The sequence below is a fragment of the Grus americana genome, chromosome 9 (assembly GCF_028858705.1).
Source record: "Grus americana isolate bGruAme1 chromosome 9, bGruAme1.mat, whole genome shotgun sequence".
Classification (NCBI taxonomy): Eukaryota; Metazoa; Chordata; class Aves; order Gruiformes; family Gruidae; genus Grus; species Grus americana.
In genome coordinates, this window is record NC_072860.1 from 27,012,789 (window position 1) to 27,083,295 (window position 70,507).

At 42.4% G+C, this 70,507-nt stretch overlaps 5 protein-coding genes across 8 annotated transcripts in view; 2 read left to right on the plus strand and 3 right to left on the minus strand.

Annotated features, from left to right (window-relative positions):
- The first annotated feature begins 2,201 nt into the window (after positions 1–2,201).
- Positions 2,202–13,946, plus strand: LOC129209812 (ovocalyxin-32-like). The gene is made up of 6 exons (XM_054834794.1): positions 2,202–2,609; positions 9,385–9,447; positions 10,368–10,542; positions 11,249–11,385; positions 12,219–12,281; positions 12,378–13,946. Exons 1-6 carry the CDS (start codon positions 2,376–2,378, stop codon positions 12,534–12,536), a joined length of 831 nt encoding a protein of 276 aa, XP_054690769.1. The 5' UTR covers positions 2,202–2,375; the 3' UTR covers positions 12,537–13,946.
- A 1,818-nt stretch (positions 13,947–15,764) lies between these two features.
- Positions 15,765–40,205, minus strand: GFM1 (G elongation factor mitochondrial 1). Its single transcript, XM_054834793.1, has 18 exons — positions 40,053–40,205; positions 39,337–39,486; positions 38,522–38,654; positions 38,093–38,297; positions 37,239–37,355; positions 36,511–36,661; positions 32,357–32,511; positions 31,319–31,403; positions 30,119–30,256; positions 29,319–29,420; positions 28,649–28,705; positions 28,115–28,252; positions 27,094–27,176; positions 19,737–19,899; positions 18,498–18,642; positions 17,849–18,009; positions 16,935–16,988; positions 15,765–16,170 (listed from the first exon to the last, which is right to left on the minus strand). Exons 1-18 carry the CDS (start codon positions 40,170–40,172, stop codon positions 16,039–16,041), a joined length of 2,289 nt encoding a protein of 762 aa, XP_054690768.1. The 5' UTR covers positions 40,173–40,205; the 3' UTR covers positions 15,765–16,038.
- LXN (latexin) lies at positions 19,939–27,567 on the plus strand. The gene is made up of 6 exons (XM_054834795.1): positions 19,939–20,725; positions 21,802–21,864; positions 22,450–22,621; positions 23,238–23,374; positions 25,539–25,601; positions 26,752–27,567. The coding sequence occupies exons 1-6, from the start codon at positions 20,597–20,599 to the stop codon at positions 26,845–26,847; spliced, it is 660 nt and encodes a 219-aa protein (XP_054690770.1). The 5' UTR covers positions 19,939–20,596; the 3' UTR covers positions 26,848–27,567.
- A 584-nt stretch (positions 40,206–40,789) lies between the features above and the next one.
- Positions 40,790–57,836, minus strand: MLF1 (myeloid leukemia factor 1). Of its 3 annotated transcripts, none has more exons than XM_054835764.1 (8): positions 57,728–57,836; positions 52,258–52,420; positions 49,242–49,286; positions 46,751–46,837; positions 45,723–45,851; positions 44,478–44,637; positions 43,778–43,910; positions 40,790–42,986 (listed from the first exon to the last, which is right to left on the minus strand). In XM_054835764.1, exons 1-8 carry the CDS (start codon positions 57,772–57,774, stop codon positions 42,884–42,886), a joined length of 867 nt encoding a protein of 288 aa, XP_054691739.1. In that variant the 5' UTR covers positions 57,775–57,836; the 3' UTR covers positions 40,790–42,883. The 3 variants fall into 3 exon arrangements, with proteins under 3 accessions (XP_054691739.1, XP_054691740.1, XP_054691741.1); XM_054835766.1 differs by lacking the exon at positions 40,790–42,986 and adding an exon at positions 43,016–43,186; XM_054835765.1 differs by lacking the exon at positions 49,242–49,286.
- Positions 57,837–68,669: 10,833 nt separating this feature from the next.
- RSRC1 (arginine and serine rich coiled-coil 1) overlaps positions 68,670–70,507 on the minus strand; it is a 165,473-nt gene continuing 163,635 nt past the window's right edge. For both annotated transcript variants that reach the window (XM_054835884.1, XM_054835883.1), the window contains one exon: positions 68,670–70,348. In XM_054835884.1, the coding sequence (XP_054691859.1) occupies positions 70,256–70,348 (93 nt within the window). In that variant the 3' untranslated portion in view covers positions 68,670–70,255. The remainder of the gene's footprint in view (positions 70,349–70,507) is intronic.

Sequence of the window (70,507 nt, forward strand, 5' to 3'; positions counted from 1 at the left end):
AGCTGGCCCCTCACAGTTCTGGCCTCCTCCCTCCTCACCCTCTGTTATGCATCCTGCACCACGGCTTTTCTCACCAGATCCTGCCTCACCTCACTGCTTGCCCTTCCATGGCCTGCGCTTCCTTCCCTCCCATGACATCCTTGGCCACTCATCCTACCTCCGGAGCGCTGCAGTGAGTGCATGAAGGGAACTGGTACCATCAGGAAACAATTGGCACCACTCGAACCTCCAGTGTCAGCTAAGGAGAATCACGCTTTGTATTTCATTTTAAAAGTAACATTGGAGCTGTCATCGCAGCGAGGATAAATGAGAAAAGACTGGGTCATGGTTTCTTCCAGCTAAACAGAAAATACTAGAGACAAACATGGCAAGTGTTCCAACGAGGAAAAAATTAGCCTGCTCCTTCGGCAAAATTTTATAAACACTTTCCCCCCAAAAAATATGAAAAATGTCATTACCCTCTAATAAGCAGCCATGTGACTCCAGATATGCTGTTAAATAAAGCATTATAAAACTGGAAGAGATGTCAAATTAATCCAAAGTTAATCTTATCTATGGATCTTGGCCCCTAAATTAGATAAAAGAAATTTAATTTGCTGCATAAGTTATTAACAGTTTCAATTAAGACTGAAAGCAAAAACCCCCAAACTACATAGCAGCACACTTTCTTTTGGATGCTGAACTTACTGAAATTGTCTGACTTTACTAAAACTTTACCATCTTCTAGGACAAGTTGGTTTCAGAGAACAAATTATTTTTTTATTTTCTAATACAAGTCCTGGAGGAAACTACCACACAGGTTACACAGACCTTCTGGGGATACAGACAGACAGCTAAATAACGCCAAAGAAAGAGATGGGAAAAGAACATGTTTGTAATTCTGTCTAGAACTATAATGTATTACAGAAGAACAGAGGGTAGCAGCACAGGCGCTGTGTATCGAAGGACCCTGGGCTAGATGAGCTCTTGGGCTGACGCGACGCGGCTGTCTTCATCTTACGTTTTCACCCAAAACACGGCCTGTTTCTCTTGAGTTACTTTAGAATTTGTTTCAAAGAATTGGTAACAAAGAATTTGTTAACAAGCAACAAAAAGGAATAAAGAAAACTGCAGAAGGGGCAAAACAGAAATGGCACGGGGTTTCTGGTAAGAAAAAAGGGAGGAACTACATTTGCATTTGCTACCCCAGCAGAAAGAAACCAAACAGCATGCAAGAGAACCTGAAGATACAAACTATTGCTTATTGAAAGTATTTCAGGAAGGAAAATCATCATCGCCAACAAAGTCCAGGCAATTTAATTAGTTGGGTGGCACAGAAAACGGTGTAATAAATAATACTGTTATGCCTTTATTGAAATAATTCTCTCCCTCACCTAGGAAAACCTCAAAAACCCCCGAATTTCAAGCTCTCTGAAAAAGCATTACAGTAATAAAGGCAACTTCATGCTCCATGAGAGAGAGTTTGAGTCTTTTTATCAGAGTTTTGATCTGCTGCTTTGACGTCCCAGCCCAGAAGCATGCCCCAATACACACGTAGAAGCATAAAAATAGATTCCCAGCTGCGCATACTAATACCCATCTGCTCAAATGGTAATAGAGGAGGTCATTAAAACAAAAACCAAAAAACCTAGCATTTTTAACCTAGGAAGTATTGCAGTCTTTTACGTTATACCACATTCATTCCAAAAGAGGTGCTCCCAGGAGTAACAAGGCAGCAAGCCCACTTGTGTCCTAAAAAAATCATCTGAAGGGAATGTGGCCGCTGGGCTGCTGTCTCTGTTCATTTGCTTCACTCTACGAGAGATACAACCATACCAAGTTCCAAAAAAACTTCCCTTAGTGAGATTTATTTCAGGGAGGAACGTTTCCCTCCTGCTTCTTGTGTACAATTTTTGGAATATTTCAGCTGCGTCTCGGGGAAAAAGCGCGTTCTCTGAGCGAGCCTGTTTAGTTTTGGGAAGTGTTGAGTTGTCGACACGCCGAGGAGGAGATAATGGGGGGGTGTTTCCACATAATTACCTTTATTTGTTCTGATATGTGTTGTTATAATTGTATTACGACTGCCATGTGTGTCTTGGAACACCTCTCTGGGCTGGGGGGGTGTCTGAGGGGAGCCGGGGGGGGGGCCTCAGACACCCCCCCAGCCCCCCTTAAACCCCCCAACCGGGCTGAAGCAGGTGGGAGGGATGAGGAAGGAGTAGCCGAAGGGACAGGAGTTTCCCCGAGCGCTTCCCGGCACTGACAGCGGGCGGAGGGAGGGCGGGAGGTAGCGGGCCGGGCCCCCCCCACCTCCCCAGCCCCGCTATTAGTACCGGCCCTCGGCGGAGCTCGCCTCAGTGCGGAGCCGTCGCGGTCACCCACCGTCTCTCAGCACCATGCAAGGGCTCAGCGCCGCGCCGCCCGCCGCCTTCCTCTTCTTCTTCTTCCTCCTCCTCAGCTCGTTGTTGCTGCTACCGGCGGCCGCGGCACCGAACGCCGAGCGGGAACTGAACCCCAGCAGCCGCCTGGCAGCGGGGGCGGCGAGGGTGGCATTGCATCACCTCAACTTCCAGACGGCGTCCCCCGGAGCGCTGCAGGCGCTGGGGCAGGTCCGCAAGGCCGCGCTGAAGGTAGGGGGGAAACCAGAGGGGTATCGGGGTGGCTCTGGTGTGGGGAAAAGTATAATTAATAATAATTATTATAATAAGAGTAGGGCAGTGGTGGGGAACTGAGCCGCCCTGAGGGTAGCGCGGCCCTGCACTGGACAGCAGGCACCTTCCCGCCTCCCTCAGGACACTGCTGTCCCTTCCCTCAGGGAGCCGGGGGCAGCCGGGTCCCCTCAGAGGGCAGTGGGGATGCGCCTCGAAAGGTCATTAACTTATTCACGGTTTAAATATCCCCCAAATCCAAGCCCAGCACCCTGTATGTTGGTCGAGGTTGCGACTTGGAATCAGAAGCAGCGTAGCATAGATGAGGGAAAGAGGAAACCGAGGCACGTGGCGGGCACATGATGGAAAGAAAATAGTTTGATAAGTAAACCTTTTCAGCAGAATTGCTTCTGGAGCAACCATCATCTTTGTGCAAGTAGGGAAGGAAAGGCTTTGGCTTTCTACCTCTGGAGACCAAGAGCTACAACTAAAGGCGATGCAGTTCCCATCAGAAAATATCCCTTTATCTTCCAAAAAACAAGTCAAACTGAGGTGACAGAAAGGGGCGGGAGTCCTAGACAGAGGCAGCAATGAGGGCAAGGCTTTCACAGCCCAGAGAGCTGGTCAGGGATGCTGGAGGCGGTGGCCAGGGCACGGCCGGCGTGCCTGCGCCATGCCTGCCTCCGTTCCACAGCCTGCCCCCACCGTCAGGGCCCCACCGCTGCCTGCAAGCACCGCCACTCAGCCCTCCTCTTCCTCGGGCCACAGCTTTGCGTTGGTTTTACAGCTCACTCAGGTTTTGAAAGTAAAAGAACAGGCAAAAACTTTTAGGGAACGTTTGTCCAAGGCTGTAGGTCCTGGGAGGAAAGCACTACCTTCCTGGAGAGCTGAGGAGGGTCTGAGCTATCACAGTGGATGGGATTTAAAACCAGACCTCTCATCTAGTCTTTCTCTTCAGCCTAGTGCTGGGCAGCTCCCTAAAACGATGGCTGGTTATTTTGGATTCCCAGTGTGAAGTGCCACATACAGCACTGGATTCCATGAGATTCTTTTCATGGCTCTGGCATCTGAAAAGGAAATCTTACAACATCTGTCCTTCAGCATCTGCACAGCTCGCTCAATCCAGGCCCTCGCTAACACCGAGAATAAGATGGTGTAGTGTAAAATGTTCCCTTTTGAGAACAAAGTTCCAAGCCAGCCTAAAATGTTTAGGATGTACTACTGCAGTCCTTACAACATTGAACTTAAGCCTCAGTCTTCCACATACATCCCAGTTGGCAGTGTTTCCAAAACAATTTGAAGCCTGTTTGAGCTGCACACAACATTTAACAGACCAGAATAATTTCCAATTAAATTTGATGAAACACAAGCTACTGCATAAAAATTCAGAATTTGTGTATTACTTTGCGTAGCGTAAGGCTGAAAGATAGTGTTATTCACGCTACCGGTCTGGAAATGCAAACATGATGTCCTGCTGTAGATCTATCTGAGACCATGGCCTTTAGGTAACTCACTGTTCTCATCATCATTCCCAAAATCATCAGTAAACATGTAGTTTTAAGAGGTGCTGAGGATGGGGATTTCATTCTTCCTATGAAATTGCTGCAGATATCTATGACAAATTTGCTATTTGTTTTCCTTTCAAAACCTAGAAGTGTTTATTTTGTATTTACTAGGTAGTATGCTTATGCATATATTTACATATACAAATGCTTGTGCCTCTTTTAAGAACGAGAACATGGCCTCTGGGAGCAGCGTGCCCTGCTAGAAGCAGTGCACTGATCTTGTAAAGAGACATATCAGAAGTAAAAGGTTGGTGCAGATCCTCTTTCCAGCCCCAGTGTAACTGAGTATTTGCGAGGTAGTTTTGGTTGTGGGGAGGGGATTTTTTCCACTATCAGCCACCCGCCTTGTAATATAGGAAGGAAAAAAACTGGTTCATTATAGAGAAGTGAAATGCCTCATTATTTCCTCACAGTACTTGGTGCTGTAGGAGCTTGCTGTAACCCCTTTCTGCAGTTTATTTCCCCTTTTTCTTTGCCTGCTTTGTGAAAACAAGAGGAGAAATGTACTAGACACTGTTACTTCCTTCTTTCCTGTCCCCCACTGTAAAAAAAATGAAAAGAATTTCCTGGAAGGAATGTGCTATATTATGTGAATGCAAGAGATGGAAATGTTGGGGTCCGGGGTTTTTTTTTTGTTGGTCATTTTTTTGGTTTTTTTTTTTATTTTTTTTTTTTTCAAGAAGGCTAGTATATTACTGGTAGTAATATACTGATTAATATATTATTTGATCTAGTAAAAATAGGATAATTTTATTATGGAATTTAATCATGAACTTTGTATTTAGAAAGTAACATTATTAGCCCACTAGCCAATGAAACTGTGGTAATTAGAAACAGGACTGGAGACAGTCACCAGTATGGTAACTCTGTTAGATGTGAAGGATTTCTCAAGTTCAGATAAAATGAGACTTTGGTGTTTTTCTCTCCTTGCAACAAAAGCAGAGATAAGGCAAACACAGAATAATTCCTACCTTGCCATTGGCTGCAGTTTTCATTTTGTTGTCCCTTCTCACTGATGTGGGGTTTTTTTTAAGGGAGTATCTTCTAGGAAACAGCAGCATGCATCTCATGGAATCGTTGACAGCTGCGTTTTAAAATACATTTTTGAGAAGAGAAGCATTAGTGTGTGCCAGCTGAAGAAGATCCTAGAATTCAAGAGAGAAACTTTCAAAACACTGATGTAGCAGTCTCCCATACCAAGCTGTCCTGGAAATCATAACTGAGCAGTAGGTAGGTGAACCAGGAGGTGAAGTCTAAAGGTAAAGCTAGGTAATCTTTTGGCTAAACTGCAACATTTGCTTAAATTGGACTACAAAATACAATTTTACAGATGGATATTTCTCTTCACAAGCTCATCTCGACACAAAACAGGTCCTAATACTAGAGGCCAGTTAAAAGATTTTGACTTATTTCCAACAGTCAGGACCCCACATTAGGGCACAGAAGGTAAAATCAGTGTCAGGGTAGGTAAATCGTGTGAGGAAAGCTAGATACAGAGAGGTAAACAGCCACTTCTGCAGGCTTTTCCCTGCTGCCCGGGGCAGCCTGAGAGCTCACCTGGCTGCTTGTGGATCGGACACCTCCACCACACATTCAGAAGCCACAGGCCACCTGAGCTGGCTTGCAGGGCCTGTGGCAGGGCTGCGAAGTGGGAATCCCCCTGGGCAAGCCCCCAAAGGACACAACTCTCTCTCCGTGCTTAGTGATCAGGCCAGCCCTCTCTGATCCAGCGACCGAAAACTGATCCCAGGGAAGAAATGCCAGAGGGGAAACACACAGGAGAAGAGAGGGAAACCTGCAGCAAGGGGTGAGAGAGGGATCATCCCTTTCCGTGCCAGTGGGCAGTTAGAGCTGTATAAACCAATTGCGAAACTACCTCCTTCAGGACCTGGAATGAAACTGCTCTTAAATTACTATTCTGGCCTTTACAGTACTAAAGATCTGTCATGGAAGATGCATTAATTTTGAGCCCAGAAATAAAACAATCTCGTGACCCAGATATTCAGTGGAAAAATGAATTACTCACTTGTTTTCTTCTTTTGGATGCTTTTTCAGCCAGCCATCACTGTGTGATGTCAAATATTCCTGAGTTCTTATTTAACTCACACTCTGTGATGGTTTACAGTGATGCATTTTTGGGATGATAGTGGAAAATAATAGTGGAAATGAAAGTGATGTTTTTCTTAGAAACTAGAAATACTTTTGTAAAAGTTAAAATGGTTTCATGCCAACTGTACCTTCTCCCTCTCCCTGGTAAGATCAAAGAAGCTCTCTGGTGTGCGTAGCCAGATTGAGTACGTATTTTAGCTCTCTAGCGCCACTTGAAAGCTTTCTAGGTGAGTAGGACTGCTATGGTGGAGTTCTTGCAAATGAAGAGAGAGTATCTACTTCAAAAACCACATAAGCACAGAATTATGTATTCTTTTTAAACTGTGTGTTTACCAAGTCATTATTCACAAAGCTTTTCTATATCCTTCTGTTGAGAAGAATCAGAGACTGAATAATAAGTTTATGATAAGACCCAATGGATTTTGTTTTCTTCATTAGTGCTCAATATCAAGCAAATGCAATGAAACTGCTGAGATATTTTGTCAGAATCTGATCACTAACTCTTCTTAAAGTTACCACAGCTATAAAAATGGTTTTTAATTTAGCAGAGAGAATGCGTGACACCAATGCAAGAGCAAATAATACTGGAAGAAAAGCTGAATGTATTTTAAATGACTGAATAGGCTGCACAGAAAAGATCTGGCTTAACTATGAAAGAGCTTCCATTGCAGACATTAAGACCCTGATGCTGTAACTGGGATTGTGCAGTCGGGCTGCTGTACTTGAGGAAAAGGTTCAGCAGGAAACCCCATCCACTATCAGGAGTTAAACCAGCACCAAGTTTCCTCTGCTTCAGAAGTACGATAGTACAACTGACTTTATTTCAGGTTCTCTCATCTGTGGTACTGATGACAAGGAATAACCCTAGGTCACTGTGCTTAAAAAAATACCCATACTTGATCAAATGAGGAATGTTAGAAATTATAGTGGTAACATTCCTTGGGTATCTTTACAGTAACGAGAAACTTAGACCTAATTGCAGTGATTATCATGAGAGATTAGACCCTTCCTTTAGCTCCACAAATTACTGACTCTTGTAAACTTGCATTACAGAAAGCCAGTTTTTACCATTTTGCTACACCAAGAGTGTCTGCTTGTGTCATAATCTGTCATTTTGAGGAGAAGATTTTAGCCAATACACAAACGGGGGCAGGAGAGAAGGGGAGAAATGAGGAGGCAGAGAAGAGATATCAAAGTCCGAACTAATCCTCTCTCCATTCCCTTCACGGTGTCAACTGGGTCCAGCTCCAGACTTGCGCCATTGTAAAGCTTCAAGAGGGGATTTCATGACAGCAGAGCAAGTGACTAATTTGCCCTCTTATCTGCAGTGTGTAACTCTGTGTATGTACTAAAGGCAGGTGCTGGGCTGATGGCCTTGCCCTGGGAATGAAACTTTGCTAACACTATACAATTAATGGCTTCCTGGAAGAAAGGGTGATGGGAACACAAAGGCTCAAGTTTAGGTAAATAAAACACGTGCACGTTTGCTTTGGGCTCTAATCTTCAAAATTATGCAAACAGCCAGAATTCCTCTCCTGTTTATCTGAAGAGTATTGTACTTCAAAAACAAATAAGACTAACAAATAAGTGTTGTTGCTGGAATACAGTAATGTGACTTAAATGTACTTTAAGTACTTAGATGTGCTTTAAGCTTGCATTTTGCAGTAAAATGCATTTTCTACATACTGGCTCACACATGTCCCCGTGTAACAATATATCCTACAGCAGTAGCAAACAGAAGCAAGAAGAGGTTTATGAGAAGGGAGAATGCCTCTCAGTAAACCAGCTAACACGTGCAAAAGGAATGAACTTTCAGAGAGAGAAGTGGCCTGGCTGGTATATCAGAAAGCTTGTCTAATAAATCACAGTATAGCATATAAAAAGACTTTATTTTCTTTCATTTATTTCTAGCTGATTTAACCAAAGGAAAGGCTTGGAAACATATACCAAATGGATCAACGACACAAAATGCCACTGTACAAGCAATCGGTTGAAGAAATATAACATTTTCCACACTATTTGTTACTTGGACTCCCCACTCAAAAGTAAATATAGAAATTTCAAATGTGAATATAAAAGTTGGTAGGAAAATAAGGGCCAGACTAATGAAGTAAAGAGCAGATAATGCAAATACTTTGTATTGGGCTTTGCTCTTATGTTTCTCTATATGAGACACTGATCCTGTTTTAGAGTAATTAGTATTTTGCACAGCCAACATTAAAAGCTAGTTTCTGTTTCAGCATGCTTGGGGCTGGGACAGTCTGCGATATCCCACCCCAAAAATACAATTTGTTAACTGAACCATTTCTGTCAGCAACAGGGGAAAAAAAAAAACCCAAAACAAACTGAAAAAAACCCACATCCAAGAAAATTACCTATTTCAAAGGTGTGCGTTTCTAAGGCTTTTCTGATGTTTTGTGTTACAAGAGGTGCTACTGGCTGCTTCCCATCAGCAAGGAGTCTTATTTTTCCTTAACAAGCAGGATCTCGGATAGTTGATTGGGCAACTTAATAACTGGTATATTCAGGGCAAAACAGAGCAGGCAGATCAAAATCCTGCTCTGCCCTGCTATGCAGCAAAATTATTCTCTTTGCAGTCACAATAGAAAAAAACGGAGAGGTTAGCATCCCTAAGATTAAATTAGCCTGCGTAATTGCTGTTCAGCTGTGAATCAGTCAGGAAGATTTGATTCATTTGTATATTCAAGGACACTCTGACAGCCTGTACAAAAAATACCTCCTTGGAAGCTGAACACTGATTTGTAATTTTATTATTTTCAAAGTTACTCAGTATCAATCTGTCCTGCGAAGGACTTTTTGAACTGCATTTTTCTTCTTGCAGCTCTCTGTGAGGAAAGGCTTCAAAACATCCCTTAATAGAAAGGTTATTTATTGTTGTTGTTAAGACCCTTTGCATTTGCTGCTAGGATCATCTCATCTGACCAATTTCCTGATGCTACAGTGCTACCCTGAGGTAGCCAGGGCATCCCTGTGTTCCTGCCTCTGCGCTTATGGCAACACCTCCGGGAGTTAGAGCATGTAAGGTTATACTTAACTGATGGCTGAATCCTTCTTTCTTCCAGAACATCCCAGGCTCTGGTCACAAGTACTACCTGCAGTTCACTACTGAAGACTACAAAAGCGGGGTGAGTTTATGGTCCACCATGTTTCTTCTACCAGTGTGCATTAAATGAAGTTCGACATCCCTAAAACTGGGTATATTTAAGTGCTGTCATAAGTGGATCTTTCACAATGGACTTACCTTTATGCTTCTCCCTGCCTTCCAGCGTGAGGCACAGTTTGCTCACAGCATCACCCAAGTATCTCCCCTAAGCTGTCCTCCGCCTCCGCTGGCGTCCAAGCGGTCAGAGCACCGTAACTACCTGCTTTGCTCAGCGCCTGCAGAGATTCTCTTGCTTAAGTCACATCAGGCCATCAAGCACCCGAGTGAAACTCTGCGATGGCCCAAACGCAGTGGGACAGTACAGCCCTCGCGATCCAACTGTAGCTCCTGCTGCATCCACCCACCAAAATGAGAATAAAGAGCTGACAGTTGTGTGCTCTTTTTAATTAGAACCCCTCCATTCATTCTGTCAGACAGTTGTCATTAGCAGTTTTACTGTAAGCATCTGCTTTTCCATTACACACATATTGTATGAAATTCAGATTAGTTTCAGAATTTAATATGAAACATTAGATTATTTTTCTTTCAAGGCTGAAGTATCATACAATGAAATTCCCTGTTATCAGTTAGTGTTATTTCTTAAGAACTCTCAAACATATTTTGAGGATGACTTGGTGCACTTCTGCTATGTTTTAATTGAAAACTTCTGTTAAATCACTTTAGCCTTCTGGTTTTAACCTATTTATGTTTCTGGGGAAAAAAAAAAAATCCATCTAAAGACTGTCTTGACCCCTGTACAGCTTCATACAAAGCATCGTATAAAGACACATACATACTCCCTATGTATGCTTCACATGTTAATCCCAAGAGCTTTTTTAAGAATGTGTTGCTGGTAAATAAAATCCTGATGAAAAATAACAGTTTTCAATTCTACCTTTATAGGAAAATGCCGGGAGCTGCATCGCTACAGTCTTGTATCCGAAGAAAAAGTCTCCGCCTGTTGTCAATATCAAGTGCATGCAAACCAAAGACCAGAAGCAGATCCAAGAAGAGGACAACAGACTTTACCAAAAAATAAGGCACCAAACCAAACCAATAATGGGAAACAATATTCCAGGTAGATTCCTCCAAATAACCAATTGTATTTCATTTTATCTCAAAGAGTCTGGGCACTTTTAAGAACACAAGCAAATGTACATGCGTTTTAAAAAGCAGACTATTTACAGTAGCACTCTAAAACCATAGGGCTAACTATCCAAACAATTCCACCTTGCCAGCAGTTCTTGGGGAGAAAAAAAACCTGCTGTGTTTTAGCAACAATGGTAGCCAACACAACGTTGTGATGGTGTTTTGGATTTAAAACCAAGCCTATGCAATTTTATATTCAAGTAAATGCAAAACATCCTCACATAGTAACAACTGCCTTAACCCCCACACCTTCCCCAGCTGAGGGTGGGAATTCACAGGGGATGACTAACAGAATTTTTCCACCCTGGAAACAGAGCGCCCCAGTCCCGCTTTTCCTCCTGGCTAGCTAAGGACCTCCACTATCATGGATCTTGGGGTTCTCTCCTCCTTGCAGAGACCCTGGGAATAAATAGCGTCTCTTGGCAATTTCAGTTCTGTCACGGTTTCGTACTTTTACTGTGACTGCAGGTCTAGCATCCTTCTTCTCCCTGTTCAAGACCGTAACACATCTGAGGGAAGAGTCTTCCCAGGAAGAGTGCTATGCCAAGCAAAAGCATTCCGTGGTTTGTTGGGGTTTTTTTCTGCTGAACAGCCAGAATGAATCATTTTTACATGACACTCTCTCTCCCTTGCAGACAGCTATGGCAATATTGAACCTGCCCTGGAGCCAGCATGGGCTTTGGCTGTTGCTGGCAGCAGCTACATAATGTGGGAAAAGTCAACAGAGAACGTGGGTTACTTCATGGCACAAGTCAAGTCCGTGAAGCAGTGGGTAAGCCAAGTGGGACGTACACGTCCGCGTTACAGAAGCTACATCTACCAAGCAGCAGAGAATACAACAGCCGTCAACAGCTCACAGTCTCTGCAATGGCTGCGATTCTCCCAAAATCCCAGTCGATTCTCCATACAAACATCTCCATCTCTGGACAAGTATTTTGTCCAGATTTTGGTGGAAAAATTTTACTCATTTGCACAAAATTTGGTTTGCCTTGTTGACTTCTGCAGGTTTAATCAGGAGATTCGAGCATAGGGTCCTGCAGTTCATCAGCCCCATGCTAAGTCGCTCCTAGTACTCTGCCCTCCTAGCAAAGCCTGACGGTAGCATCAGTCTAGTACCTGACATACACTCTCTGGGGAACATACCTTACACCCACGGCACACAGAGTAGGAGTTCCCCGAGCTTTGTTTCCATCAGTCATCTGTGATCGATAGGCAGCGTTCATTTTTTACTCCCAAGGTATTTAGAATGAGATTTCTCTGAAGGAGAGATTAATAGTCAGGTAAGATTCTCAAATTTACTTGGGGGTTAACTCAATTAATTAGCATCTGAGTCAGCCTAGTTTCATGTCAGAGAATGCTCAGACCACAGAGCCACGCTGCAGTTCATGCCTTCCAAGTTTTTATGCAGGAAATGCTCCTAATTCTCCGTCACTCCACATACAAAACTCGTCTTACTCCAGCCAACAGCCACAGCCCTCTCGAGCCCTTTCATCTCACCCCCTAAGCAAGCTAAATGCCGTCAAGTAAATCAGGGTAGACTCGAAACTTCCACAATCTAACTTGTGTTCTTGATCTTTTTTTTCTCCCTCTTTGATACACGTCCAGATAAGGAAAGATGATTTTATTGAGTTCGACTACACTGTCCTACTCCATGAAATTCCAACACAGGTAAGAAAGCGTATGCGTATAATACCTACTTTCATCAACAGACAAGCAGTATAAAGATGCTAAAAGATGTGTATTTTTTTTACATCTGTTCTCCAGGAAATTATTTCATGCCACATGCGCCTCACTTGGCTTCCTGGCCACCCTCTGAAAGTGAAATACTTCTGTGCTTCAGAGAACCAGGGGCTCGAAGACAGCTCTGGAATGGAATCCGGATCAGCTGCTGGGATTTTACAGGAAACGGGAGCAAATTTTTAAGAGAGACTGTCAGCTTTATGTATTTGTATAAAATGAGAAAATCCTTGTGTTAATAGACCTGGAGTTGGGGTAACTTTTCTATACAAGTCGCACAGCAGTGAATTTGAATGCTTTCACTACTCTGCTTTGTTCCAAAATTAATTCCTCCGATTTCTTAAACTGCAAGACTCACGTGTTCTAGAGTTCTACCTAAAACCTTTGCTACTACATATATACCCAGCTAAACACACACAAGTTGATTTTCTGTCACTAACTTTACTGTTACTTGGAGTAACATAGTTTGTAAACAAAGTTTAATATATTTGGATAAAAACCTTGAGAAAAGTATTAATCTGTCACTAAGAAATATTTGTCTACTAATTTTTTTGTTTCGTTTTTTGGGCTAGATCCATGCTGATTTTTTTAACTTACGTCTCCAATAAACCAAATACCATTACGCAGGGTCGAGGTTGGGTTTTGTTTCATGATGCTGCTGTTTGACCCCAACTTCCCATCTTCTCCCAGCGTCTGGCCTTTACAGGACACGGACGAGCGTGGGCAGCGAGACGTCTCCCCACAAAGCCCGAGAGAAGCCAGTAACCAGCATCTGCGCAGCCCGAGTCCCGCCGACGCGCCACCATGCCCTGCAGTCTGAGCTGACACAAAAAGTTTCTTCTCTCATTATTTGTGAAGGCAACTTGGAAAATATTGATGTAAGGAAAACATGTTTTCTTGTCTCCCCACATCTGTCACCAGTCCAGAATGCTTTGTCAGACAGGAATTGAGGATGCTGTCCTCGTCTGTTTGTGGTACGACAGAGTTCTCGCTGTTTACCTGGAAGGGAAACAGACCTGCAGGGACAGGAAGGCTCTGAGCAGACGGATTTTCACATTTGGGGTGGTGAGGGAACGGCCCACTGCCAGAGTACCCCGTCAAACAGCTCACACTAACGACTGCCATGTCTTGTACCCGGCCGGACACAACACAGCCCTACTGCAAGAACGCTTTTATCCTTTCTCACCAAATTCTCCCTTTGGGCTGACAGCAGACCCACCGTCCTGCCCTTGGTCTCTCAGATTGCACCACACCGCCTCGAGCTCACCTTTTTTTTCCCCCCGTTAGCCAGATTTCCGCCGGGTTAAATGCACCCTGTATCAGTAGCACACCTTCCTTAGGAACACAAGTGGTGGATGCTCGCTGCCTGCTGGCATGGGTACGTTCTTTGGAACCCGTGGTATATCGCGCTATCAGTGATCGGTAACGGTGATTAAGGTAAAAGCTTTCACCGGGGGATATTCAGGCCGGGTGATCTGTTAACCCCCCACATTCAGACATTTTATACCAGTTGTTAAGAGTCTGATACGCTTGTACTGCCTGAAGCTTTTTATATTGGCACATAATAAGCGTTACAATAAATTCAGTGAAGCAGCATTTCACACTCTTGGTGTCTTCTTTTGTGCTGGTAACACACTTCTCATCACCAAAAGCATGAAATAAGAGCGTATAATGCAACCTTTTCTTAGAGAAACTGGGGATGAAAATACTTTTTGGAATTAAACCAAGAAAAAGGTCTGGATTTGCACTTTGAGGCTCCACGTTAGCAATGCATTTAACCACAAGTGTAGTTTCCTTACCTTGTTTTTGTCGCTGCTCTCCAGACCTAGAACAGAGGATTGGGCACCTCCAAGTCGCCAGATCTGCATAACTTTAACTACTAATAACCAACGTCAACTTATATGAGTTAAGAAACCGCATGGTAACTTCTGGACAAAGTAGCAAACCTGTTGGAATTCAAAGGCAAAATTTTAACCACCTTCTTTAGGGTCAAGATTTCAGTCAGTGGATCGGAACCTACAATTAGACAGTTTTTACTCAAGCAAAATTCTTGGTGACATCAATGTAGACATTATCCGAGTCGAGGCTCAGATGGGTTCACGGGGAATTCTAAAACACCCACGCAGAGCCTGTTTGTAAGCTGCACAGACAAGAGGAATAGCTCTCTTCCATCTTTGCGCTAGGAAGAGTTCAACCAAGTCAGATAACCAACGAGTGCCATCTCAAATTTGATTAAAGGGAAAAAAACCCACCACCACGCATGAAGAAACAGAACCCAGGGCACCCCCAAATCAGGCTCTGGCCAGTGCTGCTGTCCTTCCCCCACAGCCACCCACAGATCCTCTCCCTCACGCTGCAGCTCGGCAGACCCCGTCGCACCCCGGCCGTCCCCGCGCCGAGCTACCCGAGGCCGAGCTCTCGGTGCCTGCGCTGCATTTGCGGAGAACTGGCACGCGTCTGGCAGAACCTATCGGCCAGGAATTCACAGCATGGCCGGCCTCTTATAAGTATAATATAAAAGCCATAAATATAAATAAAGTAACAGCTGCCCCATTTCTTTCATGCATTCATACTGCTTTTATAAGACGCCTTTGGATTTTGGTACATGTGCTGTATTTGCTTGTTTAAGAAAATCTCCGAATGTCAGAGAACCTGCAAGGCTTTTCCTGAAATGAGTTCCAGTTATTTTGTATTTTCACAAAAACAAAGCTCTGAACGTAAGGGAATCAAGAAGGATTTGGCCCAAAGCAACATCATCCCCACATACCACATTATGCCTGTGTTCAGCACTAAGCGCCCCTGACAAATCTCTGACACCGTTACTTTTTTCAAGGTTCAAACAGGTAATTTTCACCGTGGAGGCTGAGGAGAAGCAGCCCGGCCACTGCAGTCCTGTCTGCGTCTGGTAAACATCGGCCGCGATCCCATGCCAGAAACATTGCTGGTTTTGAACTGGAACTTCATTCCCTGTTTACTGGAAGTCTGCGAAAATGTTGTTAAGCTGAGTAGGTCAGGAAGCAAGAGCATGCAAAGCAAATTCAGCGTGGATCTTCTGGCAGTAATTAAAACAAAAATATTGACAATAACATCTTCTCTTTCTCACCTAACTGTAACATCCTTGTGTTCTCTCTCTTCTATAAGGGAGCAAGATCTATTCAACTGATTCCCAAGCCAAGCATCACCAGCAACACCCCTCTTGGCTCTAAGATTCTGGGAAAATTCTCTTTGCTTTTCTAACACAGAGCCAAGAGACCAAGCCCATAAAAGAGTGAAAACCGCTCCATATTGGATGACAACGCACCCCCCGTGCCTGCCCAGCGGTTAACAGTTTATTGTCTCCTAAACTAGAAGTGTTAAACTTTCAAAACCAGAGAAACAGTAACTGCTCTAATTACGAAATAATGAGGTATCAAGTAAAAAAAAATTAAATTATTTTAATACAAATTTCAAGACAAATTATCATCAGTGTTTTAACATTTCTATATTTTGTTAACAAGTAGCATTTACATGTGAACAATTCCGTTTTAATTTCCTGGTGGCTTCTGAGGGTACCACAGAGGAAGGACATGATGACAAATTACAAGCCCGAGTCCCAGTGCAGCCCACGCTTATCCAGCCGGCATCTATCGCTTGGGCAACGAGCTTTTAAAGACTGAAAAACCGTTCGATGCGCTCAAGAAGACCAAAGTCAGCTCTTGGCTTTGCCCTTCTTTGCAGGAAGTCGTCCTGTTGCTTCGAGGTATTTGTTAATTATTTCTTCTTGAGTGCTGGGCAAACATGGATGATATTTACAGTATTCCATTGTATATTCACCCTTTCCCTGTAGTTGGCAAAAGAACAGTCAGAGTGAGGACACTGAATCTGTCATCCTATTTAGCAGTAGGCCACACCCTAATCTGTGAAATAACATGCAATTATCCTCTACAATTAAGTCTACCAACACTGAGGCATGCGGGTATGAGATGCAAAGACACACAAACAGTATCTGAACGCTGTCTCATTGCTACAGGATCGCCCGTGGTCCCATCTCACCAGTGACGATTCTGCTTAAAAACTGAACCTGAGCACGGGAATTAATAACAGCCCATTTGAGCGCTGACAGAATATCGGCGCTCGCGTGTCACAAGACATGGGACGGCAAATCTTATGTAACAAACTCGCCTGATTCGAATGCTTTCAATGAGCATATAACTACAGGCATATACATAATTAAAAAAGGACATCTTAATAATGTGAGCACTGCTGTCAAAAATCTCTTCTACTTGCAGACATTTGTAATTTAAGGAGTATGCCTCCACTTTTCCGGCCGGTGAATTTAATACCTTTACTTGTAGCCATCCCTTTGCATTACTTATGACTCTGAATCTCCTCCCTCCTCAAAGTATGAAAGAATTTATTGGCCAGAAATGACACAGCTAATGATAGTGATGTTAATTAAAAAGCAGTTGAAGTAACAGTAAAAACTCTAAAGTTATTTTCCTATTCTGTATTTGCTTTGATTTTTATCACTTTTACTGCTACAAATTGGCACACTTGATGTACAGAAATAAACGCGTTCTAGCAAAAAGTACCGAGAGTACTTACCTCTGTGCAAGACCTCAGCTCGGTGGCGTATCCAAACATATCGTTCAGTGGCACCTAAAATCCAAGCACACTATTCTTGTAAAAACAAGGCATTTTCCCATCAACTTTGGGTTATTATCCAATTTATCTCAATTACGATACAAAGAGTCAGTGAAATTTGGTGGTCTTTGCAAACAGTACTGATCTAATTATCTATTTTTGTAGAGTACCTCGTATTTCAACTAATTTACGTTCACAACCCCAAAAATCTCAAGTTTGAATGCGCCAGATACCAGAGCACCCCCGATTCAGTAATCTGCATCAGCAGGCAAGAGATCATAACGTCTGAACTGTCTCGAGACTGCAGCTCTAGACACAGCTTATGAAGCAGAAGTGACGCAGCGTGTGGTTTGTCACTAGCTAAGGCTTTGCTGAGATGATTTACCTTACCACCGCTGTTAGACGTACCCTTCTGCATGCGCTAACGTGAGAACACGTAACATTTTTAGACAGGTCATCAAAGAAGGGACACTGAAAACAAATCGTTCGCATTTATCTGCGATTACTGCAGTTAACGGTGGTAAGAGCTGAGGGAAGACAGCCGACCGACAGACCTTCCCCCTGAGCTCTGCACCTGCATCGCTGCAGGTTTGTTTCGCTCTGGCAGCACCGCCAGCCCATGGCAAGAAACCCCAGTTCTGCCCCTTCCTCTGCCACCATTTGATTTTAGGTTAGCAAGTCAGCTTCGCTGGAGCAAGACAGATTTACAATAGGTTCACTAATACTGCACAATACACCGCCACGAGTTGAAAATTCACGTTATGCTTGTTTATCCACTGAAAAACCTGGCTACTTATGCGTATTAGTCAAGAAGTAATGGAGTCGAAAGGCAAGGCAGGAAGAGAAAAGGTCAGGAATGAGCAAACACCACAAACCTCAGCATAGAGAGTAAAGTAACCTTCTACGCCGTCTTGTCCTGTGATCACTCCGTGACGGCGATTAATTCCAGCTATCACCGCTCCTTGGAACTCAGTGGGTGCCATCACCTCCACTGCCATAATGGGCTCGAGTATACGCACAGTGGCGTTTTCCATAGCTGGGGAAAAAAACTGAACTGAGTAACTAAACATCAAAGAACAAGCCTGGTACAAATCACGATACCCCTGTGCACAGCCAGGAAGCGTCTCACGGTTAACGCTGAGTGTTCCTTACATCAGTGTGGGAAAACAATAATTGACTATGTGGAATTCCAGCTCTCCTGCCTTTTATTCCCGAGACTGTAACACTGGGAGGCACACAGTTTGATGAAGGTTCTATCCATACCCAGGTAAGAATGAGACTGTTGGTGTTTCTTTACTCTAGGAAAACAAGATTTCCTTCATACAATTAAAGTCATTAATGTGCCTCCCTCAAAATTGCTATAAACTCTTGCGTATATATTCTCCTCTACACCACCAGCCAAACTGTCAATGTACATATGGGTACACCAGGCAACGAACAAACCTATAGAAAGGAGGTGGTTGAACTTAGCTCCAACAATAAAGAAGCCAGCAGGACTATGTGTTCAAACGACCAGCTTTATACCTTGCTTCAGGGCTCCTTCTCCTGCTCTGATGAAAGAGATTTCATTCGAGTCCACCATGTGATGTGCGCCATCGTCCAGGACGAACCGGACTCCAGATATCCTGTGCCCTGACACTAGACCTTTTTCACATGCTTCTCGGAATCCCTGTCAAATAACATCTCAAAGTTAGCAGGTTTTAGACCAAAATGAAGCTTAAAAAGAAAGTAGCATTAACAACAGCCCATAAAAGACATTAAACTTAAAAAACAGAACAACAATAACACACAAAAAAACCTTTCACAGTTTTTAACAGCAATCCGGTATCTACCCAATGGACCTTCCCGCTTGGTAAGATAATGGAAGAAAGTAACAGTGGGGAAAAGTTTCCATTCCCAAGCGTTTGAAAACTTCATACTATCATTCTTCGGCACCTCAGTTTGATGCTGATAGTTTTTTAAAAATAGAAATCATGTAACAAGCAAAGGAGAAGAAAAAGAAACGTGCTTGGGATTTTGCTTTGTTAAGGAACTGTGTGATCAAAAACTGAAAGAATGCTCCATGTGGAAAGAACTACGCTAACCGCTGGACTGCAGAACAAGGTTCTTGTAAGAATGCATGCTCCTTCCAGGATTTGGCAAAAATCTTCTAAGTGTTGCATCATGGAATAACAAAGGAGTTATTCTAGGCTGATCCGTTATTATAGGAATTCAAAGATTATGCTAGGCACTAAAGTAGTATGTGATAAATTACACAGTTACAGAGAAACAAACACAAAGGAAGCCCACAGAAGTGATGAAAAAGAAACAATATTTGGTAATTCATGCAGAAAATCTGGCTTAATTACAGTTTCCTACATAACCAGCCTCAGAGAAGTCACAAAAAAAAGTTAGATATTTCGGGGTTAGAGATGAGAATTGCGTGGCCACAGCCAAAAGCAGAAGAGGGCCATTAAAAACAGATTGAACAGAGGGAGCCTTGGGTGACTGCAAGAAAGGAAAGCCTACCTTTTGCGCTGCTACGGAAATACAGCAAGCACACACCACCAAAGAAAACAAACAGCAGCTTCTAAACTAAGTGAAAAACCTAGGAATGTAAGATATTAAGCAAAGCCACACAAATTTGATTCCGCTTCCACTGAAGTAATGGGAAAAGCCTCCTTGCCGGGGGCGAGACGGTCACAGTAAATGCGGACGGTATAGCAGGAAAACAACAAGAATCAGTATTTCTTGTATTATATACACACAGAAAACGCTTTATACCTTTTCAACAGCGGGCACAAATTGTTTTGGAATATTTGTGCCGATGGTTCTGTCTTCAAACTCCAATTTTGTGTAGTCCTGCGGGTCCAGGGGCTCAAGAACTCCTATGACTTTGCCATACTGGCCTGCTCCGCCCGTCTGTTTCTTGTGTGTGTATTCAAACCTAAGAACACACAGATCCCCAGAGTACCACGTTACTCAGCACACAAACCACGCTCTAACCACAGTTTTCTAAAAGTCCCCATTCTGCATTTTGCTTTATTCCATCTGGTTACAAAATGGCTAAAGCCCACGACAGCAGCTGAAACAACAGCTGAGGATATTTAATGCCCAAAGCGGGAGCACCACAGTTCTTCATCCTGCAACCGGGAAGCCGAGGGATGGTGAGGAGTTAAATCTCTCAAAAAACAACAGCTAAAAAAAGCTGCTTCTGTGTGCAGCGAGCAATACCAATAAAGCTTGCTTACCTTTAGGCTTATGCTTTTTGTTGACTGAACAACAAGATTTTTTTGTTGTTTCTGCACATACCTACAGTTCCCACACCCAGAGTACTTTGATGGTAAGTGCAGACACTGAGCAAAGGGATAATCGGGGGAAAACATGCTAATATGAACTGTGAAATACTTTGTAAGTGAAACTGGAGGGATCTGAGGTCTCTGTGAAGCATCTGTCCCCGTCCCAGCCGGCCGAGGGGTGCACGGAAGCCTCTGCGGTGGGACAACCCCCGGCCCCGCTCCCGCTCCTCCCGGGCCGCCGCGGGGGCGGGAACCGGTGGGGCCGCCCCGCTCCGCTCCGCCCCGCTCGCCGCTTCCTGCGGGAGGAGGAGGAGGAGGAGGAGGAGGAAGCGTCTCCCCGCCGCCATGGAGCTGCCGCCGGGCCACTACCTCGCCACCCGGGCGGCAGCGCTGGCCGCCGCCTGCCTCTGCTACCGGCGGGGGAGCCCCGGGCGCGGCCTGGCGCTGCGGGCCGTCCGCCGGGCCAGCAGGCAGGTGAGGGCCGGGCAGGAGCACGGCCGGGGCTGCCGGCCGGTTATCTGCTTCCTGAGGGGCGGGCAGCGGCTTCGCTTATCGCCTCGGAGGGACGAACGAGCGGGCGAGGGCAAGGGCGAGGCTGCCTGCAGGAGCAGCCGCACGGCCTGCGAAACGGCCCTTCTGGCTGCTCCGAGCTGCCCGCGGCCTCACGGCTGGGAAACCGGCTCCCTCGGCCCAGCCACCGCTCTCCGCGGCAAGGTGCGCCGGCAGCACGCAGGGGTGGAGGGACGAGCCCTGGGTGCGACGGGAGCCCTGAGGTTCTCCTCAGGAGCAGGGCTGCGGTCACAGAATCATAGAATAGAATCCCAGACTGGTTTGCGTTGGAAGGGACCTCCCAGCCCACCTAGTTCCACCCCCCTGCCATGGGCAGGGACACCCTCCACTAGCCCAGCTTGCCCAAAGCCCCATCCAACCTGGCCTTGAACACTGCCAGGGATGGGGCCTCCACAACCTCTCTGGGCAACCTGTGCCAGTGTCCCTGCCCCACTGCCTGCGGTGTTCCCTCAGGGCACCTCCCAGGCAAACACGCTCTTCGCAGGACTACCAGGACGCGCCAAGCTCCCACTGCTGACCTGGATTTGCTGGTAAACCTGCTAGAACAGGGGTTCTAGCAAAACCAACCCGCTTGCTTAAAGCCTTATTGCAGATGGCCAAAAAATCTGCGACGTGATACAATTCATAATGAAGTGCAACGTGGACTTAACGTCAGGAGCCCAATGAAGACTCCTCCCTCGGTATTTAACCAAGCAGGGCATTGCTGGACAGAATCACACGAATTGCCCAAACAGGCAATTAAGTAGTATACAACACTAGGAGTGGACGAGGAGGTACTCATCAGATGCTACACCAGGTGCATATTAAATGAGCAGGAAGACATAAATTAAAGAATATTAGAATAGCAATAAAAAAGAGCTCTCTATGGGCCCTGCAGAGAATGGCACTGCTGCAGCATGTCTCACAGTAACTAGAATATTTTCCACAAGACAGAGTAATTCAACATTTTACAAAGTGTTCTTAATGTCTTCCCTATTTAGGATATCAATGGTGTTGGGCAAAAGTACCACCTGGAATTGGTGCTGGAAGACGTCCTTGACAAAGTGAGTTCGGATTTATTTAATTAATACATGCTGCGGGCAGAACTTGGCACTACTGATGTGTAATAAAAAGCGATCGCTTTATGCTGCTGATCTAGCTGAGGCCAGTGAACACACCAGTTAATAATAATTGGGTTTGTGTTTCAGATTTTTCTATACTGCAAATCAGGCAGGGGAAAAAAACCCCCACCTCAGTTTTACCTAAAGGGACCCCCCATTTCTTACACCATAGAAGCCCCAAACACGTGGTACCTACCACAAGGACACTCGAGGGACGACAAGGATGTTTCAGTGTCATTCAGTTTCAAACTGAAGTTATTTAAACCCATTACTCCAACTGAATAGCACAAGTGACATTCTGCACCGCAAACACTGCCCTTTCTAGCACTGCAGAAAGAAAACTGCCCTTATAGTATAGCCACAGAAATACTGCGAATTTAACCTTGTCTTAAATAATCACAAGTCTCTATGGGCCAGACTCAGAGAAAATGACAACTACATTAAGAAAAAAAAATTTAGAAGTGCAAATTACCAATATTAAACATGTATTTAATCAAATATTAATACATGTAATTAACTTTGTAACAGGACAGTACTGTTAACTGCACTGCTGAAGTTCTTTATCATCTGGGCAACAACATTCCTCCAGATGTGCAATTCACAATTGAAGGAGAACTTAAGAACGCAGAGGAAGCAGATAACATATTCTACAATCGAATCAAGAGCCTGGAAAAAGAGCTTGTGGCAGAAAACATACCAGGTACAAAGAAGGGGTTTGGGTGAGAAGGAAGTTTTTGAGATGGTGTCCTCCACGGCCAGAAGCAAAGCTGAGCTCAGCTGGCGGTGGGCCACGGTCCCTACGGGAGCCCCCTCCATGCAAGCCAGGACCGAGGGGGATCAGGCCACAGCCCTAGCTTCCCTTTCTCTTATTCAGGGTGGCGTATTAATCACAGCGCTACCACATCTATCCATCGCTTCTGACATCGAGAACCGACACGTGATTTGCAGGTGACTGTTCCTGAAAACCACCTGCTGCCGTTACCGCTCCCCTTACCAGCGTCCTGCTCACTGTTTGCGGCTGTTGCCTGTACAGCACAGCAGGCACTGTGACTGTACTACTAGGGTCTGCTCTTACTTGAGAGCAACCCCTACCTTGAAGACCTTATAGAATATACATTAAGAACAAGAACTGGGAAGAAAGCAGACCCCGTGGTGATATAGCTGCTACTTCAAGGTTACATGGAAGGTCTCTGGCACAGCAAGGAACGCAAGCGAGTGACTTTAGCACCAAACCCTACTATTAGGTGATAAGGTGCTGTTAATGGCTGCAACTCTGTGAATCTTGCTTAATGTATATTACTTGTTTTGTTTGCCAGACAGCCACGGCAACGTGTCCCCAGAAATGGAGCCTGTCCACCTGCTAGCGTGGGTGGCCTCTGGCTATGTGATATGGCAGAACTCTACTGAAAACACCAAGTTCCAACTTGCCCAAATTAAACGTGTGAAGCAAGTGGTGAGTTACCATCAATGCCCTGCAACAAGCCCAGTATTTAGGAGCTAAGCAGTTGTGCGTGTACTGGAATACAGCTGAAGCTAAGCTCTTACGCAAAAAACCTCGACTGTCTGAACTTCTTGGTCCGGTTCGTTTTTAAGCCAGTGTTTGCTTTTTGTTCCATCTAGCCCTTTCCTCCAGCAAACCATGAACGCTTGAGTGTTTATTTAGGTCACTCCTCTTCATAAATTTTGCTTATAGAAGCTGTGTCATCTTGGCACCAGCAGTATTATACGCTTATTTAGTTAAGAAAATTGACTCTTCCACTCGGAGGTCATCACGTTGATTACAGTTTTATATTACTTTCCTGCCTTTCCTCTGGAGTGTAAGCTCAGGTGACAGTATTCTTGCATAGCGTGCACTGGAATACTGGCCTTTGTCTCTTCATCTACACTGTGATCTGGCAATCAGTCACAGTAATACCGCTCGACATCTTGGCGATAGCCATGTCTAGACAAATAGCAATGGGCTGCACCTCAAATTCAATCAAACGCAATCTGCATTGCTTTTGCTTTTGTTTGCAGTCTCCATCCATTTGCTAGTTCACCTCAAAATGCTAATCAAGACAGAAAATACCAATTTAATTCCACTCTCAATATTAGCTTTTTTACTTTGTTCTTCCCAAACTTACTTTTACAATTATTTTTTTGCAAGGGGGAAGGAGGACAGAAAACCTCAAATTAATTTTTAGTTGAGACATTCATATTGCAGAAGCGCTCTCTAAATTTTTTTTTTTTAAATGATCCAGTTAACAGTGACACTTCAGGGATAGCTTTCTACCTGGTCTGAAAAATTCAGTCAATTGGAGCAATGCTCTTAGATTAGCATGATGAGCATCCATTAAGTTTATGATAAGAAAACTGAATTCAGGAAGATGCCTCACAAGGCAGAAAAGGAACAGAATACTTCAGGACAAAGTATTTTCTATTTTCACTTCTTTCTGAGTGGTTACAAGTAATGTGTTTATCCTGAGCAGATCTGGATCTGCCCCAAGCTAAGAAATAAATATGACTGGCAAACCTCACTACAGCTATTCAAATTAATTGAGTCATTAGCTGCCATTATCAACAGGCCTTGCAGACTTCTTGCCTGGAACACGCTTGACTGATAAAGCAGCTTGCTTTCAGAAGAGTTATTATTAGAGCAAAGGTTTTGGTTTTGTTCTTAAATTAAGAGAATTCTATAGATTATCCCAGTTCTTCTCTGTTCTATTTCGGGAAAATATACTGTGAGTTAAGAATAATTCCTAAAGGGACAGTCAACTGTAAATTCAAGGCAATTGAGTATGTAAGCTAGGATAAAGAAGTAGGACTCCGTATTTAGAAAACCCAATGTTAGCAGGAGTCCTCTGAGATCCATTATTTCAGAGCCCAAATGTTTGGCCACTCAGAACAGCCGGTGAATTCCCATGAAGTTCTGGGGATGAAGGAAAGGCAGAAACTTGTTCTGGGAGCAGGATTTGTTAAGGCTTTGCTCCCTCTGATGGCTATCTGAACGCAATTCACAGATGCTGCAGGGCTGCGCACATAAAGATTTTAAAACCCTCTTTAACAAACCAGATGAATTTAAGGATCTGGCAGACAGAAGACTATTAAACTAAACCAGCTGTCATCTCTCTTTAGTAATTTTGTTCCTTTTCTTTTCCCCAAAGAATAGATATGTTAAGAGTACGTTCCAAAGGCCAATGGGTATTACATCGCTCACTCAATCACTGATAACTTGTTATCCACTGTAAGGCCTCTGGAGTGTGTTCCAAGTCTTATCCTACTGACAATTTTATTTAGGATTATTTGGGTTAAACTGACACCTTGTAGAATGAGGTGTTCCCTTCCCAAACGAGTTCCTGAAGTTGACATATATCTAGCTTCTTTAAGGGAAGAATTAGCACAGTTTTGAGTTTCACATTCAGTCTCTCAAATGCAATTTGGGAGTTCACAGAAATACAGGACAGTATCTTTTGTTTTGTTACAGTGACTAAGCTCCATCTGCTTTATTTGTTAACACGAGCTGCCAGTTTCATCTGAAATATATCAGAGAACTTTTATGCTAACCAAAGAGAACTGACTCACTGCTTTTAAGGTGGGGGGAACCCCCAAATTCAGCCCTTTTTACCTTGTCTTTCCAGAAAAGAAGTGATGAATATCTTGAATTTGACTACACGATTCTACTTCACGAAATGGTGTCCCAGGTAAAGCCTTATTTCTAAAAAGCCCTTTTTTAAGACTGCCAACTGCATAACGTCCAACTCAGACACGCAGATGGTGGGGCGGTCACAGGTCTGATGCCTGCAGGTCAGTTAGCAAACAGGGTGAGGGTTGGGGCAATGATCATGGTCTGTCTCAGCATCATCGGCTTCTGCCCCTATGCAGGCAGGAGACACCAGGCCTCCAGCTTGTGTCAGCAGACAGTAATTTTCAGCTATTTCTGGGCCGCCTTGGGAATGGCAGAGGTTCAATACACCGGTCATTCAAGGCTCTCTCCTCATGGGAGGTACTATTGCCAAACTGGCCAGGGATAAAGGGAAGCAGCAGCTGCCAGCATCCTGGACTGCTTAACTGCATTCCAGCTGGAGCTGCAGAGTTTTTCAACACTGGAGGAGAGCAGTGGTGGACCCATACAAAGAGGCATCATCTGCCCCAGGAGCTGTCAGAAGAAAGCAGGCGAAACTTTGGTTCCCAGAACAGTATTTACATTCTGTGTTATTCTCCATCCTAACTTTGCGATCTGAGCAAGTGTTTTCATAAGAAAAAACGCAGAAAATTTCAAGAGAGTATTAAACCAGAAGCTCTCGATTAAACCAGCAGCTCTCAATTGTGCAACCTCCTGTAATAAGTCATCCACTGATAACAATCAGAGATCTCACTCCCACTTCTAGCTCCACTGCTTCCTACCCACTGCACTCTCAGTTAAGTTGAGGCATATATAATCGGTTTAGTTTCTAAGTTTTCTATGAAGAAAAATGAATGAAAAGTAGTAGCTAACTAATTGCAGGACAAAAGCATAGGTTCTTCATTGCACCCTGTTTGGTGAAGGGCAGGTGGCCCAAAATATCAGTAGCACTAACCATAAGAGGGGTAATCCAACACAAACATGCTTGAGCTGCAAAACTTGCCCAGATGAAAGAAAGTGTAGCTGCAGCAGCATGGAGCACAACACAGGCTGAAAAAAGCTTGCACTATAACTGCGTGTTATAGTGCTTACCCTGCGCTGCTACTGGTCCTTGATCGACCTCCTTATATCAGCCCCAGGTATGGCTGTACTACAGCAGTCAATTCCCCTTTGGTATTGTTCAAAGAAAATACCTTCTCACTTTCTACACTTTTATTTTCTACCCACAGGAGATCATTCCCTGGCAAATGACAGTTCTCTGGCACCCACGGCACAGTGTTCAAGTAACACAGGACAGCCGTCAGCCAAAACACGCATCGGAATGAGGGACCACCTGATACTGCAATGGAAGAAGCTCAAATGCTACAATAAGCATTGGAAGGGAGGGCAGCTAGGTTGATGAGGGTGGACATGCAATCAAGGTACGAAGAAAAGAATCCTTCCTCAATTAAATTTTTCCTGTACATTGTGCTTTGATCTGATAATCCAAACGGCACTTTATGTGCTACCTAATCAAATTCTGCATCAAAATGAATTTAAAAAAAACTTCTGTTGCCAGAATGAATACTTACGGCACAGGCGCAGAGATGTTCTCCCTAAAGGCAACTTTTGGCTTTCCTATGGTGCAAGGGCAACCATATTCCCTTTCCATTCGCTGCAGGGAAAAAAACAGAATGACATAGAGAGTTGTTCCATTGGAACAATACATTGGAAATTATTTTATTTACAGATCTTTCTGAAATGAGAAACTTAATCAGAGCTAACCAGTTTTTTGGTTTGGGATTGATTTGGGGGGTCTTGGTGGGGGTTTTTTTGTTGTTTTGTTTAAACATTACAAATTATTCACTGTCATTCTGTAGTCAACCTTGTTGAGGGCCTATAGCTTTGGCTACAGGAAAAGGGAACAGCATTAATTATTTTAGTCAAGTTTAAGTTTTTCAAGACAAAGACATCTTTTCTTCATTCTGTCAACATTTCAGATACATCTAATGTGTTAGACTAAAATATAGACATCAACTTGAAAGAAAATAAATCACTGTAAGTAACTATTCCCTCCTGCATGCATCATCTCTTATTATAGAATGATACATTTGAAAACACAGAAACTGAGTATTTCTCTCTCCTGTAGGAAATGGCTAATGGTGAAATTCATTATAAGGAAAAGCTGCTAAAGCAGAAGTGTAGTGCTTAATTTGTTATGGATTTGAACCAAAAAGTAAAAATATTCCAGGCAGAAGTTTCATTTAAATAGATTGCAAGCCTTCAATATAGAACCACTGGAGAGAAAGAATCTTCAGAAGTTCACTCAGAAGTTAAGCTCTTCCCTAAACAGCTAGCCTTGTTCACATTAATGCCATGGTGCCTTCTGCTTGAAGGATCTCAAAACAGTTGTCACACAATAACCCTGATTTACGCCAAAGCAAGTGGAGTTGTACACCTGGTGTGTGCTTAGGCACCCAATTACAAAATTGGGCGTAAAGGCTGGCATCAGCCCATCTACAGATAGATTTTGGTCTCAGCCAGAAAGAAGCAGAATTCTTGGTTGGGAAAGCAGTCAAAAGCAGAGTCCGTGGAATCTGCTTTCCAAATTACCTGGGCATAGATTTCCAAGTGCAGTTCCCCCATTCCAGAAACAATGGTCTCTTTGCTCTCATCATCAAAATGGACTCTAAAAGTGGGATCTTCCCTTGTAAAGCGGTTCAGGCCTTTTGAAAATTTATCAAAGTCATTCTGAAAAACAATTACACACAGAAGAAAACAGTAACTCAACATCCAGAAGTCACACAACAAGAAGGCCTCAAATTTTCCTATCAACTGCTCAGCACTTCTACTCTCCTGAGGTTATTTTCTGAAACAGTCATACATTTACAACTGTATTTATACTTCAAATCCATGTTTACCCAGGTCAAAGACATGCATCTTCTTTATGGCTAAGTGATACCACCTAATGCAGTCACATGGCAAATTACCTGAATGATACAGTCTTCAATACTTCGGATAGAACGTTTTAAAACACTGCTCATTTTAGTCTATGGTTCCATATTTAACTACTAACCCGCATAAAATTACAAAAGCAGCAGAGGAAAAGTAACTCAGTCAGAAAAAGGTTAATTCACAGGTTCCTACCTTGTTGGAAGGCTTCATTGCTACTGAAATGACAGGATCAGGGATGTGAATTGATTCCTGCAACGGCCACAAAGAGATCATACAATCAAGTTCCACTACACCCGGTGACGTTATTTATCCAGAAGAGTTTGGTCACAAGAACTCTGGGTTACAAACACGGATGACTGTTTTGCTTATCTAGCTTGTACCTAATATCATAGTGTAACAAAGTTGTGTAACTCTCCTGAGGATTACCACAAAGCTGTATTGCCAACACCGTTTCCTAGATGAAGGATGGTATCTGGATTTCACAATAGTTAGAAGACTCTGCTTCCTATCAGTTTTTGTAAAAAATAAATGAATGAATAAATAAAAATAAAGCTGATGTATTTAAATACATATACAAATACATAGCTTAATACTTTTGGGTAACAGCATCCACTTCTAACAGTTTGCTAACACTGAAGTAATATATTTGATGTCAAGTGTAGTAAACGGGTGTGTATCTCTCTGGCACATACCATACTTCTATGTATTTGGGCTCTTTGAGGTATAACAAATAATCACCAAAAATATTTGTGGTTGCATATACATCAAAAATACTTAAACAGAACAAATAATTACAAACTTTTACAAAAAAATCCCAGTGAATTCTAATGCATGAGGCACACAGATGAAAAGGTGTACTCACCATGGAAATGTCGGTACTAGTTTTATCAGTGAACGTATCCCCACTAGCACAATCTATTCCAAACAGCGCACATATGTCTCCTGCATAAACTTCATTTACATCCTTAAGAAAGAAAAGTTTACTATTTAGATAAAGCTGAAAGGTATATTACAAACTACACGTGGTTTTAAGACAATATATTAAAAACTGCGTTTAAAATCTTGAAGTTAAACTCCTTTGAAAATTCCAGCTTTGATAAAATGCTCTGTAAATCTTCTATCTCTTTTTTCAGAGCACAAGGAGGAGACCTCAGCCTGGATGCTAACTTATACTAGTTTGAGGATGTGAAGCAAGCAACAGATTATGTTTCAAGCAATCCTGACCCAGATACAGAGTTCAGGAATCTTAAACAGGAAAGGGTAGTATTTGCAGCAGTTTGAGAATCAATTTTTAGTTTAAGAATTGTATTCAATAATCACATGGAAGAAAACATTTTTGTGTATTTTGCTAATCCTGCCTTCCCTCTCCCAGAATTATGGGCTATGGGGATGATACCAGAGCTGGCTTGCTTTAGGTATCACCTCAGAGCCATTTTATAATGGTTCCTGGGCAAAGAGTCTTCCGCTTCAGTAGAAAGAATACACTAGAGATCATTCCAGTTTCTTGTAGAGCTCCATTAAGTACTACAGGGAAGTATGAATTAACAACAAAAGCAGAAATTTGACATATCACATCATTCAGAGAGAGCTGAAAAGCGAGAAGCCTGTTTAGTAAGAGTGGCTCCGAAAGCAATCCGTGTGGATTGTACCTCTCACACTCACCTCCATGTTGTCTGAATGCATACGGACAAGTCTTTGTACACGCACTCTCTTCCCCGTCCTAGTGTTATAGATATAATCCGATTTCTTCAGCATCCCCTGATAAACTCGAATATAGGTTAACTGCCCAAAACGGCCAGCCTGGAATCAAAATTCATTAAAAATCAGATATGGTCATTCTGGGAGTCAAGACCACTACTATTCAAAGCATCATCTGTACTGACTCACGCAATGTTTCTGTTTTGAATTTACACACTAGACAGGTACGTAAAACTTTTTGTAAGGTAGTCTCAGCTTTCACTTGGCGCTGGAATGGAACTTGGCATCTCCTGGCGATTTTCTTTACTTCACCAATTTTACCACACCTAAGCCTTCCCAACAGAGGCACAGATTAACTAGCAATTTGGCCAGCCACTTTCCAGATGAAATCTGAGCTGCTACTCTCTAGGTAGCGAACAACTTGTTTGGTTAAAACTGTGTACTTTTTCCTTTCTTATGTTCTATTGTTTTCAATTTCAAACAAAACCAGGATTTTTCTCTGAAAGGACTTGAAATAAGCCCAGAAAACTCCCAAATGTTCAGGTTTTAACGAAGAAAATCACGAAGTATTTGAGCTACACAACCCACAACCCTCCAAATGTGGCAATGTTTGATACCTTTGTGGATTTTATGGTTGAAACAATTTTTTAAAAAGAAGTTAAATTTAAATTAAACAAACTGATTTTAAAATTTGTTCCATGTTAAGTTTTGGTAGTACCATCTGTTTGGACTCACTCTTTTCCACTCAAATCACAAATAATGAATCCAGATATCTTCTTTCCTCCTGCAGGGTTAACACAATGCAAGCACAACTTTTGCCCGGTAGAGCTCAGATATTGGTAGCATGGGAAACTTGCAAGCAACTGAATAAAGTCAGCTAGGTAATATTCTGAGCATCCCTTCTCTAGAAACTTTTAGTTTAGCTTTACCATATACACAGCGACCAAGTAAAAAAGTCATCACATGCACAAATAGATAGACTGAAAACACAAAGCTTTAAATGTTTGCTTTTCCCCAAGAACGAAAGGCATTTGCCAGGCATCAATGCCAAGCCACTGGTAGCTCAATGCAAGCAGGACTTGTGTACACCAACAACTCTTGCAGGGAATGCCCTGCTTCTCTAACAGTTTTGCTGCATTAGAAAGGAAAATGTTAACAGCTTACCTCCAGTTTAAAAGCAAGGCCTATAAATGGTTGGGAATCGTCTCGAGCAGAGTTCAGTAGGAACTTGCTTTTGTCCTCAGAATCCCTTAAAAACAGGAAGGGAGTTTATGTTATGAATCAACATGAGCCCAACCCTAGAAAGTCCCCAGGGCCTTCAGGTTCACAGGTCTGTAATAGAGACTTAAAGATGCTCACATACGTAGCTCCCATATACTCAGAAAGTGTCTCAGAAACTGCAGCAGATCCCAAAAAGGAGGTCAAAACTATGACAAAAACCACTAGTCCTTCATAACATCCAACTATTTTGCCATGAAAGCAATTAATCATACACTCAGACCCAACTCATGAGCAAGTCCAGTTTTAGAGTGAAGGAAGAGACACTGCAGTAACTCTTCCGATGACGCTCATGAGCAGCGTGAGAAGTTTTAGCCTATCCTAGCAGGCAGGAGTTAGAGGCAGCGAGAAGCACAGCAGCACTGAGGACTCAAAGTCAGATAACCACTGGGAGAAGAAGTCATAAACTGTATTTATTAGCATCATTTCTCTTTAGCTATATCCTCTGAACAATTCAAGCACATTCAGATGACCTGATGGTCACCCCTAAGCCATGACTGCAACAATAAGGGCTGTTTACTGGCTTTAAGGTTGGGTGTCATGCTTCCTAATTGTGAAGGCACATCTACTTCAGCAAACACGTCTAAATGAATAAAACATCAGTTAACACATTTTTAGATGTGCTTTCTCCTTTACTGTATGCATGGGCTTAAGGGTTGCCATTAGTTTCTAAAGAACTATCTCATCAGGTAATAATTTTTCAAAGTTAACATTTAATATGTGTTAAAAATAGCAGTATAAACAGTAACCCTCAAATGAGGGATAAGCTTTCTTCAGTTTAGAAGGTTGTGCAAAATTATGATGGCATTATTGAATACAAATGGTAAATGATCGTGTATTTTGTTAGTAAAGTTTCCTGCTACATATTACACTGCTTTGAAACCTGATTCTGAGACCACTCCATATGCTCATGAATATACTTACCCCTGGTTAAGAATAGCATAGTTCTCAACCTCTGAAGGATTGGGGAGGTATTCCAGGACAGCATCCAGCAACGGCTGTACTCCTTTGTTCTTTAAAGCACTTCCCACCAGTACTGGTGTAAAGGACTTCTTGAGTGTTGCTCTTCTGATTGCAAGCTGAAAAATATCAGTGCATTACTCTCCTCCTGCAAAAACTTCAGGAGACTGAAGCAGTACTAACCAAGCAGCAGTCTAGATTCTCTCTCTCTTTTTTCTGGTTATCTCTGCTCCTGGAGTAAAGAAGCCACTCTCACACAGTCTCCTGTACAACCCCCTACTCAGGAGCTTCCCATAAAACTTGCTCACTAGAATTCTAGAGAAATGCAAGGGTTTGTTTTATTTTTCCCTCAACTTAAATTCAACTTAAAAATTAAAATGCCTAAGATAAATACAATGATAACAGCATACTCAGAAAAAGTTTCTTGATTCTCTGCTGGTAAAGTCAGGACTCTTCATTTCTGTTTCAGACGTCTCATTCCCCCTATTTAGTTATGGTGGGAAACAATACACATTTAAATTTGTGAAAGTAAGATGAGATGATTCAGTATCTTTAACCTACGGAAAACTCTTCTGAAAGAGGAAGTTAGGAAGGGAAGGCATATTTGGGTAAGTGCCATGCGCAACGAATCATCATTTTTTTGATGAAGAATGTTTTAAAAGCACATCAGAAGAACCTATTCACATTCATCTGCAGACCTGCTGAATTGCACTGTCTTGGGAACCTTTCCAGGATGTCCGAGCAAACGGAGCAAGATAAAGTGCACGGTAATCTCATGCTCAGTCAGCGCCTTTCACCCAAGCATCACGCAACGCACGCAAAGCGTAACTGAGCACCAACAGCTTCCGAAACAGTGATCACAGCCGTCTTCCATAAAGGTGGACAGAAGCTATTTGCCTCCTCCACGCCCCCCAATCAATTACTGAAGCCAAGTTTGCCACCTCGGTCTCACCTCTCCCTGCCACTAGAGGCTGCCATCTCCCTATGCTTACTGAGGTCCTCACTTCCACCAAAGAGCTCCTGTCTTCTTTGATAAGCTGAAAGAAATGAATTCTCCTTGATAGCCAAGATAGTTAACCACATCATCTAATCTGGGAGTTATTTAGAGTACCCAAAGACAGACGTTTAAGCTATCTTTGTAATTAACAGAGAGAACGTCGGTTCCTTAAATTTGTTGATGTAATGACTTGGCAAAAAATAATACAAGGAAGAAATTCCTACATCAGCAATTCTGCTCATCTAGCCCATGTCTGTTCTCATACACCAGAGCGCTGGAAATATGGCTGTGCTGACGCCCAGTGTTTTTATTTGGCCACATATTTCCAAATGAAGCAACATGACTGCAATTTATCCTCATTAACAATTATCTTGGGGGAAAAAAAAGTAATTATATTTTCACATAAAGATGATTGTCACTGAGCGCCCCACCGAGTACCTGGCACACATCATTTCCCTGAGTGTAGCGTTATGGAAAGCAGCAAATGAGGTGATGTTTAAGCAGCTGATCTTCGGCAAACATCATATGCTATGACTGTGGCATTCAGGAGCAATATGTAGCATCGTTTCCACAAAAAGATATTTTCAGTGGAAACTTGGCTGCTGGCCACTGAAAGAAAATCCATCTTCAGGGACATATTAGTACAAATTAACCTGCATCTGCAATACTATAGCCATTAGAGCTGTAATTAATTGGCTTTCAGAAGTGGGAAGCAGAGGCATGCTGAATAGACAAATTTATCTTGGTAACACGTTTCCCTCCCAGCAGGACCTATCAAAAATAGCTTCCTGCTAAAAATCTCTCACCTCTTACAGCAATACAGTGTATTCACATCGGTATACCCCGGTATCAGGGTACCATTCCATCTGCCAGGTGAAGGACAGATCTAAAATCGCTATTACATTTCTGTCTTTATCAAAGCAAGAAGGGCTAATTTGGACAGGAACAGCTCAGGCTAAATAAAATAATATTTATACTGAAATAACTAAATGCCTGGTTATCAATAAGAGATACATTTGCTTAGGACTGTCAAAAAAACCCCTTGTGCTTTTGTCTCAAGCCAAGTTGGGATATACAGATTCCTGCATATTCTTCCTAGAGATGTTAGCCACCAGTAAATAACCCATATGGCCAAAACAATTTAAAAAAAAACCCCACCTCCATACCCAAGGTCTGTAGCAAAGTTAAAAGCATCGAAATTTAGGGGTCAGGAAGATTCAAATAAATAAACCTTAAGGGGATTTGCAACATGCATCAGCTTTGAGGAACTGCCAGTCCTCTTTATCCCAACAGAGTGGGCAACTTCCAGGAAAGCAAGCACTGCAAACCCTAACAGGGAAAGGACGACGGCACAGAGGCCACCAGGCACTGCTAGTGGGCCAAATACTTAGACTAGGACTTAAATATCAAAGCTGCTTTCAAAGTAGCAATCTCAGTGATCAAGTCTGACTCGAACTCAGCTGGCCTAGCAGGCTCCAACCGAAGGACCTAGGTGCAGGCAGAAAAAAGCAAGAGAAGGCACCAAGCGCCAGGTCAGGCAGGCTCCAGCCCCAGGAGCCCCCGTGCAACACCGCTGCCCAAAGACAAGCTGTTCTAGCTCCAACAGCAGCTCTCAGAAAAAACAGTCTGCCTGCAAAGGCTTCTCCTACTGCAACAGGCTTTTCAGACCTCACTTTTTTTGATTTAAACACATTAAGCAACTGGTTTCCTGTAGAAGTTTCAATGTTTGACTAATTAGTGGCTATTAACAGCAGGCACTGGAAGATTACTGCTCAAGTTAACTTCTGACACTAGCAAGAGGTGGTGGCAAACAGCAAAACGCATCACACAAGTCCTTGCACCGAGCGTACATTGCGGGCAAAACCCAACCATGTTGGGACCAGGCCTGCGAACCATAAATCCCTCAGCGTGGCTCCCTCACGCTCCCATCTGCAAAGACACGAAGCCCGGCAGACTGCTGTGCGTACCAGCTACGCGCTGCTGTCTTGAGTTACACACCCACCCCATGGGGCTGTGCGGTAAACGCAAGCCAGCTTAGCACTTCTCCTCTAAGGGTACGTGTCCTCAGATTACCTCGACGCTCACGGCAGGGCAGAAGCAGGTCCACGTGCGGCACAGGCTCTCTGACGCCAGCAGAGCCAAGCTTTCGCACCTGTCCCGACTAAAGCCAATGCCACAGTAACTCAAGAGACATCATTAGGCAACTGCGATCCTTAAAGGAGGGACTGCCATCCCACATACCAATCCACTATGGGACACGTAGCTCGCCAAGCCTGGCATCAAACAGGCTAAAAGGAGGAATACACGGTGGCCTGCTGTCCAGCCTCCACGGAGCCGCACAAGCGGATCTCATCCTGGAGTGAACAGCGGCAGGACTTGCACAAAGACTGTACGGCTGCAGCTGATCTTCCTAGGTCTCCCTACCAACTTCTAATACATGGACATGTGCTTGAAGAAACAGTGATACCAAACTGCCACAAGAACAAACAATTTTCACTCTACAGCCATCTGATTACTTCTGTGAGCATCCCTTTATGTTGGCATGTTTGCCATCTGATATCTGAAGTATCTCACAAATAAATCATGTATCATTTTTCCCTCCCCTTTCAAGAAATGCAATTCTCTTTTTTTTTTTTGAAAACTGTATATTGACCTGGATTCTTTTCCTCTGGAGTCTCCAAGTCATTCCAGTTCCCTTCTAGTGTACTGCTCTTTTCACTTTGGATGTAATCAGTGCAAATACAAAATAAGGCAGGGTTTCCTAGGCACAAAGATGACTTACAGTGCAACAACTGACTTGCTGTGGGACATGAAGCAAGTCACAGCCATCAAGCTGTAACACGGGCAAGGCAACAGAATGACAACGGCTAGATGTATCTTTCAGCCATTTGCTGGTCCGTAAAGGGCAACACACAAGCTCAGACTTTCCAATGCAAACCATAAAAGAGGTTTGGAATGGGCCTTCAACAGGGAGCGATGTAGGAGTCCACCTGTGGGAGGTGACACTCATACCAGGGAACTTAAGCAAAGAAAATTTCTTCCAGACTTCAGGAAATTTTTTATCGGGGCACAAAAGAGCAAGGTAGCAGTGTTACAGGAAGAACCACCACAATAAAGTTACCTTTAACTCAGAAGCTGTAGGAATCTTTTCTTCCAAAAACAGCTCCCCAAGTTGATCATCCGAGTTCGCAACACATTCGATCAACTCCCGACGTCTCTCTGCAGCTTCAGCTCTGAACTCAGCTGGAATTTCATCATACCGAAGAGTCTGGCTACACATAGATAAGTAACATAACCACTCTAAAGGAATACCACATGAATCAACATTTCAATCACTAATCATTGCAAGAAGACTGACCGAGAATTCCCTGTTGACAAGGATACTGAAAGAAAAATCACATCAGAATATCAACATGTTATCTTTGCTGTTTTAGCAGCAGAGGGTTTCTTCCCACTCACAGCAAGAGTTTGCAAGGACACAGGACAACCTGTTCAACAACCTCACCCACATCTTATCTTCATCCCAGTAAGCTCGTGCCAAACACACACCATCGGATCCCGTTATGAAGCAAGTCTCTCTTTCTCAGGAAGGCAAGGGTGGCTACCACCCCTTCACGCTACTGTGGTTAGCAAACAATTCACGCTGTGGCTACCCATGGCTAAACCTGACCCTGCAGAATCATTTTGCTCATGCTTGGAGAGCTGAAGGGTGATACCTCAGCCCTCGCACAAGCCCCATCCCTAACTTTCCAAAGGGCACGCTTTTTCACCTCTGAAGGGAAACTATAGGTAGCATTATTCATACAAAGAGTAGCTCCAGCTAAGAAATACACAAGCTTCAAAACTTACCCAAGTGCACCGTCAAAATATATAGCTCTTTCCTCAATAAGATCTATAACTCCTTTAAAGTTTCCCTCCAGCCCAACTGGAATCTGCACAAAAGCTGCATTGTGTTTTAACTTGGATCTGAAAAAGTGAGCAAATATAAATTAGTTCAAGAAAAAAATCATTTCCATATATGTGCTCCAGATGGTCTTTGAACAACATCCCATTCCTACAAAAATTGTTATCTTTTGTTCCCTGGACAGTGCCAAAAACCTACCAATGCCAATGAAAAATGCCTAGTTGCGTTTTAACCCAGGTGACTGCCAGCCCTCTACAGCCCAACAGATACAGTGAGCAACCTTCCTGGGAAACGAGGCAGTGCAAACTGGTTTCAGATTAATTACCTGATTATGGGAGTTGCTTTTCCTTTAATGCAAATTACTGTGTGTATCTCACAGATGAAATTAGGCACAGAAAGACTGCAGGAAGGGAACAAGTAGGACTTCTGGTATGCGAACTAGAAAGTGTCCAACCCTATGTCATCTCCCTGCTGTAAGCTACAGCACAGTTGCTACCAGGATCTCAGAAAAATGAAAAGGCTGTTTTCTAAGTGGCTCCAAATATAGTTCCATCAACAAAATAAATACAGAAATGCCAACTCTCAGTCACTGCAAGCCTGGGCTGACACTACCACTTGTTTTTTCTTCAAAAAATGGAGACTTGTTATAGGTCAGATTAAGATTTAACCTCATGTCAGGTATTATCTCCAAAACTGCGACTACAGATGCCATGAGAGAATGCTTTTCAATATTCTTAGTATGAATCTGCTATGTGACTAGTTCAGAATTATTTCACAAATAATTTTAAGTGATAAATACCTCAATTGTTGTACTGCTCTGGCTGGACTAGAGCCCAATCTGTCCAGTTTGTTGATGAATGTTAGAAATGGGACACCGTAACGTTTCATTTGCCTGTTCACAGTTATTGTCTGGCACTGAACTCCTCCAACAGCACAGAGAACCAGAATAGCTCCATCAAGAACTCTCAAAGATCTCTCCACTTCAATTGTGAAGTCCACATGTCCTGAACAACAACAAAAAACCCCTGTTATTCACAGATGATAAAAGGTAATGAGGAATTGCTTTCTGTAGCTGCAGAAAAGAGTGACAGCCAACAGAATGTGTCTCCAGCTATACAGAAAGAGTCCTATCAGCTCAACTGGAGTGACTAACGAACACAAAGAAGGCACCATGCTCTTTGTATACACTGAGGGAACAGCAATCCTAGTGCATCGGAACTGCTGTTACCTGGCGTGTCTATGATGTTGATGTTGGTGTCTTTCCACATGGTGTACGTTGCTGCTGACTGAATTGTGATTCCACGCTGTCGCTCTAGCTCCATTGAATCCATGACAGCTCCAACTCCATCCTTACCTTTCACCTTAGGAAACAAGAAAAAAAGAAAAGGAAAAAAAAAAAGGAAAAATTTAGTCCAAGGGAGTCTACAAAGAATTCTGCGTGTGCAGGAGTGATGCTTTATACACTGAGCATCATCCTTCATGCAGTGAAGAAAAGCAAACATGGCAGAATCGCTTAGAATTCTTCAACTATAAACAAGTCCGATTTTTTTTGCAGCTGCACCTGCAACTTCAATGTGTTTTGCTCTCCTGAGGATCGCTCCTGAAAAAGGTTATCAGAAATCTGTGGCAAATTATGCTCCACTGTGAATTTAACAAGCTAACATACCTGAAGCTAAAAATTACATCTCTATGGTCTCTGTTTCTCACAGTCATCTTTGGCTACATCAAAAGAAACACTATGTTCCATTGTACGTGGGGATGGCAAGGGAGAAGTAAGTCTCGAAACAAGATTTGAAGTGTTCTGAAAAAGGGAGAACACTGCAGTAAAGGAGGGATTACTTTCTATCCCCTTGCCCTCCACTTATTTTTAAAGGGGTATTGGGGAAACCAGCAGATCTTGAGGACTCCTTCTCCTGCTTGGCCAGAAGAGCCTCACTAAGCCCTCACCCCACGCACTACACAGGTCACAGCAACGGCACCACGGCACCCGGCACGCACAGCCCGCAACGAGCAGCTGTGCGCTGGAGTCCCCTGAAAACCCACCTCGTGCATTTGTGCTATCCTGCCTGTGTAGAAGAGGATTCGCTCCGTTAACGTCGTCTTCCCCGAGTCGATGTGGGCCGAGATCCCAATGTTGCGGATCCTCTCATTGGGAAGGACTCCCGAAGAACAGTGCCTGCAGTTCAGGAGAAGCTGAAAGGCAAAAGATCGCCCATTTAGTTAGGAGCAGGTCAAGCGCAGCTCACTGTGCCGACAAATACATTTCCAAACGGTTTTTCTATGGCAAATCGGTCATTTCAAGCAAAACGCCCTTTCCAAGCACCCACAGGGTCACCTCAAAGCTCTGCCCTGCACTCGAAGGAACCAGGCAATCCCTCCCCGCTAAGTCCGGCTTTGCCAGTCCCGCCTTTCAAAGCCCAGTCTACCCTGCTTCGCCTCCCGTTCATTTGACCGACTCGCTGCACCTTTCTCCCGCAGCCGATGCGGTGCTTTCAGACCAGCCTTGTCCTCCCCCTGCCACCATCCCCTTCTCCCCAGCTCCACCGCCTCCCGCCCGGCTTTCCCGCCCCGCCGCCGCCTCGGTAACGGGGGACACCGACACCTTGTGTCCGGCCTCGTCCCCCGGTCGGGCTCGTCCCCCGCAGGCTTCACCGGGCCCTGAGGGGCCGCATCCCCGGGCCTCCTCCCGCAGGCCGCCCGCCCTGTCCCAGTCCGTCCCGTCCCGCCGCCTCCCCTCAGGAAACGGCCGCGGGCGGTACCTGCTGCTGCCGCAGGCGGCTCCGCGCCAGGCCGGCCCGCAGGGCCCGCAGTACCCGCAGCATGGCTCCGTCCTGCCGCCGCGCAGGCCAGCCCGCCGCCGCTTCCGGGGCACCGCGCATGCGGAGCTGGGGACCGGGTCGGACCGCACCGCCCTCCCCGTGTGCCCCGGCCGGGAGCGGGGAGACACCGCCTTCTGCCGGGGGGGTCTGCCAGCTAAAGGCTGGGCCTCAAACAGCCAGAGAGTTGGGCTCCGTGGCAGAGAACTAGCCGTGGAAAGGGAAAGAAAACCCCTCACGGTACGCGAGGAGGAGCTGCGGAGCACGGGTACAGCTTAGACCGCGCTGTGATAGCCAGAAAGTCACAGCTACCCCGGGTGCCTCCCCTCCGGCCAGCACCCCACTGAAGGAAGAAGCGCTCCGGCAGAGATGGCACCCACGGTTCCGGGCACGGCTCCCGGCTCCAGCGTGGGCCTACGCTCTGCCGTGTAAAAACTTCCCCCGGTGCCCGGGTCCCGCCGGGAACCGTCCGTCTTCCAGTGCAGTGCTGAAGCGGAGAAGCAGCCCGGCCATCTCCGTACCGAGTCCCACAGCCCCTCTCCCCTTCTAGCAAACTTTTTTTGTGGTAAATGCATGTTTTCTGGAAACTGAGGGCCATAGAGAAGAATGTTTCAAAGCGGCCCAAAATACATAATGCGTAAGTCATGTTGTGGTGTAGAGTAAGCCAAACAATAGCCGTAAATAATATATAACTTTAATAAAGAATAACAGTTTCAGATGTTTCTACACAGAACAAGTTCTTTGCGGTACATTTTAGAACATTGCTTTGCATAACAGGGTAATCTGTAATGAGTATTAGCCTCTTTCCTCTATAAGTATAAAACCATAGTATGTACTTGTGTTACTGATTATGTACACGTACCATGTTTTTTATCTCAGTAAAGCACAGACAAGTAGCCAGATGAATACTATTTTCCATTAAATAGCAGCATCTCTCCAATCAAGGATTTCTTCTCAAGTTACAACACGAAAAACTTTTATGTTGTTTATTGCTGGGAAATTTAAATGACATACCTGGAAAGCACCTCCACAGCCTTAGATTCTCAATGACATTTATTGCAATATTGATGTTCTCTTCAGGCTATGGAAGACGTGGCCCTGGAGCTGTGCTCTTACTTTTTAAGGAGAGTAAAAGCATCCTTTCAATTCAGGGTTCTAGCAGACATCCCTAGCAAGCATGACTGCGGTATCACACCTCTGTCAAAGGCTGCTACCCCCTTACCACCCGCTTACCTTGGCTGCTTGTAGAATGGTTCATAGCACAAACTTAGTGCCACTAATATCTGCTCCAATCACGGGAAGAGGCCGTTGCATTAAACAAACAAAGAACCAATTGTCTTTGCCTTGTCAGAGTTCAACAAAAGTACTTCTGATTATTTTTGCACGTTAATAAAGAGAATTAAATAATCTGGGGAATCCACAGAAACATAGGAGCTAAAGGCCATTTCCTTTCTGGCCAAACAAATACTAATCTTAACTTACTAAACCTATTTTCCTTTATCATATAAATACTGCCTTTTTTTTAAGGCTCCATTGTAATATTTTAGCCTTGAAATATACTCTATAGTGCTAATGCTGTAACATTATAGTCTACAGAAGTTATTTACGCTACAATGGGGGGTATCAATTCTGCATAACAAAACCGCATACGAACTTAACCCTTCTACTACAAAGGCCTTTCCTGTTCGCAGTCACACTGCTGGCTTTCCTCTAGAGCACCAGACTCTTTAACCAAAGAATAACAACGTCAAGGGAGATCAAGTGCTAGATTTAGGATCATTCTACATCCACTAAAACAGGACAGGAGGGAATACAGACACACCTTGTCTCAGCCAAGGGGGGAAATGGGTTCCTGTATGCAAGGGCTCTTACCTTTTTAGAACAGAAGGAGTGGTGTAATCACTCATTATCCAGTTAAACTACTGCCTACTCAACCAATTTCTCCCACATCTTTTTCTGATTAATAACTAAGTTACAGCTGAGTTTCTGAAGACACAGACACAGTGGTATTATTACAGAATAATCAAAAGCTACTACAGAGAATCTTGGAGAATGAAAAATAATGGGCCACCTCCAAAGGAAGTGTACAAAGGCTCCGAAATACAAAACTGACAGTCTAGGCACAGAAAGTAGGAGATGCAAGCACAGCTTATGAACATAAGAACGCTAATACACTAAAATTTATTTAAAGTATGTCATTTTAGTATTTCCCTCACTTTTCTTGCTGTTAAATCAAGGTGAATCTGGGGATTCTGTGACAATTAACAATATGATTTTAAAGATATATATATAGTGGTTATAGTGTATTCAGATTGCTGTATTACCTAGAAAATTAATAATTATTTTTAGCCACACAATAAAAAAAAAGAGAATTTACTTTCTGTGCAAGTTACAGTGTGGAGAAAAAGTAGTTTCATTACCAGACTTAATAAAAAATCTGAGACTGGTGCAGTTGTAACAGAAAAATCTTCCAAATCAAAGCTTTTGTGTTTGGTTTTTTTTTTTTTAAACAGAATTAGTCATAATCCTTTAAAGTGCTTTTAAGTGGAAAGTTGTTGGGTTCTCAATTTACTGAAACTAGAAGATTTAACAAAGGATCTGAAGTTTTAAAGAACATTCAGTTGTCAAACGATTGGAGTAGCAAGGCACACTAATACTTCCTAAAACAAAAAACAGAGATTGGTCATATATACTGTATACTTATATGAACATAAGCAACGCAGCACCATTATCCTCTCTGAAGAAACTCCATTCAAGTGGAGAATGGAAGCAATTTATTTTTTGCTGCTTTTGATGGGGACATGCGTTCCTTTCACATTGAGATTCTCCACAGAAGCTCTGGGGTCCCTGGAACCCGCAACTGCAAGTGGTTTCTCTCTGAAACAAACAGCAGCAACAGTCACAACCACCATACGATGCATAGTGGGGGAACATACGTTTTGTTTATTACTTATGTGGAGGTACAGTTATTTTAGTTGCAAGACTCCCTCCAAAACTGCTTTCATTGTGACCACCATGGAGTTGAAGCATTTCCTCATCTTGCACACTCGATGAGAAGAAACAGCTTAGTTTGAAAACTGAAATTGAAGGTAAAGTAGCCCCTGTAATAAACCTCTAGAACTGAAGAGGTGCCAGAGGGAAAGTGCTCTGTGTAGTTAACAGAAAAGGAGTTATTTCCCTTCTGTAGTATTCTCTACCAAACATGCAAGTGACAAAGCCATCACAACTTCCACTGACAGCAAGAGGAGCAGATCTGAAGCTTGGCAGATAGCAGTCTATACATTTACAGGTAAAGTTCTCATTCCCACACAGGCCTCCTGACTTTAAGATTAGAAAAGGTCTCATTTGAAATCTAACCCTGAAGAGAGGGAGGTGTGTCTCCAACTATATGGAAGGCATCTTCCCTTTTACCCACGAGAACAGACCAACCTAACCCTTCATAAGGGTTATACCTTAATGCAGCTAACCTGGTTTAATGACTGTTGGGGCAGCTACAACATTTGTACTGCCTTACACTGTTGACTGTGGCATCACCAGGAAAGGAGGAATAAAGCATGCTATTTCTCCTCAGACCGCCAGTACGCATTCTTTGTTCATGAACAAATTGCTTCAGAATTGAGTTTTCATTCTGCTGCTAGTATTTCCTTACTCAGTAGGAAACTTTTTACCTTCTTAATCCACCTTCCTTGGGTATGTGATGAATACTTCTGTATTTCGGAGCTTCTAAAGTGCATCTAGTTCTAGATGGCTTGAACTTCATAATCTCTTTCTGCCACTCTTCATCAAAGGTCTGGGCCTCAGCTGAAAAACAAAGTTTATTTTTTATTTTTAATCAATGCAAACAAGATGGGAAAAGCGTGTTTGAAACCTGTGGTCTATGACTCTCCACATGGCCTGCAAACTATTTCTAGGGGATCTGTAAAAGACAACTAAAAGCTTACTGCCAGTAGGCTTATGGTTGGAAGATAAAGAATAAAAAAGCCCAAAGTCCCAGTGTTGTAAGAGTATACACGCATTTTAACCACACATCTCTTAAACATGTATTTTGTATTAGCCACAAACACACAGCAAATAGTATAAATCTGTTACAAGTTTGAATGATATTTTATGGTATCAAAGTACTTTCAAATAGGAGCAGCTGTTGCACAAGCAAACAGTACCAACTGCATTATAACACAACATTTTCAAGTCTAATTGGTTACTTTTACTTCAGTTGTCCAAATTTTTATTGACTAAGGAAACTTGAGTTGCAGACTTTCAGACTGTCTGAAAAACAGTCCCTTTTGAGATGTTTCATTTTGGAACTTCAAAATCAGTCTGTGAACCAACAGTGTAAAGTCCATTAGAGAACTTCATAAGAGGACATACTTTCATCCAGGTTGATGAATTCTTGGTTCATTTCCTCATCACCTGTCTTGCTGTTCTTTGATTTTTTAATGACGTGAGCACGATCATGAATATGATGACCAATAGCCATTTTTTCCAGTCCACTTTCAGAATCCTTAAGTGCTTTTCTTGTCTCCTTAACCTGTACAAAAAGGGAAGTTAAGTGTCCTTCCAACCAAATAAAGAAGTTAAAAAGTCTTTACAAAATCCAGTTTTCCTCCCTAAAGGTTTTAACTTTTTCAAAAGAAAGATACAAGTTTTACAAGCTGTTCCAATTGTCCCATTTACTGTGTTGGCTGAAAATACAGCAACAAAGCACAGATCAAGTTTATTTTCTTTTTGCCACCAGACAGAAAGATTCAACAAGAACACCTAAAGCTTCTTAAGTAACGTACATACCGGATATTAATTGCGGGGCGGGGGGGAAAAACTTAGTGTAAATATATTCCATGCAGACAAGTCTTCAACATTCTCCTTGACAACAGAACGAATAACAGCCAATGCCAATATTCTCAGCACGAAGGGACAACTAATTACTAGGTTGTCATGTTGACTGGCTTGAAACCCAGGCAACCACTTATCACTGTGTTCATAGGTATATTATTAGAACCTTCTTGATAACTGAGTGTCTGCTTGAACTTGAACATATCCCACAGCCAATCGTGTTCAACGGCCTTTACTGCTCGCATATAGTCTTTCATGAACCTCGCTTCGGGGTTCAAATTCAAATTTCTTAGCAGAATTAGATGCAACAGCTGCAAGGAAGTCAATGAAAGGGCATCTTCATCCGAAGCGTTACGTAAGCATTTAAAAGTGCTTGAGTAAAGGGGATGATTTGAAGCTATGTTTTGCATAAATAGACTGCCTCTTGCTATCTTATATTTTAGACAGAATTTTAAATGTACAAGAACAGGATTAATTATAGCAAAGAGAAAGACATTGGAGACTGCCTTGAAGAATCAGCTGTTCTGGCATTCAATTTTTCCAGTCTTTGATAGGCATGCAATTTATTTAGACGTATTCTTAGAAGCATGCAAATTACAAGGAAGAAAACAGCACTTTAGCTTGAGAAGCCTTTAATATAGAGCAATATTTAAACAGACATATATTTTTCTAAATTATAAGAGTAACTGTCTCCAGTAAAAAGAACCTGAAGGAGACTGTGGTTTGCTACTTGGATTCTGATAATTACATACCACCTTGTTGCTGTATCTCAGCACTACTTACACCTCCTGGAGCTGTGCGTGTCTGAGCTGAAGCTTGGAAAACTTTTGGTGGTTCATCCCCTATTTTGGAGTAGGTCATCACAGAGGAGGAGCTGAATGTGTGTGCATCCGGATGGATGGACAGGTCATCCTACAAGCAATGTAGACTTCTTTTATTAGTAAAAATTAAAACATGTGGATAATAGGTAATTCTTACATTCTGATTACAAAACCATCTTACATCTTATTATGAAAAAGAATACCTCTCTGAAGAATTAACCCTCAGTCCTGGCACCCCAAACATGTCCTGTTGGGAAGAGATCATTTGATATGCCCTCACTCTTGTCCTAGCCTTGTCTGGCCACAGGTCTCCCCATGCCAGGAAACACACAACTAATAAGAAACATGGGCAGCAATAAACAACTGCTCAGACATTTGTCCTGGCATAGTTTAGTAATGGAGATGTAACCTATAACATCAGTCTTGCCACAGAGAGTGTATAAGGTGTGTAAAGAGTTCAGGTGAAATAGGACTTGAGCAACAATGGTTACAAGGCATTTTACAAGGCCAGTGAAACACAGTAAATATCCTCAGCAACACTTAATAGGTATCAGCGTTATCTTCAAAGACTGTGAAGAAAGACGACACAGCACTGAAAATAAAATCAGAGGAAAGTCTATATACAGGGTGGCATTTAGGTGTTTGCATTTTTGTTGTTTTTAAGTGTGCAGTAACACTTTAAGCTGCTCCTTCACTTAAAGTTTCAGCTCTGGCAATAGCCACAGACCAGATAGCTTACAGCAGCTCTAACCCCTAGACAATCAAGCATACATTTTAGGTATTGTTGTTAGCACATAATTAGTGACAGCACAGAGAACTATAACCACGATATAATCCGGGGAAAAAAAATTTCTTACTATTTGCTTGAGACTAGTAACCTTTTTCTTGGCAGGACTCTCTCAGTAATATTTTAAACACCTGTCATTCTCCAATACAATTAATTTTAGATCAAATTAAAAAAAAAAAAAAAAGAAAAACCCAACAACTTACAAATTTTCTTTGCATTTCCAGCATACTGTTTCTCATATTTGACATCATCCTGTCCATGGCAAAAAAAGGTTCCCCAAAATCTGCATCCTGTTAAAAGAAAAGTCACTAAAATTAGAACAAAGTCTTCTGATTCTTCAAGTTCTCAGGCTGTTTTTTTTACATGCATTTTAAATGCAAATCAGATCATCAAAAAGGTTTTCACAGACTGCAATTCACAGACATAGACAAGCCAAAATGCATCTTTTCAAATCAAAGATTGAGAGCTAGCATGGGGAGCTTGTTTGTTAAGTTGGAGATACTAGAAAGACAGAAGTGAAAGATCTGATACTCAAGTATCAAAATAAGCTCATGTTGTGGCCAATTTACAAGAACTATTTTCATATACCTTCTAACCTAACTAGCTTCTGCTGTAAAAAGTACTGTATGACCCTCCCTGCCTTATAATCCACTGAAGATCAAATTATCTCTGTTATGCAAATCCCTTAATGCATATGGAATCAGTGAAAACACATCCCAGCAGACATAGCTGTCCTTTGCAGAAGTAGTGTACCTTACTCACAAAAGGGCAGTGTGGGGGGAAAAACAAGAAAATAAAGAATAAAAAAAGAAAATCATAACTTGGTATTTTAATGGAAGCTTAATTACTTGATGGTATAGATGTATTCAACGAATCATTCATTCGTTATTTACACATGAAAGCAGAAGATCCAGTGTTGCACAAAGGATAGATAGTAAGGTTTATATGCACAGAATTTTATTAATGGGATCTCTAGCTGATGGCATATGCTGACCATATTGATGAAAGCTACCTTTGGAAGAAATCAAAACAGGAAAAAAAAGAGACAGGGAGACAGAAAGTAGGGAAAGGGTAAACTCTCCTACATGACCATCTGGGAAGACAGTAATGCTGTCCCAAATGAGTATCCTCCTCTGGGCTCCTCTCCAGTGCAGCAGGTTGTGACGATAAAGATGATTTTTGCTCTCCCTTTTCTCTCCTACTATGAACTTTTCCTCAGGACCTGTTCAAACTCCCTACTTGCCTGCCTGGTTTCCAACATGAGCAGCTCTGGTCAGAGTACGCTAGTTAAGAGCGACCACCATGCTCTGGTTGACGAGCTTCTACACACGTGCACGACTAGCTGCTTCCCAGGAGAGCTGCTGTGCCACCACCACGCTCTGGTCGCAGGTACGAGGCTGTGAGAAGAGCGGGGAAAAGAGCAGAGCCCAGGGGCTCTGCAAAATCCAGCAGCTTTGGCAAGAGACGGGCTGTCACATTGCACGTAGCAGCCCTTTGCACTACTAAAGTGCTGTATGAAACACCAGGATGCTAATTACAATAGCAAACACCTCATGTGCCTCCAACTACTGGAAATACATAGAATTTAAATAAATTAATTTCAATAGTTATGTATTTAAAAGCTTAAATAAAAAATGCAATTTAAGGATAAAACTAAGTAAAATTCAGGTATAGAAACCCTTCAGTTTGTTTCTTGAGTAGCAAGAAATATGAATCCTTAAGGGCTAGCAAAACGTGTGGACAACAATTATAGACAATTTAGGGCATCAAATCATTGCAAGTGTCAGTAACTCCAGAAAACTGCCTTCTACAGTTAGAAATCAGGACGTTGACTGATGACATTATGTAGTAATCAGCTGTACCTATAGAATTACATGTCATAGACTGGGGTGGAGGAATAAAAGTATAGCTTGTGCAATTAATTAAAAAAAGAACATTGATTAGCTAATACACTTTTTGCATACAGAAAGTTGGAAAATTGTGCTTCTGCAAAAGATACTGAAACAAGTAATACTTCTAGATCTGAAAATCTAAACACCCATGCCCATTTTTACTCGCTCTTCAGGTGAGACCCACTCTAAGTTGCTGGTTCTCAATCTGAGGATGCTTTAAAGCCTTTCAAAGGAAACAAAACCTCCCTGAGGGTCATAACAATAAACTTGGTTTTCCTCAGGTACTTTTTACAGATCTTTTACAAGATATTCCATACCCCCAACAAACTACAGCTGAAAACCATTCCAAGGCCAGTTCCAGTGGAAATTCTGTCTCCAGGAGCTGGCCTGTCTTAGCTGTGACCAGTGCTACAGGTCTTGTTGCTATCACACCCATAAAGACACTCCGAGGCACTAGCGTCCGTCTGCAGGCACCACTCAGTCTGGAGTCTCTCTCCAGGGGTCATTTCATTCATATCCATCAGAGATCAAGCACCAACAGGTACATTGCTGAATTGACAAGCCAGCTGTTAAGTAGTAACAATCTTGAAGCAGTGTAGTCTACCCCAGCATTTTCAGTTAATAAGGACAAAAAAATTAAAGAAAAATAATCTTTCTTGAATTACATTGTTCCATATATCTAAACACCAGCAAAAGCAGTTTGCAAGCACACTAAGACTAGCCTTTGTCCATGCTTTAGTTATGCAGACAGTATAAACATACTAGCAAGAGCTACAAGGATTATTGCTCCTGGGATACTAACCACTCTACCAAAGCCTGCAAAGGGCATGAAGGAGCAGCTTGTTGCCTGGAAGAAAAAGGACCGGTGTCTTTTAGTTACTGTACCTGTTATCAGACACAGAAGTATCGAGTGCACTTTCATATACAGCAGGAGATATTAAATATTTCTGATCAAATAAAGACAGTCACTCAGAGGACCCTGGCAATTTATAGTGCGCTACAACAATATCATATGAAGCGGTCTCTGGGTATACAGAAATAATATATTTCTACTAATCATGTGTGACAGCTATCGCTGTCTAATATTTAATAAATCATATTCATATGTATGTACTAGAAGCACTTAAATCTAGAAGCTGAGAAACATTTGTATACCATAGCAACCTTTGTACTAAAATTATTTAAAATATGGCACAGTGCTTCAGACATCATCCACTTCTCTGAAAACACTCCACTTATGCAACAGAACTCCATCAGTGAAAGTTGATTAAAATCAACAAATTAATAGTCTCCTTAATATAAATTTATGTAATTAAATTTCATAAGGCTGGTACACAATTTTAGAGATTAAAAAAAAAATCAAGTGATGCAGCTGACCTTCACTAGCACTCTATGTATTACAAGAGATTAACGTAAATAAAAAAAGATATTTCTCTAAAATATCCGTACATCCATTGCAATAAACAAAATGAAGTCTAACTAGTCAGCAGTTTCAAAGGTCACTGCAAAGAAGTTCTAGGTAAATCTATCATCATATAGAGAACCACCCGAAGACAAATCCCCCACGAGCAAATTATATTCTTCTACAGATGTATAAATAGATGTAGCTATAAACACCGGCAAATACAGTTCCTGTTTGGCCAACTGATATTGAATATCCCTATATGACAGGGCAACGAGATGCTGGAAAACACTTTGATGCTTCCAGGAAACTAAGACTATAGAGTTATATAAAAGCCTACCTAAAGAAAGATGGGTTAGATAGAAGTACCAGAGTTATTGCAAAACATTTAAGTACAAAAGGAAGGAAATATCCAACTCTTGAATACCTTTATGAACTCCTTCAGACTGCAGATCTAATATGTAGTGACAGAAAAGAATATCAAGGGCAAAAGGGTATAGTCAGAAAGAAAGCTGTTAGTCATAAAAAGTTTACAAACTCTTTATTTTAGAATATATACATACAACTTGTAAATAGTTGCCTAATACAGATGACAATCTGATATCCAAACCAAACGACAGTATCTCTTAAAATGCTGTAACCCATTCCTCCTCCTTCCCCCCGCAAAAGGCTAAAATGTAATACTGCAAACCTGTTTGAGAAAGGAAAAGCATTTTCGAATTTGGATGCTATATTGATGCACATTGAGGTGTTGCAACAAATTCTGTCCCTTGTAAAGCAGCTTTAGGCATGTTATAGTTTACTTAAACATAGAATTACAATATCAGTAATTTTAACCAAGTGTATTTTACATGGTAGTAAAGTTAGATTTTTATGTAGGAAAAGATGGATAATTATTTCAAGTGTTTGAATCATTTCTGAAGGGAAAACAGTAAAAGCAGTTTGAGACTAAAAGGCTAAAATAATCAGTGCTGAGTCTTCTGTGACATCTGACAACTCTTAGGTGAAAGATGAGGAACATTAAAAGATACTGGAAAGATTTTAGCAGGTGTGGAATTCTTTTGTGCTTATCAAAATAACACAGCACTCTTGCACCTTTAACTCCTTCCTGTAACCACAGATAAAGGTTTTCTATGCATCACATTTCTCCGTCACTGCCAAGAACAAGGGATACAAACCCTCAATATAGTAGGGTAAGGTTTAACATATTCATTTCTACAGGAAAAAGAAGTCTGATCTGGTTTTATGCATGTACTGAACCAAGGCCTAAGAATCTGCCTCAGCAGAGGCAAGATCATGCCCTAATTAGATACAGCAACATCTATATTTGAAACAAACTGCCAATGTATGAGCACGGAGGAAAGAATCTGACAGTTACCCTTTTGACTTGTAGGTGACAGTCCATGTTTCAGCTATGTTTATTAAGCTCTAACTATCTAGGTTTGAACCACCACCACCAAATCTGGCTGAGTTCCATGAGCCCTTGTAATCTGTCTTGTCTTCCAACTGTTGGTTTTCTTTTCAAAAATCAAGTGTGATTCATTAAAGTAAGAGATCATTCAGCTGCAAAATATTTAGCCTGGTGGAGGGAAAGGAACCAACTTCAAACATGTTTCCTTTCTAAATACAGCAGTTAGATAAGGTTGAGCTACAGAAGCATAAGATATAATTGTCCTGCATGGCCAGAGAGTTGAAAACGTACTTTATGTAAAACATAGAGCATCGCCAACTTCTCAGTTTCGGGTGGTAATTTACAGAAATACTAGATTTCGTATCAATTTCTGTGATCTTTAATTCTTAGTCTTGTATCAAGCAGAAACATTACGAATCAGACCAAATACAGAACATGAAGCCTTTATTCAGTTGCAAAGTTGAAGCAGGGTTTAAAGTATCTGTGTAAATACTATTTATGTGGCTGAAACACAGGTATGTGTTAAATCAAACTAACCTAAACAACTAGATGCAAGAGGCTAAAGTGCACAGTGAAGGTATAAGCATATCAAGGTACCTTTTTAAGTAAAGTTAGCATAAAGAGGAAATAAGCATTCGGAAAAGGCTCTGTCTTTGGACGTTTTAAATACCTTTTTGCAATAGAAACATTTAATACATAATATTTATTGAATCAAACATTTTGGATATTCAATGTTCAATAACATACAAATTTGCTATCAGTCCTAACAGAAACAAGTTTGTCAGTGGTCAGTAATAAACACTTAAACAATAGGCCATTAAGGAACCAAGAGGGTATTATTCACATTTTACTCAGCGATGAAACAATCTGACCAAGGTTGCAATAGCTGAGCCAGGTCTGTTTCCACTGGACCAAATTTAGCAGAAATGGAAATGTGAAGCCAACTATATTACCAGTAAATGTAAATTCCATGTAGCAGTCCTTAGAGATTAAGAAAATACTTACTCTGCGATTTCCTCTTAGAGCAACCTGAGAGTCCTGGCGTGCTCTTCGATCTACTGTTCTCTCCCCACCATCTGTTATACTGAGAAATGGATCTCGTCCAAAAGGATCAGAAAAGCTTCTCATCATCTGCCGCATATATTCATGGTGTGCAGCAAAAGGATCGCTGAAAGAGATTTTGCATAGAAAGTCAGCCGGTTTTATTCCAAGCTACATAAAATGGCTCTGATATTTTTAAAACCCATTTTTTTTAAATCATTCCATATGGTTCTTTATTCAAATTCTTTATTTTAATAGGACCCAACTGAGCAATCTCTTGTTCTTCACAAACTCTCACTTCTTTCACTTTTCTTCCCATCTCACAGGTTGGTTGGGTGTTTTAGTTCTTCTGCCTTCTCAGCTGTCTTCATAGCTCTGCTATGCTCTTGGGTGTTCATATTGCTTTTTCTCTTTCCTCATCTTTGCCAAAAATATTCCATCCTTTGCAAACATCTTTCACTCCAGCCTACGTTTACTATCTGCCAGGAACTATAAAACTGACTATTTTATTTATCACTACTTTTACATCCAGTCCTGGTAGTAAAAGAATGGGGTTTTCCCCCTTCTCCTCTTGTTTTTGTTTTTTTTTTTGTTTTCATCTTCCAAAGCTTAGCACAGTACTATTCACCAAACTCACTGTGTCCCACTAGATTCCTCCCCTCACCCCCCAAATTTATTTTGCCAGCCACTCTCATTCTACTTTTCATCCTCGTTGACCCAGGTGCTCAAAAAAAAGTATACCATCCTCTAAGTTCAAGGCAGCTCCATCTCCTTTAGTTCACTCACCCAATATTCCATCTTTGCCTTCCCTTTCCTCTCCCTCCACAAATCATGTTCTCGCACTCCTTTTTCTCTGCTTAGGAAGAAAGCTTCTTACTGGCTTTTTGCTTTCCTGTTAGTTTTCCTCCCTCTTCTCTCATCTTTCTAAATATTCAACCTCTGTTTCCAAAAACCTACAGAACCCCGCCAGTAATCCCAAAGCTTGGCTTGCAGGTAAAACATTGCTGAAGTTGCTCTCCATTATTACTTATTTAATTCTTTGCATTCTCTACTAGTACAAGAACTAAATATTTCAAACTGAGGCCAAAAGAGGAGCAAAATATGATTTTGTCATAAGCACAATATATGATCAGTACTGTTGCCTGTCATCCAAGGCTACAAAATCACTACTTCATAAAAAAAAAATGCTTCATTTCCTCCCTTCACCACCAGTCTAATTTTCCCCTTTGCTATTCCACTGAAAGCCACTTTATTAACACTAACAGTCATTTCCCAGGTATGTTTACTTAGACTTAATAGCACCTCATCTTCCTTCCTATCAATTTCCTGGCACTCCCCAGACACCTCACACCCTCATTCTCTCCAGGACACCGCAACCTTTCCCATGACATCTCATGCCTCCATGAAGAAAAGCTTTGGTTGTTCCTCTGACGTCTTCAATACCCAATCATCTCTTCAAAGTTTCCTGAACAGCTTTCGTGTTCTCCCCACCCTTTATCTCCAGTCCCACAAAAACTAGTTTCCACACCACGTAGCCACTTTGATCTCTTTGCTTTGTACTGTCTCTTCTTGTGCCAAAGTTGCATTTATTTTTTTTTTCCTTCTAAGTGAAAAAGAAATAAGTTTGCAAACATAACTCTGGGTTAATTTTCAAACAAGATTTTTTAACACAAGAATATCCTTTTAAGCTATGCACATAATTAACTCACTCCAGTGCAAAGAGACCTTTATAGTTCAGAAGCAGTTTTACCATCATCATTAAGCAGACCCTAATCTATTCCTCTCACATAGCTGCTAGCTTTAACTTCAGTCCTAATGTGATAAGCAGCTCGCACACATCAAGTGTCCCCTCACTTTTCATAGGATGAAGAACAGATGGAAAAAGTCAGTACACAAGCCAAGATGAGGGAAGCACATAAGCACTACCACAGCATACACATACTTGCATCAAATCTATTTTGACACCACAAACTTCAGATAGGTTTGGTTATCAAAACACAAATAAATTTGAACTGTATTCCATCAGTAACTTATTCATAACAGAATTTCTTCCTGGTCCCAGTTCAAAAGAAGCAGGACACTCATAAGTAAGTTATCTACGACACACCATAAGCAAAACGAGATTCCATAGATTTAATGTAGATAACAAACTGGTTGAATTTAGTGTGCATAACATGCTGCAATGCATCTCACCTGACATAAAATAATGCCTTGTGAAATTGTCCTTTTTGCTTTATTTCAATTTCTCTGGTAACTTCTCTTGGCCATTCACCCTCCACTACATCTACTTGATACACTCATACCTGCATGAACTGTGGGGGTTTGTTGTGGTTACTTTAAAAAAAAATGAAAGGTCTACAAAACAATTTAGAAATATAGTTTCTTACTCTCAGAGAGAGGGAAGCAAGATATATACCATGGAGTGACATATTTAGGAACGGAAGTGAAGTCTCCCAATTCCCTAGGGACATTCTAGGGTGCCATTCATAAAAAAAAAAATTAGTGTTGTCAAGTCTCAAAAGAAACACTACAATTTCAGTAGGGCAAAACCAATGGAAAGTCAACAGAGAATGTCTGGAAGACAAAGCTTCCAAGGAATTAAACCTACCACCTTGATGTCTCTGATGACTGAAACTTGAACTATAACTACATGAGTATGTCACCTTACAAAAAAAAAAAAAATATATATATATTTAACAAGTCAAAGTCTCTCCAGGAGAGGATCTTAAGTTCTTTGTTCAAATCACAGATTTGGTGTAGAACAGCAACAGGTGTAGAACACTAATTAAATTACCATTGATCACATCTGAATTCAAATCTGACCTTTTTTGGGGGCAAGAAAGATACTTTTGATGACAAGTACATGATTTCTGCACACTTTGCACTATTATAGCATAAAAATTATGAGGAAGAAGAAAGGGGGTTGTATAAGGGTTTTACACATAGAATTTGTGCCCTACACCTGTTAAGCATCAGAAGTTATTTTCAAAATTAAGTTCTGGAGACAAACAATTTGTACATTTGTTGATTCACTACTCTGCAGTAACAAAATTTTGTTGAATAAGTAGTTAATCTGACCTTCACCTGACATCCAGGTGTTTGCAGGGTCAGTAAAGAAAAATGTTCAGCCTCTGAGACTGTAACAGTCTCAAACAAGTATGTCTAATATATAAAGAAACATTACAAATAGTAAGGCTGATGCTGCCAACACATATGCAAGTGAGAATTTTCGCTACGATGTGCCTTGCTCAGTAAGTTCTTAATATTCAGGCTTAAGCTCCAAAGTTTAAGGCTCTATGTTCCAGCTGATACCCTTTACAGCACTATAGTAAAAGCACAATGTTACTCCTTACTTCAGTTTTGTCTCTGGGCAGTTGAAAAATCAGTGTCCTAGAACAATAAATTCAGTTTATTATTTTTGAAATCTGTACTTTGTATCATATACACACTTTTTATAACTTAGGAAGTTATGTAAGCCTGAAGTTGCAGAACCACACTGGAGATAACACCTGGAACAATAAACCCAAGGCTGCATATTGGTGGATTAAAAACAGAGGCCAACTGCACTTGGCAGAGGAGCTGCAGCTTCTGCACCTGTCCAGGCTGTGAGGGATGAAACTCAGCTGGGCCTGGGCAGCACTTTGGCTGGCTGACTGACTGGTGCTTCCCCAGGACAGCTGCTCACAGACCGAGACCTTTCTTTTCATCCAGGCACTATTTCCAGTTCAGCAGTCAAAACCTCTCCTTGTGAGGCAACAGAAGCCTATTATTACACTATTTTGGAAGCTAATCTTATCTGAAGCAATAAGCTCATTTCCTTAACTATATGCAAAACAGATTTACAAGGACAGCACCAAGAAAGTAAATCTCAATATCGAGATCTCTCATCTTTCACACACACTCCCTTCCTCTATCTTCTGCAATCTTTTTTTCCACCACAATTTTAAACTGCATCAGTGGCTACAATAAAAATGAATAAATAAGAGGAGACCAACTGATACTTCAAAAGCACGCTACAAATTACTACAAACAAGACTTAATTTCCATTATTATTTTGATTTCTTGCAGAGGATTTGCATAGTGAAGTTCTCTGCATAGTGTATCCTGCATATAACTGGTGAGTTGTTATAATAGTGCACACGTTCCTAGAAACCAAGCGTGCTAATCCATCTTGCACAGCTTTAGAAACTATCCCACCACTAGGAACGTGCTTTTGCAGCTAAGCAGTAGATTCTCCTTTAAGAGGTGCAAACGCAACCTCAGCTAGAATATCCTGTAACTAAGAGATACAGTCAACAAACCCACATCACAAGGCCTCACGCCTTACCCCTCCTCATCCACCCACCAGCGCTACCCCTTATCTTTGCTTGTAATTAAGCTCCATGTAGTAAGGACCACATCCTTAGAAAACCTAAAATCACTCAGGCTCCTCTGAGTTCTCCAACCCCATTCTTACCCGCTACAGATTACGGTTTCTGACAAAAGACATGAATTGGGGCCAGACAAGATACTTCAGCAGTTTTGGCTATCCCAGCACTCTAGGGGAGCATTTCCACCCCACGCTACTTAGATTTAGGTTCCAATGGCAAATTAAGATTCCCACGGGAAATAAACTGATTTCAGAACTTAATACATAGACATGCTGTACCCCAAGCACTACCACAGCGCTCATGGTATAAAACCCAAAATCCACATTTGCTGAGCTAAAGCATCGACGCCCACTTAGGGAATCAGTACAAGGAGAGTTTGCCTTCACTGACCTCGCACACACATTTGCAAAGTTTTAACGCAAGAACACCTGTGTTATCTGTAGTGTATGCACCGACAACAGGAGCTCAGAAACAGTCTAGAGGAAAAAAAAAACCCAACAAAACAAAAAACCCAAATGAAGCCAGAAAAGCCAGAACATCCAGCACCTGTCCACTTTGTAAGAAACCGAAGAAAAAAAAACAAAAATCAAGAAACTCAAACCAATGGAGGTGAAGATTTCTTCTCAGCTGATATCACTACAAAACATTAAGGTCTTCACTGTGCTATGAGGCAGTAAAAATTACAAGCATTACTGAAGAGGGGGGTAAGAGACGAGACTCGGGCATTTAAAACCACTGGCAACAATTTAGACACCCCCCCCCCCCCCCAGTTTTAAAGGGCACTCGGCCCGTTCGTTTGTTTCGGTAACTAGAGGAGCAGGGCTGCGAACCGCACCGGCGGTTTAACCCCGCACAGACACGCGTCCTCCAAGGGCACCTCGGAGCGCTCCTTCAGGCGCCGGCCGGGGACCGCGGCGGCCTCCCCGCCACCTCAGACCCACCCCGGCCGACCCCTCGCAGCCCCCCCGCACCCCCCCCGCCAAGCGCTGGAGCCCCGGGGGCTGCCGCCCGCCAGCCCGACCCGGCGGCGCGGGGCACAGGAGGGCCCCGGCCGGGCCCCTCACCGGAAGAAGGGGTCCTCCTCGAAGCAGCGCCCCAGGCCGCCGAACATGGCTGCGGCTCCCCGCCGGTGTGAGCGCCCCAAGCGCCGCCGGCCCCTCACGGCGGCGCCCGCTACCCCACGTGACACCTGCGAACGCCGTCACTGGCCGCCGCGGCCGTGACGAACCGAGCGGGGCGGGGCTCGCCGGGGGTGCCGCCGTTGCCGTGGCAACTGGTGCCGCGGCGCGGCCCCGCTCCGGAAGGTTCGGGCCGGGGCCCAGCGCAGGGCCCGGCGGGGAGCGGGGAGCAGCCCCACGCCTGGAGCCCCACGCTGCTCCTCGGGCTGCCTCTCTCAAAGCCCCTTTTTGGCCGGCGAGGCCGCGGGGTACGGCCCGGCCCGGCTTGGGGTGGTGCAGGCCCGGGCGGGGAGCAGGCCCTGCCTTCAGCCCAGCTCCTGTCAGGCGTTTGCGGGTCGGTGCTGTCGGCACGGCACAGGCCGCTGCCCCGTTCTTGGCAATTTTTAAAATAATTGTATTTTTTCCAGTAGATGGCAGTAAAATAAAGCGACCGCGTTGTGCGAGGCGGGCTGCCTCCCCTTTCCCAGCGGCTGGAAAGCAGGCGTTTGCCTGCGCGGGAGCCTTTGGACCAGCAGTGGCACGTCAGTGGAAAACATCAGCGGCCTGTGGCAAAGGCAGCCAGAAACAGCTGCTCCAGCAAAATATAGCAATGAGGGAAAACCGAGGCCGGGATGGAGTAAGGATATTTGACCGCAGCTGCTGCTCGGACTGCGGGTGACCATCGTGGATCAGAATTACCTTTCACTCTGCAGCTCTTGCGCACTCCCAAGGCATATCCAGTTTCTGAGGCTCTGCGGTAGTTGCCTTCTGGCCAGCGGTTCATTCTGTATTGCTGAACTGTACTGGCTTTGGGAGTGAGACTGGTTAGGATTTATTGGTTAAACAGGAAGGGAAAAAGAGCTCTTTGTCTTCTTGATAGGAAGAAGCAGTCCCACGGCCGGCTGTAAATGAGAAGCCCCTCAGCAAACCCTGTCGCTGGGCATGGTCATCAAAGGAAGGTTTCAGTAAAAGAATGGAGCAAATACATGGGGAGTGTTATCTGGGTTTCCTGAAGAGCGGAGTGGGTGTGAACATGTAGGGGTGTGTATAAGAATTGTGGTTATATATAAACACACTTCTGAAGGAGGGCAGTTTGAAAGAACCAGAGGTATAGGAATCTCGCCTTCACCCTTCATAAAATGGGAGAATCGTGGTGAAAAACATTCATATGATTGGAAAAATTCTCCTGGTCTAGCTGTCAAGGTTTCTCAGAGCTGTGAGCCTGGGGGTTGTTTCCTTTCTTCCATCTCCTGTCGAGAGGCAGGTGAAGGCTCTTCCCTCCTCTCCTCACATCTCTTTCAACATCCCAGATTTTAAGGGAAAGATAGAACATGTGCCCTGGATAACCAGGTGCGATTAGAGAGTGTCGGATTATTTATATGGCAGTCATGAAAGTAGATCCTTCCTTCCACTAAGATCCATCATGCTGCAGAAGCAGCTCTGCTGATATTTGGCCCAAAGTGGAAAAACGGACATAAAAGATGAATGAACTGAGCCTGCAATATTTTTGAAAAATATCCGTAATCGGGTGAGCATTGATTTTGCTGTCTACTGATGTAGACTTCTCTTTAGATCCTAGCAAGTGGTGATATTGCAGCCTTAAGATGCACTCCAAGTTTGAGCAGTTGTTACAGTGAAAACGTTTATACTGACTGACTGGTGGGCAGGGAGGGATGACAGAAAAAGGGTTACCCATTGATTATCCAGGTGAAGTCTGTGAATTGTTTGTACATTTCTGATGAAAGATTAGCAAATAAAACAAATCAGGTGGTAGTCATGGAAGTGAACTCTGCCGCTTTGGGGCTTTTTGTAACGAAATCTTGTGCCAGTTATGATGTTATCAAAGAACTTTTTTATTGCTCAGAGACAGAATTCAAGCTTTGTTTCAAACCGCACACAAAAATATTACAAACATTGTAGTAATATCATCCTTTGCACTCTAGATAGTCTTTCAATCCACAGATTTTAAAACTCTTTAAAATTCCTCTGAAGCTGGAGTGTACTCATACTATAAATGTAATATGCAATAGCTTTACCATAGTGATTAGGTCATATACAGTGCTCATTTATTAATTACTTGTCAATATATTTTGATTAATAGGCAGATGCCCTGGATCAATTTGGGGTTTGCTATTATAGCAGTTCATTAATAGCCATAACATGCTATGCTAGAATGTTCACTTATTACTTGCTACAAACCAGCAAGGTGAATTTTCTTTACTATAATCAGTGTGTCAAATACAAAATCCTGCAAATTCTTATCCTCCTGGAGCTTTATCTTCTCAAAATGTTTGTTTTGGTGTGGTTAACCTGTTTGCAGTGTTCTACCCAAACCTAGCTAGTTGTTGTTTGGGGTTTTTTTCACAGCATTTATTTACAGTTTCTGAACACAGATACAAAACAATCTACAAGTTCAGTTAGTGCAGTGGAGCCTTTGTACGAATTCAGCCTTTTAAAAAGAAACCCATTACCTCTTCTGTACAATGATGAAACAGAAATCTGGAGCTTTCCAACAGCTGTTCAGAGTGCATCAGATCATCTACAGTTTGCTGTTTCATTTTATGTGGGCTCCAACTCCAAAAGATGAAATTTCTTTCCAAGTCCGAGCAGATCCAGAGCTGGATTACTGTGCAGATAACTAAGCAATATGAGTTCTAGTTACTGTTAATTTTTTGGCTGCTTGTGGGAAGATGGGCCCCGTCAGAAGTGAGCTCATTATGAGAGGCTCACTAACGCGATAAAGTCAGTACTCTATTTGCAGAGAGTGATATCTCTAATTGCTCAGGCCTTCTTATGGTTTGTGTCTGCTTGAGTTAGATTTCTTTTGTGTAGATAAAAAGACTTCTGTAAGAAATCACCTCGGTGCTACAGCACTGTCAGTCTGGAGGGCATCTCCAATGAGATTAATGATGTCTGCCTTAATATAAGAAAACTTTGCATAAATGAGATTATGGTTTCTGCTGAAACCTGCCAACTCTTATTCATTTGCAGTAAATATTATCTTTAATTAAAAGTTTTAAGGTATCTTGTTCCTGAACTAATGAGATCTACAGTGATTTCCCTTAGGAATTAATTTACCTTCTTAATTCTTATTCATTTTTGGTGATATGACTATTTAAATCTGATTCAGACTTCAGAGCTTTGTTGAACATATTCATCTAGAACAAAAGGTCATTTTGCCATATTGGCGTTTTGTTGGTATTTATAATTCTCTGTTCTCTCTCGATTCCAAAGGTACGTGTTTAGGTTCCTGCCCCCAAAATTTTCTACTAACACTTCTGTTCATCTTAACTCTTAATGCTGAGCGGCTCTTTTCCACAGCAATTTCACTTTGGCTTATGTTTTCTGTTCCATCCAGAGCACAAATCAATTGTAGCAAGGCTGAAAAAAAAAGATCCCGACTGTGATCAATGAGCTATGTAAAATATACTAAATTGTGTGGAAAACTTTTGGTTCAATTGCTGAGAAATAGAGGAATATTTCTGCCTTCATATCTGGGTAGTCCTCAGCTACAGTTTCTCTACAAGGATTATGCTTAACCAGTAGGGATGCTTAACACTTAGAGGTGAAAATTGCATGTTTAAATAGGCAAAGCGCCAGCCAGCAACTGGTTTGTGAGAATGAGAGCCAGAACCCATTTCAAGATTGTACACCAAAGGGCAATATTGCTAGCTAGATTTTAAAATATCTGACTATGACAAATGAATTACATGGTTCCCTTGTTTTAAAAATAAAAACATATCAAAATAGAAAACCAACATTAAAAAGAAATACCCAGTTTGCGTACAGAAAGAAGACACACACACACAAAAAAAAATCCTCATTCGTTCATTATCAGGAGACGTCCCTATTGAAATCTACTCTGAATCATGAGACATCCTTTCAGTCTGTTCATCGGTGCTCGAAGGTGCCGGGACTGACACTGATGAAACGTCAGCTGGTTTGAAAGTGGGGTAATTACTCTAATGAAGTAAATGGAGCAAGACAGAAGTAAAACTATCTCTTGGTGTTGACCAGAGGTCTTTTTATTCTTGTCCCCGATGAAATATAGAATACCTCTTCACAAGTATATTGTCAGAGTTACGTAGATAAGTTGAACTATGTTTTATGTAAGATGCAAACTGGGGAAGATTAATTGCTGCTTTTTATAGGAAGAGATTTTTGTCTTTTACTGTTATTCCAAAATTTTCCATTTTCCCACCCAAGAATTTGTGATAGAAAACACTTCTGTGCACACTTAGACTCTCTTTGGGCTCTGTATATAATTAGGAAATATCCTTAAAAGCTCCTGTTCTCTCTTTGAAGTTGATTGACTAATCAAACTAAAATTGACTAATTATTAAACATAAACTGCAGTAGAAACTTGTGGCTGCAGGAGATTCCTAACCCTGTACTTGCACCACTGGAGGGTAAGAAACGTTTTGTGGCATCAGCAGAGCGTGCGCTGGGACTAGCTATATATAGGATTATCACTGACTTCTACAAGTTGTTGATAACCTTCCATTTATAACTTACTCGCAGACCAACTTCCTCCCATCACACACAAATTAGAGGATTATCAATAATGTATGAACTAATAAATAATGCCTACGTGCCGTTGTCAGGGCAACAAATATCATTTAGCAAGAGAGATCCTCATGGTGTGTCAAGTACATTTGAAGGCTTCCAGATCTGTAAGGAGGCTTCAGCAAAGTAAAAGAATGAGGTGGTGGTTGTGTTTCTTTGAGGCAGCTGAAAGAACTGGGTAAGTATATTCTGTTAGATTCACAGAAATGTGACAGCTCTGCTCCCTTTTAAAAATCAGAATTTTATTTCCTTTACCTATTTAACAGCTGTTTACAAAATACCAATATAAGCAATGTAGGAATTGCCAAATTGGATTACCTTCTAAGTCTGCGTGGTGTCTACTGTCTTATTCACAAGTTATCCAGGCTGGATGTTTTGTAAGAAATTACTGGAAATTGCACGAGAGCTGTGTGTGACACAGCCCGCCCTTGGCCTGCCGCATCATTGTAACACAAACTCATTTCCAAGACCTGCAGGATAAGCTTTTGTTTCTTTTTAAAAGTGTTTTGGATGTTACTTTTCAAATCATTTATCCAAGCAATAATCCATTCGAGAGTTTCTAAGATTTTGGCTTTAATTACATCTCGTAGCAATGAATTCCCGAGTTTAATTTTTCTTCATGTGAAACAGCATTGTTTTTAACCGACCCTAATTTTGCGACCTTTCCCTCTATCTTCTGTTCTTGGTTTTGTTTAGCAGAGTGAAAACGGAGGCATATAAATATACATATTCTCATTCTTAAAAAAAATCCCAACATAACCAACAGCCAGTCAAGACCTGGCCCCAGTGGGAGCATTTATCATTGATTCCAGGATTTTATCCAAAAGTAATATTTGTTTAAATGGGCTCTCTTGCCATCATGTACAGTACCTATTGATTTATAAAAAACTTTGGCAGCACACGTTAAAGTATGAGGGAGCAGAGGGAGTTTTGTTCCTGAGTTACTCCAATAATTTGCAACTATCTCATTTTGCCATTCCCAATGGCCAAACAACCAAAAAATACATGTTGAAGATGCTGGACTTGAACAGTCTTCTGTGAGATGACATATTTATTTCTTAAATCCTGGCAAATTCTCTCTGGCACTGGGAGGGAGAGAAAAAAAATCATGCTCTAGCCTAAGCCCCATGGCATCTGTGAGGGGGTTGGGGTTTTTTTCTTCCGATGTTTGGGGCAAAACCACTTGGCACTTAGACTCCTTTCCAAATCCGTGCACCAAAAGAAGAGACTCTGTTCTGCTGGGCTGTGTGTTGGGGCCGTTTCTCGTACAACCAGAGACAGTTAACAGACCGCTGGCACCAGGAGTAAATGCAGCAAATGTGTTCCTGGGGCAAAAATCCTTATCAGGTTAATGGTGAAGATATTGCCAAAATTGAGCTCAGAATTTGGCCACGGCCTCAAGCTGTAAAATCAGACAAAGAAAAATGCAAAATGTATAGCAACAGACACCTGGGGCTATAAATCAGCTAGGCAGCGAGAGCTGCTTGATTTACCCGGTGCCTGCAAGATCCCATTTCCATAGGAAACTAAAAACCAAGCTTTCCTGCTTCAGGTGCTTTGCACCAGGTGAAGCCAAATTTCTCCACTGTTTAAAATTAGCGACCACAGTTTGGACAGTCCTGTGTTCGTTCAGGTGATTGAACTCATTCTAGCCTGCCTTAGGCTGTTTGTCTCTAAACCTAAAAATGAATCTTGCTAGTTGAGCAGACATTATTAAAGCCATATTTAAATTAGTCCTGTAGAAAACAAGCATATTCAATACACAGGTTGTCACCAATCATATTTATAGAGCTCAGAAACAATCACGGTATATGGCTAATTTCACAGGTAAGGCAAGAATTGTCAATTTTAATTGTCAAGAAGAGTTTTCACTGTTCACCTAAAGAAAAAAAAATCCCCGTTCTTATTACAGAATTACTTTTTAATTACATTTGTTGCAGCCCCTAACTTCCAAAAGCGTAGGAAAATGTTTAGCTCTATTTACCGAACTATTGAGAACCAGCACGGTATATTAGAAACAGGTCTTTTTTTCTGAACTCTTTTGGGAAAAAAACTGGTGAGAGAGCACCCGGGGGCTCTGATCAGCTCTGCCCTGTGTATTTCCATGTGCTGCCGAGCAATGTCAGAAGCAAGGTTGAAGGTAATTTGAGAGGACTCAGACAATCAGTGCTCAATCCCCAGTCAGTTCTGTAAGGATCAGCAGTTACTATTTAAATTTAAAATGCATTGGCATAAATGAGGTAGCCTTACTTCTTACAGTTAAGTTCTTTTACAGGTAGGCTTAAAGATGCAGTGCAATTTCCAGAGGCTTAAGCATATTTTTAGTGGAAGTGGCCTTTTGACAGTGTTGTTACAAAGCTGATTACATTCCATCTGTAACGTCGGCCCAGTGCGGAGCCTTTCGCAAAGGCCGTTTGTTATAAATTGTTCGTAAATGTCAGATAAAAGCATCCTTCTACTGCAAGCAACTAGAGGTAGATGTGTAATAACATTTACTTTAATATTTTATTTAAGTATATATTCAACTCACATAGTCACCCAGCTCTGTAACTTGTATGAATACTGAAATGAGACGACAATAATTTATAAAATAATACTCTGAAATTCACCGAAAAGGGATCCGAAAATGCAATTTGACATTTTTACAAATGTTAGCTGTGTTTAGTTTCCATTAATAATAATTAATGAGATTTCTTTCTGCCTTCCTTTCAGCGCTGTGACATGGAAATCCAGGCGCTGCCTCCAGAGATGTGGAGACGTGCAGTGTCCAGAGAAGGTGCCCGTCCCTCGGCCGTCCTGGCAGCGCTGGTGAGCAAGGGGCAGCATGCCCTTAGGCAACTGATTTTGCTGACAAGGGAGGGGAAGAATCCGCTTTTCCTGCCTCTAAACTCCCCCAGGGACTGGACCACATAGGCAATAAATATTTGGAGCTTACCTTTCGAGCAGTATTTTTTATTTGAAAAGATGTAGATTGTAAGGCAACAGAAAACTGTGAGAAAACTGCTCTGTCTCGTTACCCTAACCCCAGCGCTGTTTATGAAGCAAAAAGGCAAATTCAGGCTCTGTGCATCTCATTTCTATGGCATTTCTAGACAGCCCCTGACGTTCAGAGCGACAACTGCTCTGGGACGGCAGGGACATCTAGTGGGAACGAGATTTTTACAGTGGCAGCTCAGCAGAGATGACACCATTTAAACTACAGCCTTCTCAAAATAGTGCCTTCAAAAATGATGCCCGAGGGCCGAACGGCTTCTCATGTCATTACTACCCCTGCAACCATGCAGCCCTAGTCCACGTTGTACTCAGGAAGAAGCAAAACGATAGCCAAGTAGCCATTTTCATTTGCACCTAGGTGTAAATCCTGGCATAACCATTTCCAGCTCACGAGGCGCACACCTTGATGGGGGGGGGAGCCCGGCTGGAAGCGAAGCACAGCTCAGCGCTGGTGTTAGCACTGAGCTCCCTCCTCCCCTCCCTGGGCTGAGCTTCAACTCCTGCTTCCTTCCAGAAAGAGTAGACGTATCGCGTCACATCTCACCCCGGAGTGGCAATTCCAGAGTGACTCAGTGTCTAACTCTTGCTCCTCAGCGTCACATAATCTGCCCCAGCCACTGCCACTCTTTTTTCCGAGGTCTTAGCAATGGGGGGGAGACTAAGAGGGGAGGGAACAGTCAGGAAAAAAGAAATTAGGCAACATTGCACTAAGTCAAAATTACGAATGGGGAATATTTTAAATTCTGGAGTAATAATACTTCTAGCATTGCTTTTTATTACCGCTGCAAGCTGAAGAGTTGCCGCAGCCCAGTGTCATATGTGGATTAAGTCATAGGTTCAAGCTGATCTCTCCTGAAACAGGTTTCTAGAGTTCAAGGATCTCCACTAAAAATAACCTTCTTGTAACTTGACAAATGGAAAACTGTAATCATTAGAGAAGGTTGGTTTTGGGTTACTGATGGAAAAACGGCCTTCGGGATAATCCACTCCTGCTCATATCAGAGCGACTGAAGCAGAAATAGCAAAATTTGATCTCCTGGCTGGCAGTGTTTTCTTAGAAACCATTATTTTAGTAGCAAAAATCTTTCTAAAATGTTGTAACAATAATCATAATTTAAAAACTGAACACAGCTCCTTTTCAAGCAATTACCATAATAAAAAGTAGTTGCGGAGATGCTGAATGGCTCAAGAAATCAGAAAGGGCTAGTGAACATTTAACCTAAAAGTTATCAAATCGAAATCAGCCTGGTTTGATTTTAATTGATGGTGGCTGTTCAGCAGGCTAAGTGAAATGAGTTTGCTAATGTAATTTCTAGGGGTAGAGGTCTTTGCTGACTACCAGGACTCTGAATGGCTCAAGTTACAGCATTATCTTTTCACTCTTACGCACCATTTGGCTGAGCCCGATTTAAGGTAGTTTGGCATTAGGAAGAACTTTGTGTTAGAGCCGATGGCACCAGACACCCCATCGCAAGTCCTGAATGACAAAGCTGTGTCACTGCTGCACAACACGCTCCTGTTTTAGCTGGATAACTAGCAAACAGCCATTTCTTTCCCTTCCTTAACCAGGAATCCATTCCCTGTCACCAGGAGCAGAGAGCGAAGTGGAAAATACAACAAAAAAATAAACTCCCCATAGGCGAGAGTCCTAAAAGCTAGCGTGAGAACATCAGAAGACCTCAGAAGCAAAGAAAGAAAGTAGGATTATTGTCAAAAGGTGTCACTCTTTTTTGAATCAGGAAAAGCGTGGGTTGAGAGTCTGCAGTGCATTTTCCTAGGTTAATGGTGATTAATGTGCACACATTGATAGGGATTTCATGTCCATGTTGCAACATAGTTAATTAAATTTGTATCTGGCTGATTAGGTAACGCATGGTATCTGTTCCTCAAGCGAAAGGCCCCACACGTGGAATGGTGGAGTGCACGTGGATTTGGCTACAACCCATTTATAATGTTTCCAAGTCTTGTGAAATAATTTTAAGCAGTAAGTTTGTCAAAATTCTCCTTAGTTGTGCATCACTGGATACAGAGTGAAGTTTATTTCTGATGTTGCTGCCTCCTTCCGTATTTCATTTCTGATACTCAAATATCTGCCTGCCTTTGACAGGAAAATGAATAATTTTTCACAGGATGCTATTCAAGTAAAAGCAAAATAAGGAAATAGTTTACACAACTTGAATCAAGAGTGCTGCAGTCTAAACATTTACACTTACAACCCTACGGACTGGCCTTCTACAACCTTTCTTTTACTCTTCAGGAGCAAACGCAGTGGAACAGCGTCTATTTTTTGCTGAAGGTTTAAGCTGTGGAATCAGCGACAGCAGGTTCTCAGCACGGCAGAGCCCTGATCCAGCGCCCCTTCAGCAGGGCTCAGCTTCGGAAAGCACTGAGCCTCGCTGCAAATGGATCTTGCAAAAGGCCACTCACATCTCAACGATCAGTGCTTTGAATATCCAGCTTAGCTGTACCCAGCCAGGGATCCACGGTAAGATTAAAACTCACAGTATTTGGCATCGCTAAGGTTGCAGTCAGCTCCACGTGAGCTCTTACCTCCAGGACATGCGCTTGAGCATCACTGACTTGCTTTAGGCATCTTTAAAATCTGTATTATTTCATGAACTTGCAGGTTTGTAACAAGGATAGTATGTTTTCTAATTTGTAACAGATGGTATCTAGGTAAAAACTCCATCCTGACAATTCCTTCATCTCCCAACACCAGGAACTTCATAAACTTCAAGTATGCATAGTGAATGTTCAAAGAAGGAATTGAGACAGGGTGACAGAATATAGGGCCTAAACCAGAAAGCCCCTCTTCTGAAATGAACTGTCTCCACAGAGACACTGGGGCAATAAACAAGTTCTGTATTTCATGAAAACTACAGAGTTCTGAGTAATTATTTATGGGTTACTCTGATCACTAATCTGCGACTGGAACTATAAAAATCAACTTTATAATGATTTGCTCCGTGTTTCAAATTACGTTTGGCATATTTCAGTACATATTTTTATTCAATTCAGATTATCTAAATGCCATTTCCATTTTCCTTCCAGATTCTGCTCACAATTCTCCTCCAGCATGGCCCTGCTGGACAAAGTTATTGATGGATAAGCAATAGCAGGGACACCCTATTATTACCACTGAGTCTTAGCTACTTAAAGCAGACCAGTTTGTAGAATTTTTTAATAATCTATAGGGTTGTGAATTATATAAAAGGAAGCATTTTGCATCCAACAAAAATATTATCCAACATAATGTGTGAAAAAGAGGAATTTACACCTGTACCTTACACGGAGATCAAGTAGTTTTTATTTACTATGAAAGAAACACAGAAGGAGATTAGAAAACAGAACAATGACTAATATTTACCATTTTAAAATGCTGAAATGAAACAAGGGAAACAATTTTTTTCCCACTTTTTGTTGCAGACAAGGTAGTCTTGAAATGCAGATAGCCGTTTTAATGCAGGACCGAGTAAAACTAACACTCTTCATAAAGAAAAATGTGTTAGAATGCAAATTTAATACAATCAGTGATCTAAAAAAAATAAGACAACCAAAGTACATTTCTGGAATCATCCTCCTTTTTTTTTTTTTCACCACAGATCTGAGAACAAGGAAAAATAACACCAAAAAAAAGGCTTATGCACTTCTTCACTCACACAGGAAAGCTGATGCAGGTAATTTCCCATGAGGTATGTCCAGAGGTGGGGGGCTCAGTTCAGGCATCTACTGATGTAATAGCTTCCTCACAGCTTTGCTAGATAGCTCAGAAGAAATACTTTTGTATTCTATTTGGTTGATCTCTGGCATTTAGTTGGATGATGGACAGATTCTTTTTGTAAGTATACTCGGGCTAAATTTGCTATGTTCAAGTAGGACTAATCTTTCATTACTTTGAAGTCACACCTAGACAAACGGAAGCTTCGTAGACTGAAAACAGTCGCTCTGTACAGAAACAGGTATGCCATTAGTCTTGTTCGACAATGGTCTGTACTATTACACACAATAATATTTATATTATTTCCCATTAAGAATTCATAGAAATCTGTCTTTTCCAGATTACTGAATATTTTAATGTGCTTAAAATTGCTCAGAAAATAATATTTCATGAAACCTGCTGAAAACTTTACAAATCTGTTTAAAAGGATAACGTAACTTTTTCCTTACATCTACTCCTGGATGCTAACAGTAGTGGGTAGATGTTCAAGGAAATGTAAAACCTTTCTTTCCACTCAAGCCCACCAGAAGTGAGGGACCAGGCTGTGGCTGGAGCAGGCTGATCAACGCATCAGTTTAGAGGAGCCCCTCAGCAAGGAGACTGTCCACAGATGTTCAGGATTCAAAAGCTGCTCCCGTAACGCAGAGCGGAAGGAAGACGAGATAACAGCGATATCATTTGCCCTGAATCCTCCTCCAGCTCCAGAAGATGTAATGGCCCAGGGTGGTATCGCTTGTGCTGTCACTGCCTGAGCGCTGGTAAATCTGGACTTTCTTTGACAGTCTTATTTTTTCATTTATCTTTAAACTGCTACATGGTTATATATATTTTTTGATTGGGAGGTATAAAATTACGTCTCCTTGGGCTGTCAGGTTTTTTGCACCACAGAGGAATTCAGTACAAAAAAAAGAAAATTACACTGCTCCGATAGCCTTCCCGTCTACGGCAGGCAGCTCAGCGATACGAGTCACCCAACAATGAGTTCGGGAGCAAAATGGAGGATGGAACATTCTTGTTTTATTTAGGTGAAATATTTATTCTCTGTACAACTCATACTGAGTATTAAAATCCCCTCAAAAGAGAAAAATAAAACAATTTAATGGTAGGATTTCTTAGCATTCGTGGACAACTGGTAGGTGATGGTCACAGCAGTTCGCTCAGGCCACTGGACTGCCCATCAGCCTTTCTTGCCGAAGAGCGATCAGCCTCTGGAACCACTTCTCTTCTGCTTCCGCCTTCTCGATAAACAGCTGAGAGACAAGGGGGAGAGGAAGAAAAGTCAGCACAACTCATGAACTTTCTCTTTATTTGTTATAATCTGTTGAAATATGTGTCGACTATTTCAGTGCCCAAAGGAAAAGCCCAGCTGCATGGTGGTGTTAAAATACAAAGGTGCCATAAATCCATTA

Coding starts and splice junctions, on each gene's coding strand:
- LXN (XM_054834795.1), top strand. CDS start 20,597: ATGGAGCTGCCGCCGGGCCACTACCTCGCCACCCGGGCGGCAGCGCTG. Junction 21,865..22,449: donor TGGAAGACGTCCTTGACAAA/GTGAGTTCGGAT, acceptor ACTTTGTAACAG/GACAGTACTGTTAACTGCAC. Junction 25,602..26,751: donor TTCACGAAATGGTGTCCCAG/GTAAAGCCTTAT, acceptor TTCTACCCACAG/GAGATCATTCCCTGGCAAAT.
- GFM1 (XM_054834793.1), bottom strand. CDS start 40,172: ATGCGCGGTGCCCCGGAAGCGGCGGCGGGCTGGCCTGCGCGGCGGCAG. Junction 37,356..38,092: donor AGAGCAGTACAACAATTGAG/GTATTTATCACT, acceptor TCACTTTTTCAG/ATCCAAGTTAAAACACAATG. Junction 18,643..19,736: donor TTGTGCCCGCTGTTGAAAAG/GTATAAAGCGTT, acceptor GTTATTTGACAG/GGATTCCGAGAAGCATGTGA.
- MLF1 (XM_054835764.1), bottom strand. CDS start 57,774: ATGTTCGGCGGCCTGGGGCGCTGCTTCGAGGAGGACCCCTTCTTCCG. Junction 45,852..46,750: donor TGGAAATGCAAAGAAAATTT/GTAAGTTGTTGG, acceptor CATTGCTTGTAG/GATGACCTGTCCATCCATCC. Junction 42,987..43,777: donor AAGGAAGGTGGATTAAGAAG/GTAAAAAGTTTC, acceptor TGTTTGTTTCAG/AGAGAAACCACTTGCAGTTG.
- LOC129209812 (XM_054834794.1), top strand. CDS start 2,376: ATGCAAGGGCTCAGCGCCGCGCCGCCCGCCGCCTTCCTCTTCTTCTTC. Junction 2,610..9,384: donor TCCGCAAGGCCGCGCTGAAG/GTAGGGGGGAAA, acceptor TCTTTCTTCCAG/AACATCCCAGGCTCTGGTCA. Junction 12,282..12,377: donor TCCATGAAATTCCAACACAG/GTAAGAAAGCGT, acceptor TCTGTTCTCCAG/GAAATTATTTCATGCCACAT.